Raw genomic sequence first — 72,089 nt, 5'->3', positions numbered from 1 at the left:
AAACCACTGGGAAAACTTAGAAGTCACAGCCATAGCACACTAAGAGAGATGCGCCGGAGTGTCCATGCAACCAGGTTTATAATGCTTTGAGCATTTTCGACCGTTGTTACTGAAGCAGTGCCATGAATACAAAAGCAAGCACAGTAGCTTTGTACGGCTTTGGACCATAACGATCAAACACTAAAGTGCTGAATCTGTCGAGGTCGATCATGATGACTGATGTATGTAGACACAGTCAGAGGCGAACTGTCATGTAGACCTGGTTTCGTCTGACCTCTGAATTTTAAAGACCCTTGAATTTTAAAACCGCCTGCATGCTAACACCAGAGATATATGAGAAATCGTATCCTTGTGTTACAAGCCTACGATCAAGAATCGAACAGACTACTATACTTGTACTCACTTGCTTCGAAATGGCACAAATGAAAACGTGCTTTGACAACCAGAGCTAGCACAAGGTATCAAGAATGCAAGGAATTACCCATGCTTGGACTTTCAACTCTGATCTTTGACATCGAAACATAACCAAATATGGGTGTGTCATAGCCAACAACCACATGACATATTTACAACCAGATGACAGGACTCCCAAACGCGCGTACTCCCTCTATCGAAATATACCCTTCTTTCTCAGTTGGGCGCCGCCATGTTTTTCTTTTTGAGAACTCGTAATAAACAAATACGAAACAAATTACTATGATATAACATGCCTTTTATAAAATATACCTCTTTTATTAGCCAGTAAATGTTATTATACACCTTGTCGCTGATACAAAGTATCGTTGATATAGATAAACGGAGAAAACTGTCGTGCATATGAACGGGGGCATACGCAAAGAATGCTGGGATTGAATTATAGAAGAGCGCCCCCTGTGTCAATAATTAGATTCAAAAATTGCAAGTTTTTAGACGGAACTCTATAGTTTTCAGCTTGCAAGTGGAAGGTGGGCAGTGCGGTTACCATTGCAATGATAATGATTGCATAATACGTCCCTTGTTTATCGCAATAGGCTGTTATCATTGTAAAAATTGCCAATTTTTGTCCAAATTTTTTACACGCTACAGAAAATCTATACCTGCCCTGCTGCAGCCTGTGCAGGGTTTGACGTCGTGTGTACGTGAACTGCTTTCATCAGAGGAAAGTGGGCATAGTTGGCATATAAACGTTTATGAAGTAACAAATACAGTTTATCATGAATCAATACAAATAACATTGCCAATCTTAACCCCTGGCGTGACACCAAGGGCTTAGCCCTATATAATATTATTCAAGTGTTATGTGCAGTAATTCTAAGTACATGTTGATTTTATTCCTTATGTATTGAAATGTTTTGTCTCTAATAAAATCAGTAAACAGCTTAACTAATTTTAAGAACTTGAACATCAACATATTTCGTAGGTTTACACAATCGTCAGACGTACTAATGGCGCTTCAGATCGAAAAGTTTTCAGCTGCTGTGGGAACAGTACCACATCAAGAGCAGTATATATCGTTGCTTCTTTTCACTGTCATGCACCATAGTGACTGGCGACATATGGGTAATATCTGCTCGCTTAAATACAAAGTGTTATAATATAATGAGTCAATTTCAGGTGAATTATCAACATGAAAAAAGTAACAAACCGACCAATAAACAAAATTTACTCATTGGCTATCTGCAGGCCACAGTTGCAAACCAGTGTAGAATAATAACATGAATAATTAACTAGTATGTTATACGTACGACTATAAAAAATTGTAAAAAGAACACTCATGCAATTTTTTTTTTTTTTTTAAGTCACTAAAATTTCACTCAGCCTCATCTTCAAAGCTAACAATTTTCAAAACATGTGCTGTCATCCCTCATTTGAAGCTTACAGAGTTTATTTTCAGGTACCTTTGCTCAGGTATACTATCTAACAAATGTAACTACATGTCAAAATTTAATGCTTTACGTGGATTGGACATCGTTCAATTAGGAAAGTTTTTTTTTTCACTCTGGAGTATAGACTGTACTGACACGCAGATTACAGCCGCTGTGTCTCTCCGCGCCTAATCGGCTCAATACACAAGACAGTGAAACAGAAAGTACACAATACTATACATTAAACGAAAAACCACCAATACATGAACGATGTGTGGAGTTGCTTTCCCTTTACTAACCACCAATATATGAACGATGTGTGGAGTTGCTTTCCCTTTACTAACTACGGATGATACATTCAAAAGCTGTTGGTACGCTGATAAAATAACAAATAATCAAACAGATGCATATTCTGTCATTTTGTAATGTCATATCGGACGTAAATATCGAATGGAGGGGACCATCCATGTACACGATAAATATAGGCTGTCCGCAAGAGGCGCAGGTCATGCCGCATGCGAGACGATATGACAAATCAAGTTTCCAGTTTGCCACCACAATTGTGTGCGTGTAGTTTCCATTTGGTGTGTTATTAAAAATGTCAATTTAATATTGTTTGTCGCGAAAACATACAATTAAGTGGTGAAAACATTCAGCCAAATGAGATGTGCTTTACGTATACTGCACATTGTTCAACTTAGATAGCGTCTCTATGGTCTACTACCCCTTTTTATAGATGTAGACCTAACGTCACGACGTTTTTCATTAATGAATGTCCTCGCTTTCTTCTACGCTTCATTGGGAATTAAATTTGTATTCTAGCTCCCTCTAACGCTTTCTCGATGTAGTCACAATGATGTCCCATCTTTCTAATTGCTGATTACGTCACAGGGTAGAGTGTTTCCAAGGAAAATCGCTGGTCACAAACCTTGATAACTTTCAGAAAAATTACGGTATCAAGACTCACTTATTCTGCAAGACTTGCTAATAATTTTGGTGTCTCTGCAGAATGCAATAGAATATTACATCCTACATTAGTGTATGCTGTTTTATAAATAATTTCCATGGTTGTTAGATCAATTGATATTTCTGTCACTGACCTGAGCTATCTACCGATGTCTCGGGCAGGATATCTAACTGTTTTGAACACGTATTATACGGGGCAAAATGTTACTTAGAACACCCACCTTCAACTACGTATTTTCAAAGAACACTATGAAAGCTGTGAGCTTTTGACCGAACAATAACATTTAAATACCATGCAGGCATTTTCTTGTGCTTACTTTATGAAAATTTGAAAGAGCGATTCATGCATATTTTCAATGTGTACGATTACTACCTTATAGATTGAGGCATGACAGCTTCGCTAACATGAGGTCTGCGAAGACCCAAGAGCACTGTTGGTGGAAACTTTCAGCCAATGCGAGTGTACAGTCACGGTACAATATATACCCACAAAGAATCACTATTCCAATAAGTGCAACATATTAATCGTCCATGGCAACACCGTTTAGAATGTTGATTGCATAAATTTGAATTGAGTATTGCCCTTGGGGGCGCTTTGGTTGCATTTGACAAAACAGACTTTAGTATATGGATTATTTTCACCGACATATTAGAAGACAAATCTTAACACTTCCCCAATGAAAGCATTAGGTATTCATGCTTTGTCCACTGCTGTAATAAGACCCCAAAATTAATGAAACAGTCACAGTTGATAACATTATTATGCATCTTGAGAATGTGTACATGCCCGAAATATAAAATCATGGCCCGTTCGTTTATTTTCTATAATTGGTTGGACACCATCAATTCTTTCATCTTGAAAACAAAGGCAGTTACACTCAGAGAATTCAAGTATCGACAAGAAACCCAAGTCAATGTGCGATATTATGAAAAAGAAAAAGAAGCCTTGGTGTTCATAAAGGTATGAGATTTTATTTACCTAATAAAATGTGCATAGTCCATTAACTTGAAGTGTGGTATTCTTGAATGTTTTTACGGAAATATATTAGAGTACAAAGCAAATGAGAAAGGAATTTCTATACGAATATTTGAAAACCAGTAATATTACAGTTGATTTCAATCAACAATAAACAAATTATTGCTTATCCAAATCTCATATTGTATTAGTTTTGTTTTGCTTTTGGTTGAAAAAACGACCTTTTCTTGGTCGACAACCCATCACCATTACTTACAATTCCTACCAACTAACTAAATAACGTGTTTATTCGAAAGGTCAATGTCCATCCCTCACAAACAACTTTCCTATAGCCGTATAACTTTCTATAGGGGGAGGTTAATGAGCAATGACGTCATTTTTTGAAGACTGCCGTCATCGGCTCATGCGGACAGGTTTTGCTTGTCTTGGAATCACGCTCGATTCTCAATCAACAACTGGCTGAAAACATTCTGCACATGCGGAAATCGCAAAACAGAAAGACAATCTTGTAAACAGTGGAAATCCGATGGAATTCTGTCATTTCTTTCGTAAGTTACATATTTTTGAAAATCGCTCTCAAAAATTTGTGATTTTCCGAATTTTTCTGGGCATTTTTTCTGTCCTTTTTAGAGGACCTGGAGAAGATAAACGAGATTTTTAATGCGGAAACCGCTAATTTTCCAGTGACCTGAATATATCACCTAACATTTCCACCAACTACCAAGTCGGGAACGCGACTGTAAATGTATGGAACGGGATTTTATGCATAGCATATTTTCCGTCTTTTGACAAATAGGATTGGCTTGTTTGACGCAGAAAATGAAGGAGAAGCATATCTCCATGTTGACACGTCTATGCCGTGTGTGTGGCACACAAGACCTAACAAGCCTGCAGATGTCAACTTATATGCCAATGAACTTGTGCCACCACAATGTTGATCAAGTCCGTCCAGGCCTTATCGACACCCCGACTTCCCCCGCCCTCCCATGGCAGTACGTACGTACGCGTACGGCATACGACCACAAAATTACCTCTGAAAACAGTTTCACGCCGCAAAATCCGATGACCCTGCTTGGAAGTAGTTATCCGACTGCTGCAGTCTTTTAGTTGATGCTTTCCGTTTGTTCACTATAGCCTTTATCAATGGGACAACGCAAAATGTTTTGCCGTCGCTAGCCATTGTTTACGTATTGATTTTGAAATTCGCTGGATATTGCGGGGTCACGTCAGGTCGTAAGCCATGTGCGCATGGGCACCAAATTTACCTAGCAGCCTCGGCGAAAAGTTATACGGCCATAGGGCTCTATGGGGAAAGTTGTTTGTGTCCCTTAAACGCTAACGATGACGTAGCGCGTCTAAATTATGAAAGAAAAGTAATAAAGGGTCAGGTATTTCAAACACTAAATTTAGAATATAAGACTAATTGATATTTAAAATGTTCTGTCAAAGTTGAAGTTGATATTGATCAAAACTGTTAAAGAAGACTTTATTTGTAAAAAAATACAACTTAAAAGGACTTTCATTAAAAAAAGAAATGTAATGTGATTATAACATTTATCTACTTGAGAAACACTTGCAAAGACTTCGACCAGTCTATATATGAGGTAAGAGAAGTCGAGAATTACCAGGCTTGCAAATTTGCTTACATTTTCTTGCCTGTTCTCGTTTTAAAATGTTAGTGTGTTTTTCCCTTCCGCGTCCATGTCAAGCGTAAGTTATAGTATTTTCCTCAAAGACGGAGAGCCCTCGCTTCAGTTTCCGAGAACTAGATGGATAAAATCATCAACTTTTTGTTCAGTTTTTTGTTTGTTTAGGTACTGCTGCAAGTATGCCTTTTCAATAAAAACGATTTCATGGTATTTGATACATCGTCTATGTATGTATTCTGTCTGTAAAAACGTCAGCGGCTGTGTTTAGGTTGTTGCGCGGCACAACAGAGGGTCCAAGCTGACTTTTATATATTTTCGCACTTTCCACCATTATCGTTCTTCAAACATGCAGCTCAACGACGTCAGCACATAATATGAATGAACTAAAAGCATGGTTTAGCTTTTTAAAGTCCTAGGGTAGGAAAATAAAGTCAGAAACTTAATCTCTGTCATCACAAATTTTGTAACGTACTGGTAGATGTTCTCCTTCAGGCCGTTCAGATTTATTTAATTTTTTCTGAGCTGTTTCTCCACATGGTTGTTGATATTGACTTTTAACTTTCTACATTTTCTCTCATGATCGTCGGACGGTAGCCTAGTTGATTTCATCACAGACAAGATTTCAGGGTTCCGATTTTTCCCAATATTTTCTCTCCACAACCGATCGCGCCAGGTCGTGGCTGCCAGCACAATATATGCCTTTGGTCCCCCGCGGTGTGTCCTCGTGACATCAAAAGCGTCCTCGGTAAACATCTGAGGATTATATGCTCCCTCTGCTATAATAACCATTCAATACAATTCAAGATGACTTCATGCTTTTTTGAAAAAAAAATTAGACCTCTTTGATAATTCTGCATCTAACCCTGTTCCTCTTTCGTTAACATCCATACATGTATAGAGCAGCGGTTGGCATGACTTCAAAATGTTGATATGACTTCTAATGCGTCATTTTATCGAGGATGTATGTTCTTAATAGACACTTGCCCTCCCAATTGTTATTCTGTGCTAAGCTCTAGTTTTGTATAGTTTATCTCACTTAAAGAAGTGAACTGCTGCTAATTTTTTTTTCGAAAATGTCCATGCGACGACAAAAGCGTCCATTACAATTGGCATTGCAACATTTGAGTCTAGCCCCTATCTTACCAGACATTTAGCATGGGGACACCATAGAAGTCAGGAACACATAAGAGGTCTTAACACAGGTTTCAATCTTGTTTGTGTTTTGAAAATATCAATTTCGCCGAAAACTCAATTTGAAATATTTTTGATTGCACCAAAAATATATACACAGTAGGAAGATTTAGTCGCATCAAAATAGTATTGATTAGAAGAGTATCTTGTTCCGCTTTCTTTTCTAAATTTAGTTTGTGAATGCCTATATGTCATCGATTATTTATTGTATTATTGTTAATGCAAAGTCTAACCAAACACGGAACCTACAAACATAAAAGGGACAGCATGCTGACATAGTTATCCTCCCGCAGCCAAATTATCGTCTCTGCTTATGTTGTCATATTAACATCTGTTTGATAGGTTATAGTTTCGAAGTATATCGCTGCATCATACCACATGTCATGTGAATCACTAATTGCCACTTACGCATACACTTAGGGGCAATATATATTTGTGAACCACATATATTGCAGAAATCAACCTACCTGAGCCATGGAGAAATTTACTAACCAGTACGACAGCGATAACAACAACGGTGCGGAGTCCGAGACTTTTTAAATGCGGTTCCTTCATGCTGAACAATCTAATATTTGCTTTGGGTGATACATTCAAATGCAATGGTTACCCTTATGGATGGACAAATAATCAAACAGGTGCATATTCTGTCATTCCGTAATGTCAAATGGGACCTGAATATCGAATTTATAGGAACATCAATATACTCGGGAAATATAGGCTGACCGCAAGAGATGTAAGTCATACAAAACCCTGTGACAAATCATCTTTCAAGTGAACAAGTTATCACTCCAACTGTGTACGTAGATGCCATGCGGTGTGTGATTAAGAAATGCCAATAATAACCTCGTTTGTCGGAAAAAGATGCAATCAAGTGATAAAAACTCTCAGCAAATGAAATTTGGCCTCACGTGTACTGGCATTGTTCCACTGAAAGAGTTTATCCATGGTCTGTTACCCTTTCTACCAGGTATAGATTTAACATCACGACTATTTACAATAATGGATATTCTGACTGTCTTCTACGCTTCTTTTGGAATTATATTTCTATTTTTACTCCAATCGCCGGTTTGCTTACGCAGTAAAAATAATGATCCGTCTTTTCAATTGTTTGTCAGGTCGCAAGGTATAGTGTTCCCATGGAAATATGCTAGTCACGAAACCTTGATAATTTTTTTAAAAAAGGTATCAAGACCAACTTGTACTGCTGGATGTTCTTGCAAAATTTTGCATGCAGAACGCGATAGAATATTAATTCCTACATTCGGCTCAGCTACTTATAACTAAATTTAATTGTTGTAAGATCGGTTGATATATCGTCACAGAGGGCAGTGTACTGTTTTCACAAACTATGGGGCAAACTTTTGCAAGGGAATTCACCTCCCGACTCCAAATTTTCAAGGAACACTTTGATGGGCGTGATCTTTTCACAGAAATATTAAAAAGCACTAAGGAAACATTTTGTTTGCATGCGTAATCCGTGCTTTTTCGGAATGAGAACGATTATAGCTCTCTTTCAGTTGCTATGTTTATACATGTTGTGTACTCAACGGGTTAAATGCCCGTTTAAAGGATTTAGCGTGATAAGTAAATCTTATCATACACCAATGCCAATATCGCTTCATTCTAGACTTTTACTGTAAAATAACATGGTAAACGTCGAGATATGCACCATAAACGTCATCGGTTTTGAAGTGTTCCCCAACTACATTTTGCTATTTGATGGTAAACAACGTAAACAAACAAAATGGATTGCTGCCGCTCTCCAACTGCGAAGCGATGTCAGCGACGTACAAATTTGAAGGATTTGAAGGACACGGATATTTCGGGCTGCTAAATATGGATATGAATTTCATTTTATTATTTCTATATGTTTTACATTTATACACGTCCATATTACAGAATAGAAAAAAATACATAAATATACCAATCATCTTCGAAGTAAACACTATAAATACGATGTTGAGACTTGTAATGTTTCCCGATGTACTTTCTATTAAAGTTTGTGTTTTCTTTAACACAAGCTCTGAGCAAACATCCTGCCGTTCGCACGACACTGTCTTTCTCCGAACAGGTTGCGAGCGCGTGACGTGACAGCGATGCCGCAAGCGTGACGCTTGTTGACATGGTAAAACTCAGTGTAAACAAAAAATATTGTGCCTGGTACTACCATCGAGCATGATCAAAAATAGGGGAGATTTAAAGTAAAGAACAGTTTTGGTCGGTTACAATTGTATTGCACCTTCAAAAGTTCCTCCTGTACGACGATTTTTGAATCCCGGTGTCCTTTTCTTAGGATTCATTGAAATATGGATGACTTGCAGCGATGCCATACGTGATGTCGACTTCGTAAGTTTATGAATGGAGCCTACTCCACACATATATGCGCAATGCTTAATAAAGTAAATCTATAGATTTAAGGGTTTTGTCCAAAGTGATACAGTGTTGTCTTGCTCACTTGCAGGTCGTTCCCTGCTCACAATAGCGCCAAACTTGGCAAAATTGCGCCAAAATATGCTGAAACGTAAAAGTATCACCGAAAATGGAAATAGTGTTGTCATTTTAATTTGAGTGCAAGGAACCCACAGATAAATTGATGGTATGGCACATACATCAAGATATAGGGTTAACTGGGGAAATATTCATGATGTGACCTGATTACACGAGCGGCACGCGAGCAGATTTCGATCGATATATATTAAAAATAAATTGATACAATATTCACTGTCGTCATAGCAACCGAATGAAAGCGCTCTAAGGTAGGAAACGTGCTTCGCGGAGTACTGTCCAATCAGGCAACCTTTCGGCCCGCAGTGAAAGAATTTTCGAACTTACATCGATGCAGTATCTGTGTAGTGAATAAACCATCTAAGGTGCTTCATTTCTCCGTGGAGGAAGCTTCGGAAGATATCCTACATGCATCGTGACAGAGTTCAAGCTATTCTGCACTCGACGTAAAATAATTGTCATTGAGCTAGCTGATTGATTGCGTCAAACGCTAGTATACCACTCCGCCTCAACCTCAATGTGGTCCATTAAGAAAACCATAGTGAAACGTATCTTATTTTAATATACCAGATTTATTCATTCGATAACATGGTAATAGTTATATGATAAAAAGGTTATCCCTCAATATCACGTCTTTGTTGGCTCGTGCAGTTGTGGGCCGCATCACACACGAGTCGAACACGAGGTGATGAGGCCAACAACCGCACGAGCGTCAAAACGCCCCACCAACAGGTGATATGGAGGGATACCTCATAGAAACATACTTGAAAACTCCTCTTGGCTTCGACTACAACAATATATGTCGTTTTTGTTGTATCATTCCAGTTGAAGCTGATACTAAGTGAACGTTTTACAGAAAAGAGATTAAGAAGATAGATGCACGTGACTCTTATTTGAAAATCAAAAACGTTGCACTTCTTAAAATACAATTCATTACTATTTACTATTTACTAACACGTATGATATTTATTTTGAGAAACAATGTTGGTAGCGTCGACTGGTCAAAGCTGAAGGTTACAGGAAATTAACATACTAATGCAAGGTTTATGTTGCATGGAGATTATCTAAGTAGGAAAGTCAGCTTGTAAGAGAATACCTTGAGATGTCGGCATAAAAAAATTGCCAGGGAACTTGATTACCTATATTTTCTGTGCTAAGGACATATGAAGCTGGCGTGACTTACTTGCATGATCGATATAAAAGAATGCCATGAACATCATAACGACGTAGCATCCTACATTAAACATTTTAATATTGACATCCTTCAGGACTTCACAAATGCAAAAAAAAAAGTTTAAGTAAAACAGGACTGTGAATGGTCAGGAAGAATCTGCCATTCTTAAACCATGGCTAAATATTTATATGATGTATATATGATATTTATGTTCGACACTGACTGAATTGGGTATTTTGTCTGTCAAGGAACCAAATTTGCTTAAGAGTAGAGTGACTATCACAACAATGCATTTTCGGGTCAGCCTCCCCGATTGTGGCTCTGTCAGAGTGAACCACGAGCAGCAACTTCTCTTCCTTCAGTATTCTGACTGTGTCGTTTAGTGCACCTTTGGCCATTTCCTCGCAAGTACAGAAGGTGAAACGAAATCCATATTAACTTGAAGTGAACGTAGTTAGGTGATTGCACAAACACAGAGTTGAACTGCTGTTGGATTTCGGAGATACCTGAAAGTAAAGTTAAACACACGCGTTGACATTATGTAAGCACCAAAAGCTGAAATTCATGCACTGTCAAAGTGACATTTACATAGACTGGTAAATTTGATCACTAAAACTGAAATTTGTAATGTTTTGCTTGTTAACGAACTTTTACATGCCCTTGTCGCACACTCATGTGTTGATTCATAGATGCGCAAAGTCAGGTGATATGAACCCGTTGGTACATTTTCCTGAAAATGATAAACATGAGTTTAAGTCAAAAACTTGACCTATTTTCTGACATGTAATATTTCACTTGAAAGAAGAGTATACGTAGAAAAACAAACGACTATCTTTCTTCATTGTACCATGGCAAGGGTTAAAGACCGTCTCTCAAAAAAGTTATTTAAATCATGATTAGCAAAACTTAAAATGCCTTTTTTTCAAAATGTAAGAATTTTATTGCCAAAGAAAATAGTCGTTTTCTTATATAGCATTCAAAGAACATATTGTGAAAATTTCAGAAAAATTGACCAAGCCAGAATGAGTTAAATTCTCTAAAAAAATTTAAATTTGGAGGATAAAGGAGCCAGGAAACCGGTTTATTTGCTTATATTTGCATAAATTAACATTAATTTATCACACAACTTATGACTGCTTGACGAGCTAAAAGGTGCACCCAACCAATATTTTAATCTTGGGATGACAAATAAATTAAAGTTGAATGAATATTTGCAAAAAAAGTGATTTTGGAGCAAAATACACAGTGTTAGGTGCAGCGCCCTCTTTAATGGAAACTCGAATTTGTAGGGTATTGCTAAGGCTGTCAGTGCGGGAATCGTGCAGCGTGTTCGCAAAAGGGAGGAAAACCCAATTTTGAAAGGTTCAGCAAAACACTTGTCACGTGACTATTATGCAAATAATGACTGTTTACTGTGAACCGTCTGATTTCTCATATCAGGCTTTCAGAAAATGTATACTTTATTAGGGCTTGGGACTACTATAACTGAGAAAAAAATAAAATATGAAAGTTTCTGTAAGGTATGTAGCTACCTTAAGCATAACTGTTTTTTCTTTCGACACGACATTGTTCAGAAATTAAAAGCATGTACTGGTTTTACTGTATTTATTTTTGCCAAGTTTAATACAAACACTTCGCGTACGTATGATCGATACCTTTATTTATCAAAAGATTCTTCAACTTCGGTAATATTCTCCATTATGAAGCTATAGAAATAAATCGACTAGAAAATTTACGCTATAGCACAACGTTGGTGAGAAACGATGGCGAGTCTGTTTGAAAGAATGATTTAAATTTACCTGCGCAATGAAGAGAAGATTTGCATCCTATTGCATTTGTCAGAGTGATGGATACATCCTATATTTTATGCCATTCGGTCGATTTAAACAAATAAGGATGGATTTCGAAGTGACTTAGCGTTCTGCTTGACGGCGTTAATGACACCTTACAAGCCCATGCACACCGAGCATTGCAGACCCATGATACTTGTGTAGGTGCTTGTCGTAGAAGCAAGTATGACATATGGAATTCGATCCTGTAAATTTCAACATGACTGAATGAAACACGTACCCGGCATCCAGCATTTTGCCAGCTGTTGGCATTGTCAACTGAGTATCTGCATCTGTGCTGGGTGGTTGACACTCTGATTTCAACACCATGACCTTAAGATGGATATGACATGAAATCTGATATGAACGTTCATGATATTTTAAATAGAAATAACAACTAGAATTGAATACTTGAAATCACGAGTATGATTTTCGTTCGAAAAAATACAGATGATAGGAAAACGGCCACGTTATGTTCTCACAGTTAGAAAAGACGTTGGCAAAATAATATCCACTACAATAAAATTGAGAAAATATTTTAAAGCAGGCATGAACATAATTGTGTCCATTTCATCTTAATCTATATTTCTTCATAGCAATCGAAACAAGTGAGGTAAATAAATGTCATTTTAACAACCTGATCTTGACAAACAACAATCGGGCGAAAATACAGCAACTTTAGGAGCTCAGATTGGGAAAATGTGATACGAATAACAAAAAAACTGTACTTGTAGTCATTATTCACACAAATGTTGAGCTTTTCCCGACACAGTGGTATGAGAAGTGTTAGAGCTCCGCGAACTTACTGTAGAATAGGTCAAAGTGACATAGTAGATTCCAGCCTTCGTAATCTCTCCTTCCGGCAGCAAGATACTAGCAACACTTCCATTGAAAGAAACTTCACAAGAGAATTGAAAACCACTGTGACCGCTAAAATTCCCTGGTGATTCAGTCGAAATATACGCTGTGGTGTTCTCGAAAACAGAAGAAGATGTTTCTAGAAGTATTTGAATAGCGTGTAAGGGCTTGAAAGCCTGTGAAGTTGAACATAGCGAACAAGAGTAAAGTAATCCTTTTTGAGAAAGAATGTAACCGACCGTGGAAAAACGTTTATGCAGTACACTGAGGGTACTCTGACATAAAGAACACAATTAAGAAATTAACGTGATTGGTTTGGATGTAAGGACATGAAGACAGATACGGTCAAGGGTGTTGGCGAACAAATAAAGAATCAGTGTACAAGGTTGTTCACTTATCTTGGATTAATGACAATGCTGCCAGATGTTGACCGGGCTACATATATAGACGTGTTAGCAATAGATGTGGAGAGACTTACCATAACCTCAATTGATAATGTGTAGTGGCATCATTATATACGTATAGCCCTTTAACGTATGTCTCATTGGAAGGTGTTTGACGAATGCCGAGCCATATCCCTATGTCTTGTGTTGCATTTTGTACTGAAATCGATGATAGTTTAGAGACTTTGAGAGTAATACACTATACACTTACACTTTTTGTCTTTGAAAACGTCATTCTGAAGTGCATTTAAATTCATCACAACATTGCATATATACACACTGGAGAAGATTACAAAGATCCCGGTCATCTTGATTTTATAGATCAATGGCATATTTATCATCAACGATCTATACTTCATGCAGCCAGTATGTCATATTGAAGAGACATTGAATACATCGCTGTCATGGTGAAAGAGCCTGAAATTGCTTAGATTTTTACATGGTCCTTTTTATTCCTGTCAATGTGATTTAATGAGATTGAAAATTAAAGTAAATCAGACTGTTTGTGTAAACTCAAAAGGGCATCATCCATTTAGTAGATACTAATAGCATGCGTATACCTTGTGTATACTGTACTCTGAGAGTTGTTGTCGTAAGTTGAAATTCAGCTGTCTAAAGTAAGCTATGTGCTGCACAAAAAATAACATTCTTCAAAACTAAATTTACATGTCTGCCATGATTGTCACGTGTTGTATAGATTGTTTCACTTGTCATCCATCGATATGCAAAATTTGTACGGCGCCGAAGACCTTAGATTTTCTGTGTTTTATATGCGTGGGGTCTGCAGAGATGAGATGGTTCCCGTAAAGACGAGCGGAAGCGAAGAAGACTCTGGAATGATTGGGCCTTTGGCAGCTATTTCGGAATATCTAGTGCCTGGTCGCTTTACTATAAGACTTTCACCAGCATTAATATTGATGAACAGTAATCAGAATAGCGTGTAATGTTCTTATTTTGAACAACATATTCAAGTCTTGTGCATCGGTGGTAAATGTAAAACTTTTTATAAAAAATATCGACAATCGGGAAAGTGGTCAAACAGTTTCTTTTTATTGAAGGTGTGTTAAAAGCCTTTAAATTGGAGTTCCAAGACCAGTACGTTGGTTGTTATTACAGCGAAATATTGATGGCTCTTAACGAACACCATTGCTATTTGTAAATGTTTATCTTGATGTAATTTGTATTGAACTGCTGTTGTTTGATATACTTTCCACTTTTGTTTCTGTTTGTCATTTCATGCCTAACCGTCTGAATGTATGACCATTTCTTTGGGCCTACAATGTTTAATTGAAATTCTTTTGGTCCTAATATTGACACATTATTGACACACACTATGCTTCTTAAAATGGAAGTCACATTGGGCTTTACTGAATAGCTGATCTTATAGAAATAACGGACGACGCGCTGACCATTAACGTTTATTTATGGGTAAGGGCGAGAAGAAAGCCAAAAATTAACGGGCGAGGCTTGCCGAGTCTGTTATTTCTATTATATAATCAACGAACCCCGAAAACCGTCAAAATTTACGAAAATGTCCCTTGCGAACGACAACGAGACCCAAAACCTGTCAGTGAGTAGTGCGCGCTGCAAACATTTTGCAAATCCGGAGATTTGTTTGAAAAAAGCATCTAAACTTGGCGCACAAATGCTCCATTTTATTTTGTTGTTGTTGGGAATCACGTGTATGGTGTAGCTCCGCCCACCCTTTCCTTTACTAATTATTTAGATTATGCATTGGGCGTGTCATTAGTTAGTCGTGTCATTCATTGATTCTAATGATTATTCATACTACACTGTATATATGGACCTGTGATAGTAATAAAGGTCAAGATTTGAACTTGGTCATACTAAGACACAATACAAAGCTGTCTCCGGCCTATTCTGTCTCTCTCTAACCGAACCTACCCCCAAGTGTGTACCCCACATTTGTTGGTGCCGAGACCAGGATACGAAGATGTCCGACATAGAGAAAGACAAACGTTGCAGAGGGGGCCACCGCTCGCAGATGACCAAACTCATCAACAAGGCTGAAGAAATCGTCACTCCGATACTCCACTACAACCCAGCAAGATCGATGTGCTGAAAGCTACCATTGCGAGTATGACGACGAAAATACAAGATATCAGAGCCTTGAATGAACAAATCCTCAACAATATCGAAAACGACGACGATTACAACAGAGAATTCGAAGAAGCAGACGACTACGTGATTAAAGTCAACGAGGACTTGGTGAGATTCGAGGGATTTCTACAACGCCTAGCAAATCCTTCAACCCCAGCCAACACCAGCAGTCCCACACCAGAGAGCACTCACGTAAGTCAACCCCCAGATTCCAGTCAACAAACGACAAGGAAAGTCAACTTGCCGAAGCTGACGCTGACTCCTTTCAGTGGTGACATTCTCACCTGGCAAAGTTTCAAGGATGGATTTGATGCTGCCGTCCACAACGATACAAGTTTAAGTGGTGTCCAAAAATTCCAATATTTGCGGGCACATCTCCGTGACGAAGCAGAACGAGCCATCCAAAGGTTACCACTGACCAACGACCACTACCTGCAAGCAGTCAACTTACTCACGAAAAGGTATGGTAAACCTCAGACTATAATCAACGCTTACATGAAGGCATTATGGCAACTCGAGAAGCCAACCGGAACTCTGAACAGTTTAGTAACATTTCACGACAATATGGAAGGCTACATCCGCGGACTGAACGCACTCGGCAAATCAGATGACACTTTCGGAGATCTGCTGATTCCGATAATCCTAGAGAAACTGCCTGCGAACGTCCGAAAACAGATCTCCAGAGACAAGGGAGATGAAGCTTGGACATTAACGAGTCTAAGAGAATCAATTCAACGAGAAATAGAAGCCGACAGAGCAGGTGAGACTACTATTGACTTTGAACTCGATCTACCGATCAACCACCTGCTACCGCCGCCTTTCTGACAACAACTCGTCAGAAAGCATCAAAACCACAGCACTGTGCGTTTTGTAAGAAGACAGGGCATAAACCTACAGATTGCACGGTTGTCACCGACAAGACAAAACGACTAGAAATCGTCAAACGAGACAAACTGTGCTTCAACTGCCTTAGTGGTACTCATCGTGTTTCAGACTGCAAATCGAAATTCAAGTGTCAGGTCTGCAAGCGCAAACACCACACAGCAATATGCACCGGAGAGACACCAAAACACCCAGCCGCAACGAGGGATGACGTTCGCACATTGGTATCGTCCGATGTCAGCCGAAATTCATCGGTGCTACTGAAGACCGCCATCGCAGACATCAAGGCTAGAGGATCAACGATGTCTGAATCGGCAACGCTGCTCTTTGACGACGGGTCGCAGAGAAGTTTCATCACTGAACGTACCGCCAGAGCAATCGGTATAGACTTTAATAACTGTGACTCTGAGCTCATAAACGTCTCCACACTTGGAGCGAAATCCACTGGCTTACGATCAATGAAGATTGCAGAAATTACGGTAATTATACCTAATGGTTGTAATGTTAATATACGTGCTTTAATTGTACCTCAGATAACTACACAACTTAGAAACCATTTGAAGTCTAGTGCTAGTATTGTCAGATTATCATATTTGCGAGAGTTGGATTTAGCACACCCTGTATCTGATGCGTATGATTTCGAAGTTTCAATTTTGGTAGGAGCAGATTTCTATTATTCATTTGTTGGAGATCATTTTATCCGTGGACAGGGACCCACTGCTGTGTCTTCTAAATTGGGTTATTTGTTGTCTGGGCCCTTGTCACATCCAAATTCCAGTTCCCTCCCCACCTCTACTGTAATGCATGTTGCCACACATACTTCTGGGGAAAATAGCTTGCTTCAAAACTTCTGGAATGTTGAGAGTATTGGCATTACTGACGACCATGTTAGTCAACAGGAAGTTACTTATGACAGTTATACCAAAAACAAACTCCGCTCTGAAAACAACCGATACGTTGCTAAACTTCCCTGGCGCCAAGATCACCCCGCATTGCCGACAAATAGAAATGTTTGCGAAAAACGAACCCGTGCGATGGTACAAAGATTAAAACCGGAGATCAGACAAGTGTACGACAAACTAATCACAAATCTGTTGGAACGTGGTTTCATAGAGATAGTTGCTAATGATGATGTAAGTTTAGGCCATTATTTACCTCATCATCCCGTGAAGAAAAATTCCGATACAACGCCTATCAGAATAGTTTACGACTGTAGCTGCAAGGTCGGAAACAACCCCAGTTTAAACGACTGCTTAGATGCAGGGCCATCACTATTAAATGATCTTGCTTCGATCATGCTCCGCTTCTGCATGCAAAAATTTCAGATTTCCGAAGATATCGAAAAGGCATTCTTACAAGTAGGCCTAGATGAGTGTGATCGCGATTTCACAAAAGTCATGTGGTTGTCAGACCCTGAAGATCCAAACAGTCCATTTCGTATTTACCGCTTTAAAGTCGTGTTGTTTGGTGCCGCATGTTCGCCGTTCATTTTGAACGCAACCGTCAAGTTTCACTTAGAAAATGATGGATCTGAAACTGCCGTAGATCTAAGCAAAAATATCTATGTTGATAATGTTTTGAGTGGACGCGACTCTGAACAGAAACTCATAGATTATCATACTGAGGCAATTAATCTCATGAAATCAAGCGGCTTTAATCTTCGCGAGTGGGCTACTAACTGCGCAGAGTTGAAAGAAATTGTTGCAAAGGCAAATATTCCGTGTTCAGATAGCATAGCAAATGTACTTGGTTTACGCTGGGACACAGATTCAGATTCACTTCGCTACCCAGATAAAGAATTAGACAAAGCAACAGAAAGCGAACCACTTGTTACGAAACGAGAAATTGTTAGAGCAACTGCAAGTTTGTACGATCCTCTCGGTTTCATTACTCCCGTACATATCAACGCTAAGATTTTCGTCCAGAAATTGTGGAAAGCACAACTTCAGTGGGACGAACCGCTACAGAGCGATCTCCGAAACGAATGGGTTAAGATATGCCACGAATTACAAACAGTTTCCGAAATACAAATCCCACGTTACCCATTCAACTCAGATACCAAAGAAAGCAAATTTGAATTACATGCGTTTTCTGATGCTAGCAAGAAGGCCTACGGCGCAGCAGTTTATTTACGCAATCCGCAGACGCGCGAAACTGCCCTTGTACTTTCCAAAAGTAGAGTGACTCCAGTCAAACCTTTGACAATCCCACGCGCAGAACTCATGGGAGTTTTGTTAGGATCTCGTCTTCTGAAATTTGTTCACTCCAGTCTCAACGAACGAATTAGTATTGACAAGTGTTATTTGTGGTCTGATAGTCAGGCCGTCCTATACTGGTTGCAAAACAATAAGAAGTTGCCATGTTTCGTTAGCAATCGAATTACTGAAATCAAGGCCAATGAACTCATTGGTGAGTACAAATACTGTCCTACAACTGATAATCCAGCCGATCTATTGTCTCGCGGCATTCTGACGTCACAACTGGCTGAAAGCACGCTATGGTGGCATGGACCACAATGGCTAAAATTGGGAGATTGGCCAGTTTGCGAAGTCTTTGATAGTCACGTGTTACACGTCACTGATGAAATTAACGCAGCAGAAGCTTGCAAAAGTACGCGTGAACAACCTGTTGCTACTCATTTCGGTATCTCCGAAATCATAGATTCTACCGACTATAGCTCCTTGACTAGACTATTACGCGTAAGTGCTTATGTTCAACGATTTGTGAACAATCTGAAGAGTGAGGAAAAGGACCGTAAACTTGATCCCTTGACCGCACAAGAAATCAACGCCGCTGAAAGTTTATGGATCCGTGATACTCAAAAGCGCGCTTATTCCACAGAAATTAAGGCGCTTAACGATAAACGGAAATCAGCTGGCTCATTAGCCCACCAACTTCGCTTGTTTATTGACAAAGAAGGCTTCGTTCGTGTTGGTGGTAGGCTACACAACGCGCCGTTAAGTTGGGAAACTAAATTTCCGCTTCTCCTTCCCCGAGAAAATCACTTCACAAAATTGATAGTGATCGCCGCTCATTGGCAAATAAAACACTCCGGATCACAGACAACAATCACACACATTCGGCAGAGATTTTGGATTCCACAAATTCGACCGTTTGTAAAATCAATATTGAGAAGATGCGTTGTCTGTCGGATAGTGTGCGGCAAATCCTATAGAAAACCAATCCCCGCACCCCTACAGAGTTGTAGATTGAGCGATGCTCCACCCTTTACTGTTACTAGCGTGGGATTTTACGGGTGCAGTGTATGTCTCAGTAGGAAAGTCTGAGCAAAAAGCGTACATTTGTTTATTCACTTGTGCCGTTACTCGAGCCATACATTTAGAATTAGTCGCAAACCTCAGTAGCGAGACATTTTTACGAGCCTTCAGGAGGTTCGCCGCCAGACGCTCCCTGCCGCGCAAATTATGTCGGATAACGGATCCACATATTTATCAGCCGCGACGGATATAGAAAACATGATGAAATCAGTACAGTACGGAACTACTTTGCAAACTGTCGCGTGGAATGGACTTTCATTCCAAAACGTGTGCCGTGGTTTGGTGGCTTTTGGGAACGACTTATCGGCTTGACTAAAACTGCCCTCAAAAAAGTTCTCGGTCGATCGTTCGTATCAGTCGATGAGTTACAAACAGTTCTTGCTGAAATTGAAGCTACGTTGAACGATCGTCCACTGACTTATCTTTCCAACGATCCCAACGATCTTTCACCCTTGACCCCTTCACACTTGTTGCATGGTCGTCTTATCACAACTTTGCCATATTACTCAATCGATGAAGAGGAGCTAAATGACCCGACATTTGGTTGCCAAGAACGTCTCCAGAGGAGATCAGAGTATTTAGGCAAAATTCACACTCATTTCTGGAAAAGATGGTCTCAAGATTACCTCAACACATTGCGTGAAAGAGCTCGTATTTCAGGGAAGGGAGCCATTCAGAATCAGATAAGGGTGGGTGATGTTGTTCTAGTAGAAGACAAATCTGTCCCACGGATAAGGTGGTCTCTTGCTATTGTTGAAAAACTTAACACAGGAAATGATGGTTTAGTGCGTTCCGCTTATATCAGAACGCGTACCGGCAAAACTAGTAGACCTATCACTAAATTGTATCCATTAGAAGTTAATTCAGAAGTTGAAAATAATGAAACGTGCGCCGACGCTGACGAAGGTGCACATACTACAAATAGTAGCGTGATTAGTTCACGACCAGTTCGTGAAGCGGCTATGAAAGCCCGTCAACGACTAAAGGAAATGTCATCAATTCTGTATTAGTAAGTTTTTGTTTCAGACACGCATTCACTATCTTCAGTGACTGCTTTGTAGTTTTAGAGTTTTACTTTAGTTTGTGATATTTGTAACTTTGAACTTATTTCAGTTGTGATTTCATTATGACGTTCGCTATGAACATCCGTTAGATTGTAACTTACAGTTATTTTTGAATTAGAGATTTATGTAACGTTTACACAAAGTATTTCCGTCATTTATTTGTAGTTTCTTTCTGTTAAAGCTTATAACGAACCCGTTCTGTAAGAAGGATTTAATTAAGTATAGTTTATATAAGGATTTGCATTAGAGTTTTCTTTGAAGTTTGTATCACGCGCCACAAACAGAAGCAGATTGTGATTTAATCCGTACCAGGCGTACTTTCTTATCAAGCATGATTAGACACCAACCGCCATTGATCTTTCAGATTATTCTTTTCAAGTCTTACGCTTATCATTGACACTTACTCTTGAGATTTATTTCGTGTTGTTTTCGCATTTGTGAATTCAGTTGTGTAAGATTTTGAAACTCTTTATCTTGCTGGCGGGAGGATGTTGGGAATCACGTGCATGGTGTAGCTCCGCCCACCCTTTCCTTTACTAATTATTTAGATTATGCATTGGGCGTGTCATTAGGTAGTCGTGTCATTCATTGATTCCAATGATTATTCATACTACACTGTATATATGGACCTGTGATAGTAATAAAGGTCAAGATTTGAACTTGGTCATACTAAGACACAATACAAAGCTGTCTTCGGCCTATTCTGTCTCTCTCTAACCGAACCTACTCCCAAGTGTGTACCCCACAGTTGTTGATTATGATCTTCGTACAAATAACAATTTTCGTTTTAGCCGTAAAGTTACTATGTTTTCGATATTATTCATATTCACGGGCATGAAAACGAACCATTACTGCGTATTTGTGGGCAGTCACGTGATTCAGCACGACCAATTAAAACGCAATGGACAGGGCATGGTAATATAATAGTTTATATCCATCCCAATCGACATTAAAATGTTTCTTTAAATCATTTATGTGTGGTAAGCAACTAATTGCAGGTCAACGATGCGATGACTTTTACTCAAGATAAATATTGAAATATTTCTGTTGAATAAATAAACCGAAAACATTGTACAATTAAGTAAAGCTAAAGCAAGACATTTTAACGCAGCTTGACGGTTACTTTGACCACAGAGTAACATACACAGAGTGGCAACACCTATTGTTTAAGGCGTGAAGCGGTTACGTAAGCAATCTATGTTTGCCTCGCCTCACGAAGCTCTTGGCTCTCTTTATCGAAGAGTGCCGACCATGCACCCTTCGGTAATTTTCGGATTTTCACCAATTGTTAAGCGAAAGTATGTTCGACAAAGTTTGTGTTTTGTTGTCGTGTGGTGCTGATCGGAATTGATGTGCTGGCAAAAACGGGAGTGTTTTGAGCTTCAGGAAAGTGGGTTTTACCGTTTTAAAAATTCCTCTCATATTTTTATGAATATATAATGAGTGTGTTTGAACAAAATTTGAACGTCTTTTATCGATACTGTCTGGTTTTACTCAATGGTTTACGGTCAGTCATACCGTCTTTTACACGTGCGTCAAGAAAGGACATGTTTATGAAACTGCTGGCGTGTTATGTTTTGATTGGCGTGAAGCAGTGTTTCTGGCCTGAGAGCTCACAAAGTAACTATGGTTGCTACGCGACTGGCAGTACGATGCCATCTCGTCGTATGTTTCGCATAATCTCGTGTAATTATCAACCACAAACAAAGCCTCCAAAAGTTTAACACCTTTGAAGCTCATTTTAATATGAAAAGCCAATAGTCTACCGAGACGACCATGGAACAAAAGGCATGCAAGTGTTGCCACTCTGTTTATGTTACTCTGTGCTTTAACTAAAGACCTACCTCTGATCTCTTGACCGGATTCATTCTTAAACGACAAGGTTAACATATCAGTCGCAAATTGGTTAGGTACATTTGAAATATGATGCAATTCAGGTCCAAAGCGGAATACCTAAGTAAGAAAAAATATCCGACATCACCATGTTTTCTTAGCTGTGAAGTATTCGTTGACAGAGTGTCGGATGCATACTAGGTATGCGTTTCTCAACATTTGTTTTGACATCCGAGAGAGATTTTTCACAATAGTGAAATTCACACATATCTACATTTTACAGTCTACATTTTTTCAATTCTAACCCATTTAACGTTATAAAATGTCCTACATCACACTTTAAGATATTTTAGAAGCGAATCTAGTATGAACTTTATATTATGGCTTTAAATTTTTAACATTTAACTTTTTATGTTCTTTGCGCTCACAATGTCCCAAAAAGCATAGTTTTGCTGTAATCTGAACCTTTTAAAATCAAAGAATGCTGTCAACATTCTCATGAAAAAAGTTATAATCCTATAGAAATATTAAAGAACAATAAGTACTTATACTTAATATTAAACATACCACTCTATAAAGTGTTACGTTGCTGCTAAGATGTGGAAACATATGCTCCGCTGAAGGCAATTCAAATCCACTATGGGGGCCAACCATCAAAGTACCATGACTTAGATTCTGCACTGTGTTCTTTTCCAAAATCAGAACAAGTGAATGAGTCTTTAGAGCGACAGTTGTGCCATCCGTGGTCATCTTGCTTATAATGAAGCTAGCTATGTTATCAACCATTGTCAGGATGGATTTTGTGAATTTTCTTTGTCGTTCTGTATTGACGTTTCCGTCAACATGTACAAAATTGTCATTAAACACAGCTTGCACTTCGTCAAATATTTCTGCGAACACAATGAATTATTTAGAGTTAACTCTTCTGCAAGATGTTTTAATAGTATAGCTCTCCTACTCCTTCTTTGCCGAAATAAACATTTCGCGCCTATGACGGTTCGTCTGTAGAGTTAAGGTCGTCTTATATTTTAAATAATCAATTGCGTAGGTATAATGGTGGAAATGCATTTAACAATAAAATGAGAGATATTGAATGATCTTCTTTAACACTTTGTTTCCGAAAACGAAATTCGATATAACTAAGAAAGTGAAATTCTACATCCAAACCTTGTGCAGACACGATCCTCATATTAAGTGTGGAATTTTCTTCCCAGAGTAGCGGAATGTTAGCATCAATATCCTCAAATATCTGTACAAAAAATAAGGAAGATCAGTTTGTAATCTGGCAAAGGTAATAAAAAACGGCTATTTTATCAGTACACATCCAACGGCCGTTGGCCCAGTAACAGGATGAGGAACGCGTAAAACACTGACACCATCCCCACCCCCAAAATGAAGATAAAGTGCCTTGATCAAGGTCACAACGCCGAGCTCGAGCCTCGAATTCACCGTCTTCTGACAGTGACAGATCTACCGGGACTTGAACCGGATCATGAACTCACCATCCTCTAGTGTGCCCCGTACCCTAACCACTAGTCCACGGTGCCTCCTAATGTGTTGGAGCAACTACTGAGAAGGCAATACCGGAAAAGCTGAAGGTATGGCACAGATATGAAGGACAAACAATGTGTCGTATCGTCTTTCATATTAGCAAACTATGGAATGTACGTACAGCGCTTGCTAAGTAGGCCACTGGAGGGCTTTTACCAAAAATACAAATACCGAAATGGAGGAAGGTCTACTTGATTAATTGATGGATTATATGTTTTAAACACCAAAATGAAGCACTAGGATAGTTTGAATAAGCAAAGAGTCTTATATTTAAGTAGTTGCAACTTTAATTCAAAATGCTGTAACTAAAATTCTAGGATACCATTTCTGCTTCTCTAGAATGGTATAATATTCAATACAATTTGGCTTCGATGTATTTGATGTCTTGCAAATTCGCTTACAGAACATATGCAATTTCTGCGAAATCTCGTTACCTCTGAGATCTTCGAATATTCAGTCGTATTTGAGATGGCTGGTGCCTTGGTCGTCATGTTTAGGGTTCGATGATCTGAAAAAAATATAAAACATATCGAAACGCGACGTATAGTGGTATTGCTTGACATACTCGACAATGGGAAAATTCAAAGTCCGCAAACTTGTCTTCTCAAAAATAAGTAGTGTCGAATTAATACAAACACTGGTGCATAATCCATCCACGGACGTTATATACTTTTGATGACGACACTTTAAATCATCTTTGAGCGTTTTTTTAACAGCGTAGATTTATCAGCATTTACAATGTGTAGTATTTCTGAGAATCAAAGATTACGTTGCTTGATTATGTTACAGTAACTCGATGCTAATGAGTTTGTCTGATACTTAACAGGAAAGAACCAAGTTTTTGACACAATTTTTCAGCATCGATTATGTGTATATTTTCTATTAACCAAAGATAACATTGTTTGCTTATGGAAAACTGCCTTGATACTCTGTCAATAATTAAATATGATGCAACAAAGTCCTGGTGCTAGATCTTGAGAGACCAATAAACTATCATTATATTATATATGATTTACCAGGTGTTTGTATAGATTCACAATGTCTCTTATATGCAGACGATGCTAAAATCTTTAGACCTATTAAAACTATTTCAGATTGTTTAAAACTTCAAGAAGATGTTGATAGAGTAGCCTTCTGCTGTCGATCTTGGAAACTCGATTTAAATGTCAAAAAGTGTTCTGTGATCTCTTTTACCAACAAGGACTTTAATTCATTTTGACTATTGTATTTTAGATATCATTCTTAATAGGCAGCAAAAAGTTAAAGATTTGGGAGTTATTTTAACCTCAAACTTAAGTTTTTCAGATCATATTTCTTTTACTGTAAATAAATCTTTTAGAATGCTGGGTTTTATAAAACGAAACTCTCAAAATTTTACTCAGGTTCAAACTTTTAAATCTCTTTATAGTTCTCTTGTAAGGAGCTGTCTCGAGTATGGTTCTGTTGTCTGGAACCCTTGGCAAAAATCAGATATGGAATTACTTGAAAATGTTCAACGTAAATTCATAAAATATTTGTGTTTCAAGACACATATTTCATATCATGCTGACCAGTATGAAGCTCTCTGTACCTTGTTCAACTTACCAACTTTGGAGAAACGTCGCTGTTATCTTGATATGATGTCTTTACACAAGTGTGCAACTGGAGTTTATAATTTACCAGATGTTTTATCAAAGCTATGCTTTAATGCACCTGGCAAACTTTTGCGCACCTGTCCCACGTTCAGACCATCTCGTAGCCGTATCAATGGTTTTAAATTTTCTCCTCTTAATAGATGTATGAGTAATTTTAATGAATTGTTTAGCAATAATCATAATATTGATATTTTTAATGACTCATTTAAGTCTGACATTAGACAAGTTATTTTTTAATAGCTGTTCTTGTTGAGTTGTTTGCTTGTTCTTTGTCTGTGTGTGTCCTACGCTTGATTTTAGCTTTGTAAATACTTTCTGTTTGGTGCTGTCTTGTTCAGTGTTTTTTAACCGTTTTCTTTTGAGCTTTTGAGGAACCTGTAAATGGACTTGATCCCGTAGGATTTCCGAATAAATAAATAATAAATATAGCAATATTCATCTGTTGGTAAAAACGTCAGCGTCAGATGAAACATATTTAGTTTTAAGTTGGTTCTATTTAATTTAAGTTGGTTTATGTAACTTAGTTAGAAAGTAGCCCCCGGCAATGTATAAAATAAATATTTCTTGTTTCAATAAATTGTAGATTTGATAAATTGAAATGGAGGATCTCAAAGTGCAATACTAGAAGAAAAGTCCTTTGTAAAGAACGTAGTTTTTGATATTCCTTGTATTTGTTTCCTAGGCTTTTCCCACCGTTAAAATACCCCTTTCACTGTGTTATTCGATTTTTATTGAAAATGTAAAACATAAATATTGCAATTCCATAATGGTATCCAATGAACGTTTATTCTTTCCAATAAATAACATCGTTTACCATTATTGATTGTATTAATGCTGAAACTCAAATATTTAGACATTATTGGATCGCTTTTATTGTTGCCGCTCCAAAAACGCGGGATGTAGAAATAGATTTAATGCCATGCATTATTTACTATTGAAAACACAATGAAAGCGTGTCGGGGGAACAAAGCCAGAAAAGATACTTATTAAATATTTATTAGAATGATCTCTCACATAACAAATATGTATTCAGAATAAAAGATCGACATTAGCACTCTTCCCCAACATCTGAAGAATCCTTCAAGTTGACAATCATGATTTGCAAACGTTGGAAATAGGAATATCTCTAGTAAACGTCTGAGATATGTGCGTTTTTTTCAAGCTTCATAAAGTGGATACTGTGTTTCAGGCTGCTCAAGAATAGTTTTGAACAATATGTGGGGGTGCAAAATATAAACTATATTACCTTCACACAGAACGTTTCTTTCACCGTCACATCTTGATGTCCTCCACTTCAAGTTCTTAACCCTAGTGTTTATTAAAACCATGAAAAATCAGTATGACGCACTGAGAATCTACTTTAAAACTAAAGTGATTTGTTAGAATCTCAGACTGCCTTAATAACTATTGCATGATCACATGCCATAATATTAAATCATAGAAGTGACACCAAAGGTGAAGACAAACTTTTCAAAGTTTGCTAAAAAAGTCGGGCGACCTTTGCCGCTTAACAAAAAGGTCGCTGGTCTTTTTCGCATGCATCTTCAATATACCTTACTTCACACTTTTGAATTTTTTGTAGTACAAGTTCTTAATTGTAGCATAACCATTTACGTTTTTACAAATACTGGTACGGGTAGTCAAGTAGTAGACAAGTTGTCAAAGGCCACCATAACAGCGGCGTTTATCTAAACGTCAATTACGTCGAATATAGACTTGCTCTTTAGCTGTTCCATATATAAATATTATAATAGAGAAATTAACGAATAAGCAGACAGTCACATTAGTGGTAATCTGTTTCATTGATAGTGGAGTTAACACATTAAACTTAGCAAGCCATTTACTGCCGCTGCGGGAAAAAAAATTAAGTGGCAGGTGTGTGTTCCCTAGAATGCACCTGCGGGGTCAACATTTGAAATCTTAATGTTTTTAAACCGGTGTGCGGGGTATAAAAGACCCCTAACTCATCGAAAATTCATAATGGCGCTTGAGTGACAACTGGCAACAGCAAGGTAGACCGCTCCGTGAAAATCAGCCGAAGCGACTCTCAAACAAACATTATTGGCGTACCATAAACATAGACTGTTTCATAAACACGTAGGCCATACAGGTATCCGCAAAGTTTCACAAAGCCTTTGAAAATTACGATGATTAGGGGAAAAATCGCTTTCAAACGAAGGAAATGGCCCTCAGGCAACGGTCGTTCCGCGATTCAAACAATTGTCAATCATTCAGTGACGCGCAGAGGTGTAAACTGGACAAACATTTGCTGTGCATACGAGAATAATTACGATGTAAACAAACCATGTGTACGCTTAGAGTTACATGGATATTGGCGCGCACACAGGATGAAACTTCGTGGTTGTCATAAACTATTTTACTAACAAGCGTTTATGATGCACAGATATCGCAAAAGTGAGCCATTTTCGGTTGTGACTTAGCAAGAGATGAGTCATACCGGTACGACGTTTCCTTGCGAAAAGTGCGTACACTGTATTTTACAGAACTGCAGGCAGAGTCCATAGTTTACAATGACATCGAAAACAACTAAATATTAAATCATAGCGGTAGCCTCCATGATCAATTTGATTACAGTCAGTCAAAGAGAGCCCCTTTTTTAAACAGCCCCCCCCCCCAAATCTACGGCCGAAAGTACCGGTACGCTACAGTCGCTTTTGATATAAATACTAGCCCTGAAAACGGCCGTATGCATGGTTTGTACATGTACACGTGTTCTCACACATGGCAATGACATGTCGTATTGTCGTGTTCGGAGGGTTGGTAAGGTTTTGACATACCGGTTGCCCCAGTAACGTTTGGACTTCTGTTTTGAGAATGAAACAAAGCTTGTAAAGACATCAAAACAGCATTGTCAATGTCAGTTCAAGCTGAGCAAGTGAGCGTCGACGCGTCGTCACCCGATCTTCTTCGAAAGGCTTAGGCCTATTGATACGTTTGTCCGAGATCGGCTCATTGAATTGGCACTACATCGTATGATTTCGACAAAGGTGGGACTTTAATTTCTTCAATAACGAAGATATCTTTGAACCCAGTCCGTGGTTCATCCCATTGCTCCGAAAATAAATATAACTCGTGATTAGTTGTCTGGGGTCACCCTCAAAGCAACCGAACAGCCGACCTCGATCGCTTACAGATGAGATTCATGGAAATCTCGATCCTTCCGTGATGTAGTGAACTTATTTTTTTATTTTTAGCGATCGGCCATGACGTCGCGTCGTTCACCTATTTCCTACCATTTTCCTGACCGTGTTTCTCAGTCAATGTTTAGATCGGTAATTCGTGATTTCAACATACGAAATTGCCAGCTTCGGATTATTTTTAATGTTTATGTTTATTACTTTCTTGATGATTATTTCCACAGCGTACGGCGCCATTTCCGTATGTAGATATGGCGGTCAGCAGCCAAATCATTCTCGAACGATGACATGACCCCGAAACTTCCGAAAACCAACTCAGCAAAAACTTCAGTAGATCAATTCATGCTCAGCACGCTCCTGTTTTTTATGAAATTGATATTTTTTTCTTCTTCTTTTTTCTTTCGCGTATTGCGAAGGCTGTACCTAAGCTTATAGTCAGAGCGTGAGTTGAGAGCAAACATATTACCTAGATAATGCGAACGATAGCAGCCGTTACCAACAGACTCATTATGCAGAGCCATGCCCCAAAACGCCCATCCAAACTTGGCATTAATCCGGATCCCGGTCCATTTCGCCCGGGGCTTTAATACCCTTCTGGTATACTACTTGTGGGGCGCATTTTAAAACTCTGAGTTTAAGGTTCCAAGACAAGAAATGTGACCTTTTTAATCTAACAATTCTCTAACGGTTAATAAACTCAGAACCCCCGTAAAGTATACATTTTCTGAAAGCCTAGATATAGGGGAACATTTTGGTAACCACAGTGTTACCATTGTTTACATAACTATCACGTGACAAGATAATTTGCATAACCTTTCAAAAGTCGGTTTTCCCTATGTTTTGTCTCAATACTTCAAAATATCGGACTCAAACTTGCTGGAATGCAAGCTGTCACAATGCTCTTTCAAAGTGTGTCTCAGATTTTTTATATCTTGCTTAGTTTTTTTGGAGCACAATTTTAAAGAAATCAACTATGGTAAAATTCACTGCTCTGGGAGTTTTTCTGGCATAAAAACTGTTTAAGAAGGTTTAAAAAAATTCTGAGACACACTTTTGAAGACCTGTAGGATAGCTTGCACTCACATGAATTTCAGCCACATATCTCAAAGCATTGAAACAAAACATAGGGAAAACCGATTTTTGAAAGGTTATGCAAATTACCTGTCACATGATAGTTGTGTAAACAATGGTGACACTATGGTAACCAAAATGTTCGCCTATATCTAGGCTTTCCGAAAATATACAATTTACGGGGGTTCTGAGCTTATTAAACACTAGAGAATTGTTAGTTTAAAATGGTCAATTTCTTGTCTTGGAACCTTAAGATACTTATTTAGCGTGTTAGTTTTATTTCGAAAATCAAAACATTAATACATTTATCCATAGAATTAACACAGGAATTGTGGCCATTATTAATCTCAAATACAGGAAAATGTTACATTGTGCTACGAATATTGGCCGTGACACTTTAAATTGACGATTTCGTTTCAACTTTATAAAACGAATCTCGAATGTTAACAGTATATTACGAATCTCTTAACACCGGGCTGAAATGTGTCTTTGTCTAATACTTGATCTTTGAAATTAAATAGGTTTGAAATTAATTGGGTTATGCGTACCTCATCCTGTAATTGGGGCTAAGGCCCGCTGAACGATAGACTGATAAAGAATGACATATTTCTAACTTGATAACTATAAAACGTACTTGATATTCTCTCGCACATTAAGCATTATGCAAGAATCGTTGCCTACATCAAACACAGCTGGTCTGTATGTCACGACGGAACCATCATGTGTTGTTACCTCTCCAGAGGGTACATTAACGTAGGCATCTATCCACATATAATTTCGAATATTTAAGGCATGTACATAGGTCACCGCATCGAGATGTTTCGCCTCGTCCAGAATTCTAACTAAGTGCAAACCAAAGCGCCTACAGAATTCATGTGCCTGCGTTCCCTCCGATCTGTTCATGACGATGAGCTCAGTCGAGCCTGTTAACGTTAGGAAAAGACACTGAGAGTAGAGTAAAATGTATGTATAAATTGACAACGAAATTTAGAAGTAAACATGATGCAGTATAATTTTTATTGCTATGATTTCCTTACCTACATTTTCGCAAATCGGCATTAACATTTCGTCACAAGGAATCGCTTCCCACTTGCCGTACCTGCAAAGACATGTCAGTGACAAAATTATCATCGTCACATTAAGGTTACAATTATTTGGTTCAGTGGTAGCAGTGACATTGTTCCTGGCATAATCTTCAAATCTTGAGGATTTTATCCTATTCACTACTTAATCATGAACAAATATAGAAACAAATGAAAACTATGGAAGAATATTAAAAGTATAGATTGTTGTAAGAAATGACTCACACAATTATAAAATATTTGTCAACTTTGCACAATGATATAATGTCACTCGGGATTTTTACTACAAATGCTAATTGCAGAGACTTACAAGATAGCAATGCAGTAGCTCGCTGTCGGAATATGATTTTCCGCAAATGGTTTATATCTAAGTTCTAGGTCATCACTTGTCTTTACTACATTATATTAGATGTTACTGCAGCATCAATCCAGAAGTACTTCTCTGGTTTTTCAATCGTCTGCACTATACGCCCATGTTTATCTTCGCTGTCGTCTATCACTAGTTGTAAACCAAACCGTTCACACAGTAGCCGTGCTTGGTATTGGCTTGCAGCTCCGAAATAGGTAAATCTTGCAGAAACTACGAGCAAAGACGATAGCAAGTATAATAAATCAAAATAAGACTCAGTGGCCAATTTCGGAAAGTTCCTGATATGATCATCGCCTACATTGCAGGGCATTCGCTCTTGCTGTGGCGAAATTTATAGAGTCATTAGGTATATATGTGAAATAAACTAATAATAAATGCTTACTTGCTAAATTTTAGGCATAGATATGACCAATGTACTTCACCACGATTAACACGTTCACTTTAACCCTTTCACCCCCAGTTCCCTGTTTACAGGTCCAACTTTACCATAGAAAACAATGGATTGGGAAATACCGTGTGGTGAAAGGGCTAAAATAACAAAATATATAAATGAGCTAATTGTATAATTGTAGCTTTCTAATCGAACTCTCCGTGTGACTAAATATACTGCCATGAGAAATACACCCTGACGATCAATAAAAAATAGCACGCATTTTTACAATTTTATGCAAATGTTGTCTGTGTAACGTTAACTAATACTTCTTATTTGTGTTTACAGATACTCGATTTTTTTCTCTTTTTCTTAAGCAGACGTTGTACCTTTTGATGAAAATATTATTTTTTGATAAAGCCCAGTTTGTTGCAAAGTGTCACTCAGGAGTTTTCTTTGACGAAGCCTTTGAAAGTACTATTTAGTGAGGAGCACCTTAAGAGACATTTGACATTTTATGAAGCTTTTAATTTTTGAGTGTTCTCGAGTTGTTAAACTTTTGACTTACTGTTGAGCCCACGCTAATGTCACATATCTGTTGTTTAGTGCTCTATTTTGATTCAAATTTGCTGAGAGAAGTTCCAATTGATTGACAATTGAGTTTCGTGTAGGCTCTTGTTAATCTTTAATTGCCCCACGTATTTGCAGACACTGTCCTGAAATCACATACTGTATAATAATAATAATAATAATATTTAATTCTTGAAAAACGCACTCCACAAACGTCTCAGTGCACTGAACAAGAGTATTTAAAAGATATAAAAACAGCTAAAAAAACTCAAAAAACTACAATTATGAGTAAAACTTAGTAAAAAGATGAGTCTTCAAACAAAGTTTAAAAGAAGTTACATTTCTGGCACAACGAATTTCTGAAGGCAGTGCATTCCACAGCAAAGGAGCACATACCGAAAATGCTCTCTGACCGTAGGACTTATTAAAATAGCCTCGGGAAGGAGTTACAGGCAATTTCTCGGAAGACCGCAGATTTCTTGACGGTACATAAAGATCAATTAAATCTTTCAGATAAAGCAGTGCATCACCTCTAACAACCTTAAAAGTACTCAATACAATTGTGAAATGTATACGAGCTTTCACAGGTAGCCAGTGTAAATCAATGAAAACAGGAGTGATGTGGTCATATTTGCGTGTACCTGTGACGAGACAGGCTGCTGCATTTTGAACAGACTGCAGACGGATCAGCTGGTCATTTGAAATGCCATAGAACAGACTGTTACAATAGCCGAGTCTAGAGGTAACGAATGCATGGATGAGTTTCTCAGTAGTGGGCTTGTCGAGTAATTTACGAATTTAACCGATTCTTGATAAAGCGAAATATGCGTTCCTACAAAGTTGACTGATATGTTCAAACATAAAGCCATCCCTGTTGAGAATAACACCCAGATTCCGAGGGAAAGGAGAGGGAGTGATGTTAAGTTCACAAATCCTGAGGCTATTCAGTTCTGTCATATCGTGTTTCAAGCGTGACGAAAAATGAATAACTTCAGTCTTGTTATCGTTCAGCAGCAGAATGTCACTTCTCATCCATCCGCAATATCATCAACACACGTTTTAACACCAGCGCTAACAATCTTCAGGTTTATTGCAGATAATGTCCATCTGTGTGTCATCAGCGTACATCATGTAGTCAAGATTATGGCCAACTATAATATCCTCTAGTGGTGCTGTGTAGAGCGTGAATAAAATTGGCTCGAGGACAGATCCCGGTGGAACGCCATACTTCACTTGCGAATGATGAGAAAACACAGTGCCAACCTTGACACGATGTCTGCGATCGGCAAGATATGATCGAAACCACGAAATTACTGTACCAGTGATGCCAAATCTAGATCGGAGGCGATGTTATAGAATACCTTGGTCGATCGTGTCAAATGCAGCGGACAGATCAAGCATGACGAATAACATCCTTCTTTTGATTCAGGGCAAGCATAATGTCGTTGTGGACGCGTAGGAGAGCGATCTTAGTGCTATGGTTGGCTCGATATGCACTCTGACATCTTGTGAAAAGCTGAAACCTGTTGAGATGATCGTACAACTGTTGGGCGACTATAGGCTCAGAACTTTTGATAGAAAGGTAAGTTGGACAACGCGATTTAGACGATATGTCTAGTTTGTCTAATGCCAATGCTTCAAAGCAAGTCACTGTAAATACATACTCAAGGGTTAAGTCGCCAGGAGAATAATACGTGATCTTCTTTCCGTCCCGGTTAATTAGCAGTTCGGTACACTGCTTTTAAAATTGTCTGCCTATCCTTTTATCACTGTAGCACAAAACGGATCGATCACAGCCAATTTGGTCGTAACATGCCATTCAATAATTTTAATATGTTTCTCTTTTTTTCAAATTCCGTCGTTGGGACAGTCAATTGCTAGTTCACACAAATTGTGTACGCTCTAAAAAGGTATTTGCTTGGTGAAATATAATTTAAACCTACTTAACGCATTTTGAATCATATAAAGACTTATTGATATTGTAACGTCGTTTGGTCGAGTGGTCGTTTGGTCGTGATCGTTCCTTGTTCGTGGTGGTCGGTGCTATACGGATTACTAGTCTGCGGGGTCGGTAATTACGCACATACAGGTGAGTGGTACACCATGATTCGCTTACTTTAATCACAATACTTCTATATGGTTACAGTGTCTAGAAAGGTTGGTTGTATACAAAAGTCCATCACAGTCAAGCACACTGGGCTTCTGAAGTCGTTGAAGTTGAAACAATAATCTGCTCCTTCAAAGACCACGAAAATAATCATTCTCACCATGCACCACCATGCAGGAGGTTTTTGACGCTCAGTCCATTGTCAATCATACAATTAAATTCAAGGTTAAAATTCTTAAAAGTCGTCGGGCTATATCACACTTCCCAACCAAGATCGAGAGGCGTCCTCGCTCGATCTCCAAATTAAAATTAACAAAAAAGGAACAATGTCAGAAATCATAATTACAATACAATTAATACAGGTGTTAGAGACCACTCTATACTAAAGTTCATTATCGTTGCAATTGTTTATTAGACTTAGTAAGAGTGCGATGTACATTCACTTAATGTCGTATAATCATTGTAATAATAATAATAATAATAATATTTTATTGCTTGCTTGTAAATATAGGATTTACATCACATTTGTGGCAATAAAAGTGTGATACAAAAATAAGTTAAAATTTTCTTCAATAAAGACAAAGTATTACAGTATAATAATAGTAGCTAATAATAAATATAACTAGGTATTTCTTTGTTTGTATAAAGTAAAAATATAATCTGCAAGTTGTTCATTAAAAGCGAACTCTTGTTTTGTTAGTAGAGAAATAAGCTGATTTTTCAGTATTGTCGTTTGGGAAGTTGATTTTACTGAAAAAGTTCTTTCTTTGGACTTTGTATTTCTGACAGACTAATAAAAAGTGTGTTTCATCTTCAATACTGTTGGTGTTACACTGATTGCAGTATCTTTCAGTAATTGGGGTTTTTGGAACAGTGTGTCTTCCTTTTTCAATTGCTAGATCATGATTGCTAATGCGAAGTTTGGTGAGTAATTTTCTTTTCTCACCTTAATCGATCTTAAATAATAATTTATATTAAACATCACAGAGTCACTTTTGATGGTTTCAGTGTCATTATCTTTCATTGCTCGATTACATTCTCTTCTATAAGTTCACTGGCAAGTAGCTATAATACAGGTGTTGCGTTCAGTCGGAAAATACTCATATTATCACTACAATATTACATGTGTCGTTTTCTTTATCTTCGACTATGTCATTAAAACGTGCTATCCCATACACAACTCGCCTAGCTGTCTCCCAGAGTTTCATACGGCTTCTCTAATTACATTTCGTGCATCACCTAATCTTGACCGGTTGCCAATAATTCTCCTTGGTCGCTAATACCACGGTTCTCGTCAAGGCATGTCTGCCCAGAACAGGAGAACATCATCTTCGAAATCGAACAGATCACTATCAAACACATATACTCGGCTATCAAATTACGTCGGGTCAACGCCTCCTGTGGCCGGTTGCAAGTAATAAGGCTCTGCCGAAACGTCGGTTTTAGTTCGCGAAGGACAAAAACGCGGGCTGATGATCGTCTCCGAGCGTCGGAACCATCATCTAGTCCCAACTGCAACTATCGTCTTATTCTGCACGCGTCATTGTCGACATCGTCAGTGACAAGGTGGATTACATCAACAGTTAGTTTGCACGTTCAGAATCACATCCCTCTTCGGAATGGCCAGATTCTCAGAACGAGATGAGTTATTTTCACCATCAGTACTGTCTGGTTCAGAGTGTGGCCAACACTCGAAGGCAAAATCATTCAAAATAGGAGTCAAAAGCCATGAAATAAGTCATCTATATAGTGTATTATTCGCTTCATACTTTCCCTACGTTCCTTATACAAGATTAACATAACAAATATTTGGTTGCTGATAATATCGACCTACCTGATACATTTTGGTAAGTAACAAATGCGATCCCAGCAAGGACAATAACACATATACGGAATCCGAGGTAATCCTTTCGATGTTGTTGTTTCATGCCGAACATTCTAACGTTTGTCAAAGAGGTGATGTCCAACTACCTTGAGTGACGAGCTATTAATCAAAGAGATTTATTGCACCACAATTGCACGACAAAACTGATCGATGACTATGCGGATCATAACAGACTGTGAACATGTTTAAGGCTGAGCGCGAAATGCAGGCTATGACAAAGTAACGAACAAACTGAAGGCCAATTATCGCTGTGGTAGACTTTCGCTCGTACGATCCCTCCAATGTCGTTTATTAAACTAATTAAAAAGAGGAAAAAAACACAAACAAACAACGAGTTTATTGTACGCATGACATGATAAATTGCGAAGATAGCACGTTCACGCAGTTCCTAGTAGTTATTTATTCAGTTATAAATATATTGATTTGCGAAATGAAATTCTCTTTATTCAGATGTAGCATACAATCAAAAGATGATAATAAATAGTAGAATGTTTGAAGCTACTAGTAGATTGGACATCATTACCCTATGTAAAAGTCTCAATGCATCATTTAACTTTTATTATTTGTCTGGACCGAGCGGAAGCCTTTACTGCTAATGAATTTTGCCATCTGTTTTGACGGTATTTTGTCATTAAAAAATAAAATTAAAATAGGAATCGACAACACAAAATGGTCATCACTGAAAGAAGTGTAATTAAATTTTTTCAAAGCGCTTTTTCCTATTTGCCAATATTGAGTATTTCTTGTTCTTGTTTCTTTTCTTGTGTCTTTGTATTGCGTCAGGAAAACGGAAAAGCTCTGACAAAAACTTACAAAAATATATTTTTGAAGAATAATTTCTTTTCACGTTTCATCTTTAAGGACTCTATTGCCTAATTTACCATGAATTAGTTGTTTGTCAGGTAGATTGGATGTTGTTAAGATATAATTTTTTTTCACTCACGTGACAGTTTATTATCATTTTGTATGCATCTTATTTTTATCATATATTTCCGTGACTATGAAATTCAATATCCTTTCCCCCCCCCTCCCCTTCGGCACACGCACACACACACACACACACACACACATTTAAAAACATCCTCTATTTGCAATGTATGAGTTTGTAGTTGTTGAATTTAAAGCGGGATATTGATATATTAAGAAAATAGTTTTCTAATCACAATTATATTCTATCACTTTGTGAACTGAGATGTCTGGGATTGGCGTTATAAGTTTATATTCCATCAGATCAATATTGAATATTCATTTCTCAACATGTTCAAATATGATTGAAATTATGCAGGATATTAATAAGTGAACGAGGCACGTCAGTATGCTGAGGAAAAATGTTTTCCGCCGATTCCAAATATGTTTTAAGCTGTTAATCAACAAAAATATTTGATTTCATTTCCATTCATTCATACTTTATTGCCATTTTGTAGGTTTACAATATGGATTTCACAAAATGAAACAGAGTTTAACGCAGAATTATCGGACACCGACAACGGCCACATTGGATCAAACAGGTCATTTTATTTCTGTCCCAACAAGTGATAGACGAGACCATGTTACAATGTTTTTGCAAACATAACGAGAAAACAAAGGAAGAAAACCTAGCAGGATATGCAGAAAGGAAAATTTGCATTACTCTTGCAAGTATACAGAGTATAATATAAAGTCAGAAAATAACTCTACACTGCAAGTGTTCATAGAGGAAATTTACAGCAGATGCATCTTACTGCAAGCAATGAACTGAGTGCTCGCGGTAACTAGTCGACATGCGACAGCAAAGTCGTACCTTTATACGCGTACAGACAATTCTCATCACATAAAAATACACTAAAATGGCAAAAATACATTCCACAGCCACTCACCCTGACTGTGACACATAAGGCTTCGAGTGGCAGGAACTCTACCGCTAATCGACTGTACTTCTCACCTACATCGAATAGTGATAACGGTGTACGAGTTAACATGGACAGTGCAAAGCAAACTACATAGGAGTTGTAGATGAAACTTCAGTATTCCGTCACAAACTGAGACAATTTTGTTTAAACCTCGAAAACTTAGCAACAGTATCCTGATCGATCAATACAACTGTACAGCAGACTGTGAAACACTCTTCAGCGTCAAACAGGAAGAATCTACAAGAGTTCCGCAGCAGACGGTGTGTAGGACACGTGGTCAGCAGACGCCATGCACAATCCTATGAGAGTAAACCAGTCAAAGCAAACAAGCGCGAACAAGTGCAAATAACACCAACATCTCTTTGAAAATAAACTCCAAAAGTGTAGCTTAACATTTCACCAAAGAAATCTTACGTCAATTAAACCCTGATGATGCGTTACTATAGAGGATTGCTCAGATTAAAGTAAATACAAAGCCCGGCACTAAAGACAGAAAAGGGTGCGCAGAAAAGGAAAGAAAAGATGGCAGTCAGTCAGTCAGTCACGTGACAAATACCCTGCGCATGTGCATAATTTGCCCACGTCACAATAGTTATAAAGTGATCATTTTGGAGCCTGAATAAAGCTAAACGCTCAATGAATCTGAAATTATCTCTTCAATGCTCACATTTTATCGTTGAATATTACAACGCTCCGAGCGAGATATAATGGCAACACGTTTTAAGCCTATGTTTTCCATCAACTGGCCTTTACGATTATATAAACTTTATATATTGGTGTGCTCGTCTTAACAGCATCGTTCCATAAAGTTGCACCACTGTAAGCTTAAGAAATCATTAGGCGCCTTTAATAATTTCCCCTTCGATGATGTCAGAACGAAGTAGGTTCAGGAGATCTTATTTCCTGCTTTCAGAATGAAACCGTCTGGATGAAAATAACTACAAATGAATGTATCCATATTTGAGAGCACTTCGAATATGCATGCCTTGCTACTCTGCAATTTAGCTGAGTTTGACTAAGTTTGAGGCCAATACGTTACAACTATCTAATAGAGCCATTTAACTATCTAAAGAAGGCTCGTCAGTTCTTTCCACCACAAACTGGGAATGAAATTATAGGAAACAAAACGACAAACAAACTCACACAATGGTTAGGAACAATGTTAAGACTGTATGATTTTGTCTGTCTGATGTACAGAAAGTTAGCAGACCTCGATTTCACTTCATCTGATAAACGGATACCTCTGACCTTGTATGTCTCTCTGTCAGTTAAGCAAAACAGGATATACTTCACTGGCTTTAGCGTTCTAAACGACGGCTTTAATTACACATTAAGAAACTTCAGAAAACACTGGCACGTTACCATGCCATTCCCTGCATATCAAGTAGCTTTCGTTTTTCTCTTCTCTTAAAATCAATGGAAATATAACAAATCATGTGCAAAGCGATATTGTACGTTTAAACATGGCAATATAAAAGACGTACATTGCATCGGACATTCAGCCACATGTAGGCTTTGTCGTCGAAATAACTACATCTGTGTTGTGTGGTTGACTTTATGAACTCAATGTCCTTGACCCGAAGATGGATACGAATTACAGATACAATGCCACTTAATACTCTAAACTGAGTCTATCAGAGTCACGAAAGATATGAATCTTCTTCGAAATTAATCACGAATGGTAAAGACATATATTAATTACAAGGACAGTCGCACATGCTCTCTCATTTGGAAAGAGGCGAGTCGAAAGTATTATTTGAAATATTTGCAAAGTACAGATTGTGATCTTATGAATCGCTCGATAACTTCCGGATAACTTGGTTGATACCTATACGCTGTGATGTTCTCAAAGACCGGTGAAGATGTTGTTAGCATTATTTCAATGGCTTGAAAAAGCATGACACCCTGTAAATTGAAATATGAAATACATTCGTGGAAAAAGCTTGTTTTGAGAGAGACTCCATGATGAGAGGGTAGTTGAAATTAAAAGAAGGCTAAATGCCTTGTAGCCCTCTTGTTTTCGCGATGACAGTGAAGACAACTAGTCGATACCTTCACTCTACATTTTCAAAGCAGTGTAAGAATGACGAAAAGAATAATTAACTAATCTGTTATAAGTATTACTGTATAATAACAAATTGAACACTTGCAAGCATTTTAACGGTTCTCTTTTTAGTTTATTTGGTCTTGTTTTCATCAGTGACCCATGCAAAAAATTGTCATTTTTCTGTACATTTTGTCCGGTTGCCACAAATACTGAAAAAAAACGTGTAACGATTCACGGAGTGAAGAAAGTCCGCAGGAAAGATAGGAGAAGGAGGTTGATGTAGATATTTGAAAATGTAGTACTCCAATGATATACTCTTTGCAAAAACATTTCCACTGAGAAACAGCTTTAAACCTACTAGATTGGCTAACGAAATTGAACCATTTGCTTAAAGTAATTTTACATGACGGGATGGCTCCGGTCGATTAATCGACCTAGAGAACAATACATTTCTTTTAGATTTTAGTTTATTGTATAATCAGGTACTGATAAATTTAAGTCGGTTCGGACAGTAAACACAATGATTCTATGACATAAATCTTCAAAAATCGCTTTTTAATTAGAAATTAACAATCACGAGAATGTTTTAACGATGCACACTGTCGCACCTCTCTGCGCGTCCATGATGGCTACGGTGTTTGTTGGCCATAGACATGTATAGAGTCATGACAACCTTTAAGCGAAATTTAGCATACACAGTTGCTGATTGCACGTTCTCTACGGCAGAGATATGTGCATCATATCACATCTCGTGATGAGTCCGTATTTTGACTCGTTGCTGCGCAACTCGTCAAAATACGGACACATCACTCGAATACGACGCGGTATCGCCCAAACTTCATGTAATAACCTCTAAGTACTTTGACCTTGTCCTTTATTCAGTTACCTATGAAGAAGCACATGCAATGCAATTAGTGTGAAGCATGAAGGCGCGGTGTCAATTATTGGTGATGATATCTATACGTGGTAGACATATCAAAAAGACGGATCGGCAGATTCAATCCTGGCAGAACATGCCTTGATGTTGCATAAATTAACACCAGGTGGTGTCGTGCTCGATTAAGCTCTGTTCAAATTACGATGGACGAATAACGACATTCACACTTTCATTAAACGCTAAGTAAGAGCATTACCAGCAAAATTTTGAGTCATGGTTCCTCTGGTGATATCAATTCATGTGAAGATGTAGCTGGTGCAATAATGTTTACGTTTGTGCTTTCTCACGCGTTAATCCATCAAGTGGAAATGTGTTCCATTTGGAATGGATCAGCTGCGTATCTGCTGAGAGGGCACGGTGGAAGATCGACAAGATCCTTGTATTAGTGAACAAGATTAATCTTGTCATGAGCGCTATATCGCTTGTTTTTAACCTCTACCGGTCGTTTTGATCAGGCCCAGGGGTAAAGCGATGGGTTTCTGGTACCACAAGGCCACAGGGCTAATTATGAGTGCTATAGCCCAACTAAAGACCAGATATAGGTGTTTTTATAACACAACACATGCTCATTTTCTTTTATGTTATTGTTTTCAACGGCGTTTGATGCAAAGGGAATGATACGACACATTAATTCAGTAGAGACGTTTGCTAGGCGATTCTCAACAGCGTAACGGTACTGCCAAATTATTCACAAAAAGAAGGGAAAATGTTCGTAGCATACCGTATAATGTCCCTGGTTGCACACAAATCTTTGCCGACAATGACGTTCCTACAGTCTGTTAAAATAGAAAACCTTGCTGTTTGAGCGAGAGACTGGTTGCTTATTCCGGAATCTCATTAAGCTCTTATCACCCGCAATTATTTCAAGGGTGCAGACTACAAGAAGCGTAGGTCACGTGACGGACACTTTTTCAAAAACTATTCACAAAGAAAAATTGCCTTGTTCCCGTAAGTAAATTAATAGTTCTTTAAAAAGTGTGCGCTTATAAAAACAAGTAGGAAAAATAACGTTTGTCGCCAAGTCTATGGTTTGATAACATTAAGGGCTTTAACATAGTTTTGTTCAGTCCAATTCTATGTCAAACTGCACATCAAGGTTTTTGTGTAATCAAATGCATTCAAAGTTACTGTATTAATATTATCGAGCAATTTTGGTTTCTGCACCTAACTCATTTAAAAATTGAAAGGTTCCGTCTTGTTATTCTAATTTTCAGACCTAAATACTTGTAATCTGCCTTATTTTAATATCAAAGTGATATGTGCAATGTTTCGAATGGTACATGTTGATTTTTTCCCCTATGTATTCCAATATTTTGTCTCAAATAAAGTAAGTAAACAACTTAACGAATTTCAAGAACATCAACATATTTCGTAGGTTTATACAATCGTCAGACGTACTAATGCCACTTCAGTTCAAACGGTGTCCACGAACCTTATTTAGTTGGTGACAGCATGTTGTCATCCGTATACTCCTCGCCCACTCACGAAGAGTAGCAAGCTATACAGAATAGGGGTCAGCAGTGATCAATTTAACGCATTTAAACAACGCATTATCTACTCTTTACTCTTTCAGTCTAGCTTTCTCAGTCAAGATCCGTACATCGTACACCAAATGGCAATACATATTTGTGGAGCTAGTATTGCCAATATCGACCAATTTGATAGATGTAGGAAAGGAAACAGGGTGACCACGACAATAACTTTATGCTTATGTTGTTACTATCTCTAGAATATTCCAATGCTCGCTAAATGTGTAGTTTTTCAATTGCTGTGGGAAAGGTACTACATCAAAGAGCTTTATATATCATGTTGCTTCTTATCATGGTCACGCGCCAAAGTGACTGGCGACTATATGGGTAAGAAGAGCAAACGTAAATAAGGCTGTTATGATATAATGAGTCAATTTCAGGCAAATAATCAACAAGTAAAAAGTGACCAGCCAACCAATCAACAAAATTTACGCATTGGATATCTGCAGCCTACAATTCTAAGCCAGTGTAAAATACTTAATTGAATAATTAACTAGTATGTTATACGTACGACTTTAAAAATGTTAAGAAACACTTAATACATTTTTGTTGGTCACTATGAATTTCGATCAGCCTCATCTTCTAAGTTTAACGTTCACAAAAATGTATTGTCGTCCGTCATTTGAAGCATATATATTTAATGTTAGAATTTCATATCCCTTTTCCCAAGCATACCATTAAAAGATGATAACAAAATGCCAAAAGTTTAGTGCTTTAAATAGATTGGACATCTTTCTATTATGGAAGTTTTTGATGATTTTGTTTACCTAGCGAAATATCTGGTACATTAATGAACTTATTTTTTATTTCAATCGTCAAAATGGACTTCATTTCTTTCCCAGCTCCACCTATGAACATACGTCGTAGAGTTGCCAGGCATGGATTTGTATTGGATAGATGAGACATCGTTCATAACAAAGGTTTGTTCCTATGACCGTTGGCTACTGTCATTTTATATGCTCCCCGAAATGTATTTTACATTTATGAATTTTATCGTGTGCTTTCTACCAACTCATTAATTCAAATTTCATTTCAATTCCAAATCCAGCCACGTTCAAACCATCATCTAGTTGATCATACATGAGATGATGTTGCACGATAACGTCACTTTACATCAATATTGGAAGTTTCTGGTCTTAGCCTGTTCAAAATGTGATTTGCATTTTAAAGGCCTTGTTGACTAAACTGGTGTCTTACATAAATGCGGATCTTTGTATTGCGCTAATAACAACGAAATTTATGAAAGATGACGATCAAATCATATAACTCGATACCAGCAATCCTCTAGATGAAAAAAAAAAGAAAAACAAACAAAAAGGTCATGGTGCACGTTATAAATGATCATTATTCGTGGTATCTTTTCAAAGTAAGGGCGGATGCGTATCATTGCATGAAAACCCTAGATAATACTTACATTATTAGCATGGATTGTTGCCTGTATTTTAGCTGAATAGTGAAGCCTAATTGTTGTCTGTGTTTATATGGTCATTTTAACATCCGCTTGATATATCCTATATTTCGATATATATCATTGTATCATACCACTTGTCATGTGATTCAGTGATTAGGCTTCAGTGTACGCCTACGAACAATGCGTATTCTGAACCACTTATATTGCGCAAGTCGACGTACATGATCCATGGAGGAGAATTCAGTAAATGAGACAGCAACAACTACAACAGCGCTGAATCTGAAAAACATTTTCGACGCAGTGACTATATGTTGAGCGGTTTACTATTTGCCAAGGATTGATACATTCAAAAGCTATTGGTACGCTAATATAATTATAAATAATCTAACCGATGCATATTCTGTATTCCATAATGTCATATGAGACGTGAATATCGAATGGAGGGAACATCAATGACAACAAGAAATATAGGCTGACCCCAAGAGACGCATGCCATGCCCCATGCAAGGCGATATGACAAATCAACTTTGCAGTGAACAGTTTGTCACAGCAACTTTGTTAGTGTACATTCCATGTGGTGCGTTATTCAAAATTTCAGTTTAATCTTTTTTGTCGAGAAAACATACAATTAAGTGATGAAAACATTCAGACCATTGAGATATGGCTTTACGAATACTGGGCATTGTTCAACTCAGTTTCTCCGTGGTCTGTTACCCTTTTTATAAATGCAGACCTAACGTCACAATGGATTATATATGAATATCCTCGCTTTCTTCTACGCTTCATTGAGAATCATATTTCTATTCTAGCTCCACCTAATAGATTTCTGATGTAGTTACTATGACGATCCTTCCTTTCAATTGCTGTTTACATCGCACTGTAGAGTATTTTCCAGGGAAAAATGCTAGTCACCCAACCTTGATCATTTTCAAAAACATTGCGGTATCAAGACTCACTTATTCTGCAGGATTTTCTGACAACTTTGTGTCTTCTGCAGAATGCATTAGAGTATTACATCCTACATTGAATTATGCTTCTCTATACATAATACCCATGGTTGTTTGATCAATTGTTATATATCTCTCACTGACCTGAGTCATCTACCAATATCTCGGACAGGATAGCCACCTAGTGGGCAAAATGCTACTAAGAAAACCAACCTTCTACTGCAAACTTTCGAGGAACACTAAGATCCCAGTTTATCTTTTGACCGAACACTGCGAACAATAACATTAAAATACCATGAAGACATTTTCTTGTGTTCATGTCATGAAACTTTACATGTGTAATCCATGCATATTTTGAATGCATACGATTGCCGCTAGATTGAGGCATGTAAGCTTCGCTAATATGAAGTCTGCGAAGACCAAAGAGTACTGTTAGTAGAAATCTTCAACAAATGCGAGTGTACAATGAAGGAACAACATATAACTCATAACGAATCACTATGCGAATGCGTGCAATATATTAATACTCCATGGCTACACCGTTTAGAATGTTGATGGTATAGATATGAATTGAGTATTGCCCTTAGGGCGCTTTGATCGCATTTGACCAAAGAGGCTTTGTGATATGGTTTATCTAGAACGACATGTTAAGGGATGAATCTTAACCCTTCCAAATGAAGCAGTAGGTATTCATGCTTTTTCCACTGCTGTAATGAGACCCTAAAATTTATGGGGCAGGGACAGTCGATAAAATTCTTATGCGTCTTGAGAATGTGCACATGCCAAAACGATAAAATCATAGCTCGGTTTTTTCCTACTATTGGTTTGACACTGTCAATTCTTTCTTCTTGAAATAAAGGCAGTTACATTCAGAGAATTCCAATATCGACATGAAACCCGAGTCAATGTGCGCAATTACGGAAACGAAAGGGAAGCCTTGGTGTTCATAATGGCATGACACTTTATTTACCAATGAAATGTGTATAGTCCAAAAGATTCACATTTTGAATTCATAAATGTTTTGTCGAACCAGAATAGAGTAAAAAAAATTGAAAACATTATTTTTACGAATATTTTAAAACCAGTAATGTTACATTGCATTTCACTCAATGTTAAACAAATCACTGCTTATTCCCTCCTCGTCAAGTGTTATTTCGTTTTGTTTTAATTTATAAAATCCGATGTTTTGTTTGTAGATAATCCGTTACATTGACAATGCTCACAAACTAACTAACAAGTTAACTGAAATGGAAACTTTTCGTTCCTTTAACACTAATTATGAAAAGAGAGCAATAAGTGGTAGGGTATCGCAAATATATATTTTAAAATATAAGAATAATATATATTTCTATAGTGCTGTCAAAGTCGAAGTTGAAATTGAGTAAGACTGTTAAAGGATGCATTTTTAAATGAGTTTTAAAAAGTTGCTTTAAAAGAACAAAGAAAGGGGATTATGACATGTATATACTTGAAAATCAAATGTGAAGACGATGGCCAGTCTATTCTGGAGGTAAAAAAAATTAGCAACATAATGGCAGGTATGTGTTTCGTAGTGATTACCTCTTGGCGCAAGACATATAGTTAGAGAAAACTATGCTGATTCAGAGGATATTGCCTCTCTAATTACATATACCTCGACTAGAAATATCTAATGTAGGAGTCCGGCAATACGCCAGCGGAGTATCTAGATATTGTAAATAAACGAAGAATACTCTAAAGGCTGCATTCAACTAACCATGCAGTGATATTAACGAGGCATATCATTATGGTTAACCTGCAGAGTTTCACAAAAATTTGGACTAAACTTTACAAGAAATTTAAAGATTCAAGATCAATGCTGCCATCATTAAAGAAATGGTCACTATTTAATTTGTATGATATACTCTTGTGACATCTATTTCCAACATAGACTTAGTAGAAAGTTTATGTAGTTGAAAGAACATTAACAGAGTTTGCTTTTAATTAAAGTGACTATCGAAAACTTACTTTGAGGTAAGCTAAATACAGAGAGTAATTATTAAGCCTGATGTATACATCATTTACCGCTAATTTTTTAGAATATAGATGACTATGGCTCCTGTTATTCAGGATGCGTCATTGCTTTTACAAATTATTAACCATTAATGTTACATTGAATTTCACTCAATATTGGCCAAGTTATTGCTTATTCGTATCTCTCTGCCAAGTGTTCACTTTAGTTTCGTTTCACGAGAGATTTGCTATATTATCGGTCGGTGACCCATTCCTACCATTATATAAAATGACTACCAACTGGTCACAATATTTAGGAAGTTTACTTTGATCCCTAAAATGTTTACAAAGAAGTGACACATGTAAATGCTGAAAGAAAACAAAACTCTTCAATATTTCGACGCAAGAAAAGTAAATTTTTACTTTACACGACTTGAATCATCCTTTAAAGTTTCAAGTGATTGTAACTATAACAATATTGAAGTTTGATTTCGCCGAAGATTGAAGAAGATGTTGAGTACGACCTTAAATAAAACCTGTTTGAAAAGTTGAAGGAGTTTAAAGTGGTAAACAAAGAAAATTAATATACTTTTAGCAACGACGACAGCCTGTCTTTGCTAGAGGTAGCAGTAATTAAGATCCCAATTTATGTTGCGTAAGGATTATCTCAGGAGGCAAGACAAACTGGTTAGTGAATAACTTAATGCAAATGTGGATATGTCTGTATGAAAAAAGTGACTGTCGAAAATTGCCGTAAGAGGTAAAACTTTACAATTGCGACTCGGTCACATTGAATGACTAATACAAGACTTTTTCTTTGTTGGGTTTCATATTAAGTAGTCTTGAACGTAGAGAGGTCGTTGCACAAACACAGAGTGGAATTGACATTGGACTTTGGGGAGACCTGAAACACAAAGGAAAAAAACAATATTCGTTGATATTTTGAACGATTTCATGCAAAATAAGACAAGTGAATTTGTAAAAGCAGTATGCCAATCTTTCGTGTTTCGTATATGTGGTGCACGAAAACGTACTTGCCTGCCTGTGTCACACACGCATGTGTTTACGCATATATGTACAAAGGTATGTGAAACAGTAGGTTCTGCAATGTTAAATATTGGTAAGTTTTCCCGTTATGTGAGTAATGGCTCTGCGATCAAAACTACTACTATATCACATTTTCATTTCAAAGAATGTGTCGACTTGAGGTATAATTATTAATCTTTTTCTCATTCAATGATGCCAGTGAGAGAACGAAATAAGTTCAGAATTTCTTTTTTTTTTTCTTTCCGAATGAAATCATCCGAATAATTAACTACCATCTACCCATACTTGACCGCACCACGAATATGCTTGCATTGCTACTCTATGTTTTTGTTGTTTTTTTCTGTTTTTTCGCTGAGTCTCAAGTCTGTATAATTTTTTTGCCTGATGTACAAAAAGTTAGAAGATGTCGATTTTACTCTGTCCAAGTAATTGGCGCAACTGATTTTTGACATCTCTTTATTAACTAAGGTAAATAGGATTTACTTCCATAGCTTTAGCTTCCCAATTGACGGCTTTACTGGCACATCAAGAGAAACTGCAGAAAGCAGTGGCACGTTACCCTGCTATTTAAGGCATTTCAAGTACCCTTTCTGATTTCTTGTCTAAAATTAAAGGAAATACAACAACTTATGTGAAAAGCGATATTGTACATTTTAAACATGACCATATGAAAGACGCACCTTGCACCCACCATTCTGCCAGGTGTAGGCGTTGTCGTCAGAATAGCTACATATGTGCTGGCTTATTGACACTCTGAACTCAACTCCATGACCTGAAGATGGATATGAAGTTTATATATCATGATATTTGAAAGTGAATACTTCCTGGAATTGCATATTTTGAACTACGAGAGTAATAAAATATATATATGAATCTTCTTCGAAAGATATTATAATGGTATAGACAGTCTTACAAGAACGGTCGTACATGCTGTCTCATTTCGAAGGAGTAGAGTTGTCAGTAATAATTGAAACAGCTAGGACATAGACGGTGATCTTCTAGAGCTTATTTAGTATGAACAAATAAGTACTTGGCAATTATATTAAGATAGTCCAAATATTTATCGCCAAGCTAGTTTCTATATATCCCGTTTGCCGTTATGACAGAAAGATTAAAGACGGAAGAACGTACTGTAGACCAGGTCAAAGGTCACATAGTAGCTTCCAGCCTTTGAAGTTTCTTCTTCCGACAGTAAGATATGGGTAAAGCTTCCATTAAAAGAGACTTCACTCGACAACTGGAAACATCTACTACCACTAACATTTCCGGATAACTGGGTTGACACATAGGCTGTTGTGTTCTCAAAGACTGGCGAAGATGGTGTTAGTATTATTTTAACGGCGTGAAAAGGCCTGACACCCTGTAAATTTCAATACGAAATACATGTATGAAATAACATTTTACGACAGACTGAACGTTGACCCATACAATGTGAAACTAGTGAAATAAAAAGAGCAGTTTTCTTGTTCATGATAACAGTGAAGACGATCGTGATCAAAATGGTTGTCGAAAAATAAGGAATCAACTCCTGAAGTTGCCTATTAATCCTGAATGGTCTTACACTACAGAAAGATGGCCGTCAGCTTTCAATCAAAACAAGATCCTCAGGCCAGATATTAAATTGGTAAAATATGATTTTATCTGAGTGACTTACTAAGATCTCAAACTGGTAATGCGTAGCGGCATCAGTATCTACGTATTGCCCCACAACAGACGTTTCGTTCAATGACGTCGGACGATTGCCGAGCCATACCCCTACATCCTGTAGCACGTTTTGTACTGAAATTAATGATTGCTTTAAAATGTGAGACATGATGTGTCACAATCTTTTTCACAAAAACCTGTGTCTAAAATACGAGTAAGTTAATTATCAAATGGCATGAACTGCGAGAACATATTTAAGGCTAGTATGAAATACTTGCCATTTCATAAGAGAGTTTCAAGACTCACAAAAATTACTTATAAGGGTTCTCATTATTTTACAAGATGTTTATTTTGAGAATAACATTAAATGGAGACACTTCATTGTCACCGATTCATTCCCCATGCTATATTAACATGTTCTTTGTATTATACTTATGAGACGATTATATGGATTTGCACGGCTAAACAATAATATTGTTCAGTTTTTCTTCATTGCAGTTCGTATTATTTTAAATTGAATGGTTCTATCATTTTTAACAGGTACTATGTACATATGCCTCGTTATTTACTGGGTTAAATGTTAGGTTTACTCTCTTCATGCCGTTTCTTGCTATATCATCATATTGAGTTTAGAGTATAAAGGGTTCATTATCTGAGATACTGTGTTCATCTTTAACAACAGCTTTCTATGGCTTGTAAACTGTGGGACATCGTTAGTATGATCAATTTTGACCTTCGGAATCTGGGGGCTATATGCTCACTTCTCTGAGCACTAGTTTGAAAGAGCTAGCGAAATGATATTTTCATCCGTTTGTATTTGCATAAACTACTTTCATATTCTTATTAATGGCAATTAATTTTACAAATTTGTTTTCTCGAAACGTTTGACTGTATTGCATGGAGGAATAGGATCTCTATCCACATTGGAAGCAATCATATCGGACCATTGATAAAACCGAAATGTTTCTCATCAAAGAAGCTCACAATACTTCAGACACGGTGGCACTATGTGTGGATTACCTTTTCTTTCGCACTTTGAGATCGGCAATCTTAGGAAAGGCAAAGATCGCAGTCAGGTAGAACGTACAGCTTCAAGTTTGTGTCCATTTATTCAATAAAAGTGAGCATTAAGTGACTGCTTGTGTGTAAAACAATGTCTTGAATCATTTTCAATGCACCCTATATTACATAGCTCACAATATCTACTTAAGGTAGAACGCACCTCGGGATAGACATTCGGACTTTCAAACTTTTACAGTTCTCTTCTGATATACCACATGTGGGGGTTCATTTTAAAGCTCTTGGTGAACGAAAACTTTTAACCGGCTTAGTTTTTCGAAATTCGAAATTTTTATTTTTCTCCATAGAGTTTACACAGTGATGGCGGCCATTGTGAATTTCTAATATCGCTAAATCTTGAGTAATTTGTTTCTCGAGTAAAAAAAATTGCACGGTGACCCCCTATTTTTATTCTTGATTTTGAAAGAGAATGGTTGAAAGATCCTTTGAGGAAAGTTAGAGAAAAAGTTGAAGTCTTTCACTTTCGAGGTGCATACTACCTTAAAACACTATCCAAATTCTAGGCTCATTGACTTTTACTCTCACACTATACAAAATTAAATCATGCACTAACCATTTTGTGCATCATTTTGTTATTTTTTTTCAAAAACCACTGGATTGTGTTGATGCATGTGCACAATTATCTAAAGTTAGCGGGCAGCGTGACAATTACTTTCAATTTACAAAAACCCACCTTTGATCACCTGGCCGGTTTTAGTCTGAAACCACAAGCTCAATATATCAGTCGTAAATTTGTCCGATATATTTGAAATGTGATGAAAGTCCGCTCCATAGCGTGTAATCTAATATCAGAAGAAATTCAAATATGAGTAATTGTTCACGTGTTATTAATATTGAATGAAAGACTCCTGATGCTTCGGTCTATGCATCTTGATTTCCACAAGCATTATTCCTTAAAGACACCGTCTTCTGTAAACAAAATCGAGCAAAGCAAATCTGAAAAATATGACTTTAACGTATATTGAAACAAATTTGATGTCAGTCAGCTTTTCTGTTCAACAGCTACTGAGACAAACGTCTCAAAGGCGATTCACGTTCACGTTTGAAATATTCGGAAATTCTCGTTTTTTGTCTACTTGTGTTTACATTACTAAAAGCATAATTCTTTACTAAAAGCCTAGTTTAACAATGATCTGAATATTCTTCTGAAAGTAGATGGTGCCAGCTACTTTTTGATGTCGATATCTTTACAAAAAAGGGCTAAACAGCCCTTTGGAAGGTACAATGTGACAGAGATAACGATTTTCTAACTTACGAAGCTAATTTAAAACATACAACTCTGATCACTGATGTGTTTCGGCTGAGGTGAGGAAAGATTATTCACAAATTTTTCGTATTTGTGATCGGTCACGTGGCTTAGCTCAACCAATTAAAATGCGACGGACAGGACATGGTAATATAATTAATGTTAAACATACCACTCTGGTAAGTGTTACGTTGCTGCTAAGATGTGGAAAGATATGCTCCGCTCGAGGCATCTCAAATCCACTATAAGGGCCAACCATCAAAGTACCATGACTCAGATTCTGCACTGTATTCTTTTCCAAATTCAGAATAAGCGATGGGGCTTTGAGAACAACAACAGCTACTTCACTGGTCATCCGACTAAGGGTGAAGTTAGCTATTTTGTCAGCTACTGTCAGGATGCTTTGAACGAACTGTCTCCGTAATTCTGTAAGGGTTTCGCTAATGTTGAACAGAATGTCGTCTAAAATATCTTGTACTTCGTTAAGTACTTCTGAAAAACATATTTAAAATGTTAGAGTTAATACTTTCTTCATGCAATTATGGAAAGATTCGTTACTAATAGATAAACTAAGAAAGATATTATGTAATAACTATTCTTATCTTTATTGCATGTATTTTATTGAATTGTATTGCATTGTATTGTGATGTATTGTATTGTATTGTAATGTGTTGTATTGTATTGTATTGTATTGTATTCAGGGCTCGAAATTAACTTTTCCCTGGTAGTCCACTTGGGCTACCATTTTCCCAGTGAAAAGTTGGTAGCCCATGCATATTTTTACTTCAGGGATATCTTTTCTCGTAACCAGACAAGAAAAAGTTATTTTTCAAGATTCTACCCATGAGGTGAATTTTTTAGTCATTTGATGTGAATACTGTACATCTTTAATACCCAAGGAAACAAGTATAACTGACGTTATATTAGCGATACTCAAACGTTTGGTAAACTATTGACAACTTGTTTCACTGTCAAAGTTGTATGCTAATTTTGAAAGTCGTCATGAAAACGATGCGACCTTCTAAGCACTGAGACATACTTAAGCAGGGCTAAAATAGACCATTGGCTTTCTGTTGGGAGGAGGCAAACTATTTATTTGTAAATTGTGATTAATATATTATGATCAAAATGCAACAAAAATGCATTTTCATTGGCTATCATGTCCTGTGCCTGTCATTCAAGTACGGCAAATATAAACTTTGGTGGAAACTTTGTTTCAAAGCTATGCCGCACGGTCGTCCTCATAATTTGCATAACAAAGAATTAATCTGGCCTTTCTGTGTCAAGCTGAATTTGACTGCATTTAGCTGGTCCCTAAGTTACAGACCGAACATGGTATGCCAAGTACTGACTGAATTTCAGGTCCTAGGCTTTGTCCAATCTTTTGCAAATTTAACATAACTAACAAATCAACTAAAAACAACAAACAAACCTTGTGCCAACACTGTACTCATGTTAGGAGTGACATTTCCTTCAGTAAGTTGCAAAATATGGACACCGATATCGTCAATTTTCTGCACCAAAATAACAAGATAAGTATCTGAAGTAGCAACATTATGTGGTAATGTTGTTGTCATTGTAAGTATGAAACAAGTTATGTAAAAGGTTAAGATGGGGTAGGTTGTACAAGACGTGCATGATGAACAAATTCACTCAACGCAAACTTAGTCTACTACACAGGCTGTTTCAACAGGAAATGGCATTATCAATTGGTTTATATATTCCTTCTAAATTTCCTAAACATCGCCGTAATGCATAACAATGTTACGCATTACGGATACGCATCGCGTCTTGCCTTTGTCTGAGACAAAGGCAAGACGCGAATTTCATATATTTCAATAGTCAAAAGACAGTACAAAATTACATGTCTAAGAGGCCCTTCGGTTTTCCTGAAAGAGCCAGAAAACTCATAAATGTCGAACACGTGCAAGTTCCGTGTGAGTTACATAATTACCTTCATGATTGCCGTAGATTTAGATGTATTCGCTGTAGGCTTCTTCACATTAAGAGATTCATCGTCTGTTGATGATGTAATAGACGATAACGGTGAAACAATTAGATGCCATCCAAACGCAGTACATGCTTAACATTAAGGGCCCCTTTCAAACACATATACAGGCGTAATTACAGAACAGTCCGATAATAACAAAGTAGTTTGCAAACTATACCAAAAGCATAAACTTAAAGTCCTGAATTCTTCTTCGTACGATAAATGTAATTTTTCTACTCTCAAATGGGTTTTTCTTTACGATTTGAGTTTACTAAGAACGAGCAACAGAAAACACCGGTAATTGTGGGCTTTATGGTCACAATAAGTGCCGTACCGCAGCAGCAGAGCACCTTTCCCATCACACTTATTAGTCCCCACGGACACAGTCCGGGGGGACTTATAGGTTTGGTCGTGTCCGTGCATCCGTCCGTGCGTCTGTGAGTCCGTCCGTCCGTCCGTCCGTTCACGCAGATATCTCAGAGATGCCTGGAGTGATTTCATTCAAACTTTGTACAAGGATTACTTCATATGTCATACATATGCACGTTGATTTGTTTTGTGATACGATCCAATATGGTCGCCGTGCGGCCATTTTGTTACGATTTTTTCATGTATGGAGCCATAACTCAGGCACATCTCAACCGATTTTATTCAAAGTTGGTACAAGGACATTGACCTATATCATACATATGCACGTCAATTTGTTTCACGATATGATCCAATATGGCCGCCATGCGGCCATTTTGTTACTATTTTTTCATGTACGGAGCCATAAATCAGGCACGTTTCAACCGATTTTATTCAAAGTTGGTACAAGGACATTGACCTATGTCATGCATATCCACATTGATTTGTTTTGTGATACGATCCAATATGGCTACCGTGCGGCCATTTTGTTATGTTTTTCCATGTACTTAGCCATAAATCAGGCACGTTTCAACTAATTTATTCAAAGTTAGTACAAGGACATTGACCTATGTCGTGCATATCCACATTGATTTGTTTTGTGATATGATCCAATATGGCCGCATGGCGGCCATTTTGTTACAATTTTTTCATGTCCTTAGCCATAACTCAGGCACGTCTCAACCGATTTTATTCAAAGTTGGTACAAGGACATTGACCTATATCATACATAGCACGTCAATTTGTTTCACGATATGATCCAATATGGCACCCGTGCGGCCATTTGGTTATGATTTTTTCATGTACGGAGCCATAACTCAGACATGTATCATCGGATTTTTTCCTTAAATCTAGTTTAAACATTTAAATTGGAAACAAACGTGTATAAGCTCGTCTTATAGCAGGGGACCTACATAGAGGAATTCATCTGAGACGGGTAAAGAAACGATGGTGCTGGGAGGGTTTATTTGACAAATAACAGCGCTCAACCCCCAAGTCATCGAGAATCTCAACAGCCTATACAACTTACGTCCACAGACGTAGAGCGAGTCGAGATTAAGACTGCAGATCTCACACAGGCACATTGTCTAGAGATTTTTGCTTTGATATCAGTTTAATAGAACACAGAGATTAAAAACTTGAAATACTGAGTATTAAAACCGCTTTCGTAACAGGTGCACATATTAAGTTACCATTTTAGGTAGAAAAGATCGCCAAATGACAAGACAACGTGTAACATCGTTTGAGCATGATAAAAGAGCATAGAAAATGATGACGTATCCGTTCACGTTTGGTGCATTCTTAACTCCATAGCCTAATGTCGTAGACCTGTGCAATACAAAACGTGAACATTAATCGCCGTTTTTTTAAATAACCTAACGGGGTTTTTTACGATCCCAGCTCAAAATTGCGTTTCGCGATAGCAAACACACTCTTGAGGCGTCCAGTACGTCTGCTACGTAAATAGAACAACACTACAACCTGCAGAGCAAAGAGTGCATGGTAGAAATGGTAGTGCAGCAGAATCACACAATTTTCAGGTTTTGGACTGATCATTACTAACTGCTATAGTACCCAATGTTAAGATGCATTATTTCTGTTTCCTTCGGTAATTTTTTTTTGTGTTTATCCCAGTATTGTCATAAAGTAGTCATATTGTCAAATAGCATCTAATAACATCTAAAATAATTGTATTCTACATTAAATTATTGACCTTGCGTCCTCTGGGAACAAGACTTACTTTGCGAAATCATTCCATAGGTAACACATGCAGGTGAATAATTATGATGATAGCACAATTTTAATTCGGCACATAGTGTCGTCTAATGCTAATTTGAAACCATCACGGGTGACAAGAACATGACAGGGTGCCCGTGATAAGCGACAGGCCACTTACTATAACAGACAAAGTTTCCATTCAAAGCATAGAAACTTCGACAGCTCATCGACAACAAAGTTGAAAGTGTGACCAATAACATTTTGGCAGAAAACGCTGTGTGAAATCGCCAAGAAAACCTCTGACAATGGATTGCTGCCGTGCATAAGATATCATGAACACAAAATCAAATTTAAAACAATAACCCCCCCCTCCTTAAAAAAGTTGAGCCTATTGGAATTGCCGATATTTTTGTTAGCGAACGGTTGCATGTGGTTAGCGCGTCTTTAAAGGGACAAAGTCGGCCATTTTTCATGAATTTTGTTTGATACGAGATACCACCTATATTGTTTGACTTGTTGAAAGATACTGAATGAATGGGTGACCATGCATATATTTGATCCCGGTTTAAGACAAATTAGAAGAAACCAGGATGAAAATAGCGTCTAATATCTGCATGGTCACTCACCTATTCATTCAGTACCTTTCAACATGTAAAACAATACCTCTTATCAAACTTAATTCATGGAAAATGGCCGACATTGTCCCTTTAAAGGTATTATCAGTTATGTATTTACCTCAAAGCCTTTATATAATGAAATAGTGATATTTTTCAGCTAAATGTTAGTTACAAGTAAAAACTTTGCAAATGTCATCAAAATATATACTGATTACTAAACAGCGTCGAAGAAGGAAGCGGTCGAGCATAATTAACTGTTATCAATGACATGATTTCTGAGGTAAATATGTTCCCAGCCAAAAACTTGTCTTGAACAATTTCTATGAGGAAATACCATTGCCTAGTTCTTCACAAAGGACATTTCTTTCAAAATGGCATCTTTGCGTCTTCCACTCCAAATTCTCAACACTGAAATTAATAAAAACAATAACATATTAAAGCTGAAAATAGTGTTAGCGGGGTCAAAGCGAGTACCATGGATTCCATGGAGCTAGGGAAAATACTTTTATAGCTGTTTGCGCGTAAAATAACCTCAATTGTCCTGTTTTTTCGATGAACAGATCAACTTTGCCAAAGCTGTGGATGCAATCTCAACAGGAGGGTCAAAAGTTCACGTAGGTTACCAATAAAACTGGGAAAATTGTCTTGCTGAAACGTTCTGTGAATAAACAGCAAATCCCTAACTTTTTGCTCACGCTGTTTCTTACATAGACGAGAAAATGTCAACTGTCATCCAAGGTAAAATTCAATTTTGAAAAGAAAATTAGGTGCCACATTTGCCAATATCCAAATAAAAATTAAACCTTGGGCACTCGTTGAGGCAACGATTGATGGAAGCACGTCATAGTTAATCCTAAAATCATACATGTTGTGTCATATACAGATTATACTGATATACAAATGACACTAAATTCCTACCACTCATAGATGCCGCAATGTAGGGAATTTGGGTCAAAGGTCTTGATAGGTCGTCCCAATTTCGACTGGAAAAATGTCATGCTCGACATTGTTCTAGAAAATAGACCTCTAACTCTTTAGTTTCTTAAATAAGACAAAGCTGATTAAAGATCATTCAATTTGCAAAAATGTTGCTACCGTGCTTATTCATTTCAGTTAAAATGGTCTGTTGGTTCTAATGCAGGTCTTTTTAAATATCATTTTATGGTTACAATAGGTGTTTCCCTTAAGAGGCGAGCTCAATAAATTAGCTAATTGCTTTGCTCAGATTCAATTTTAAAATTCATTTTTCCACAGCTGTGGGCGTAGTCCTGACTTGAAGGCCCAGTGACATCCCTGTTTATAAACAACATCAGGAAAATACGTGAATGTGATGTTTCTAAAGTAGCAGAACATTTATTTTTTTCTAGCTGTTTAGTGGCTTAGATACATGACAAAATGTCAAAGGTCACCCTGAACGTATATTAGCGGAAACAGCACTATATACCTTGCATTTCATTTTTGTTAGCTTGAAGTTTGCTGAATTTTTCCAACATCCTAAAAGTTAATGTTACGATTTTGTGTATGTTACATTCTTATGCATGATAACGGATGAGATGTCACTGCATAAAAACCCTATAATACTTACTGTATTAACATGGATTATTGCCTGTATTTTAGCTGAAGAGTGCATATACAGATGAATACAGTCAAGAATATTTTTTTTTTCAGCAAGCCTGTATTCATGTGGATTCGTGTGAATTCACGTGTATTACACTATAATACAGGCAACTCATTAATGTGAATTTATCTGAATTATTGGGTTTTCATGCAGTGTGTGCTATATAACACATTGGCGGATCATGAGGGTATCAGCCTCCCGGGCCTTGTGAATCATCCCAAAAACAGACTGTCTGGTTTAAAGTTGACTCACAGTCCCTCGGTGTATAGACATATGCTCTTACCCTCATGGTCAGTCGATATGATTGTGTATATTGATACCAAGTCTTTGATTTCCCTGGCATTTTAAAGGAAGTCAGTCCACTGCTCGACTAATAGAGCTGTGGTGATTGGTTGTCGAACTTTAAATGTGTCAATGGATTTGATGTTATCAATAGATATCAACCATGAAGAGAATCTTACGATTGCCTTAAAAGCAATTGAAAGTACACCTGTTAGCACCGTTGCTGGGCCTAAGCACAATGAAGTTAACTTGCAATAAATACCGTTATAGCCTGTTCATAAACTGAGAATGTTTGAACCTTAAAGCTACGTATAAGGTAATTTAAACTGCGCAGACCTATTTGTCAGCTTTAAATTAGGTATGTGCATATAAATTAGGTTTATTTTATCTCACACTGGTCATCCTTTATGTGAAAAAAAAGATCTGTAGTTGCTGAGATGAAGATAGAGGTCATCTTAGATCATCTCAACATTGTCGAAAATGTTAGTTACAATAGCGAACTTGCTAATGCATGGACGAAACGAAACGAAAGGAACGATACACGCCCTGTGATTGGCTAGTCGCTGCAACGTTCGTTCTTTTCGTATGCAATCCTTTGTTCTGATTGGATGAACGAAAACGACGAATGAGTTTCCGCTCCTTTCGTTCACATTCTTTTTCCTGATTGGCTAAACGAAAGTGACGAAATATTTGCATATTCATTTTGTCTGCATGGAAGGGCGAACTATTGTTTATCAAAATGCTGGCGCCTCGCTCTCATTATATATTCACCATGATGTAATTCCGCCGTCTTTGAAATAGGATTATAATATGCTTAGCTGGAATCCGGCAATCTGATTGGCTGGAGCCGGGGTTTATATCCTCAACAAGAAGACCTGCGCGCCGCGTACATTTTTGAGCTCGCGCAAATTTCTAACGCCAGCTTGAGAGTTCGACGCGTCAACGCGCCATAATATCGAACAAGTCTACGGCTTGAGATTGATTTTAATTGTTAAATTTTAGCCTGGTGCAGCTCGATATGACACAAATGAAGAATTTCTGTAAGGAGCGACGGCTATGTCACAACAACATAATTTTTTAAAGTTTTTTGAGCGTTTTTTTCAAGTAAATTTCTTCAAATTCGTTGTCACAATATCGATGCGTTACCTTACCGTATTTTATGGAATCAACTGTGCACGCGCGCGTTCTGAATACGTTCTTTTCAGAGTTTGTGTGAGGCTGGGCGCTCGTGAACTCTCGTTCCAACTTCGGCCCTAAAAGAACGACAATTGTCCACTTGTTTTTAACTTTAGCATTTTATAATGAGGTTATAAACGGTGCGCTCGGGTATTTGGTTACGGATATAAGACCTCTGGGCTGAAAATTAGCATATTTGGGTGAAATAATCACCTCGCTTCGCTCGGTGATTATTCCCCGCCAAATATGCTAATTTTCAGCCCAGAGGTCTAATATCCGCAACCAAATACCCTCGCTTGCCGTTTATAACCTCTAAATAAAACTGACCACCGGTTCATGAGACCTCTGAGACTAACCGAAACACGTTGACATTTCGTTTGACGCACTACACAACAATTACACAATGTTTGAAGGGGGGGACACCATATTATGGTGTCGATAGTGACAATTTGTATGATTGACGTGCGGATTTGTGAGACCACTTTCATGCTTTTACACACCGCAACACGTTGAAGTTCGTAAATTATGCAAAGAAAACAATGGGAGCCATAACGTAAACCGCGACTTAGCCGAAACCGCGACTTATTGAGGCGCGACTTAGCGAGGGTCCACTGTACTTTCATGACACGAGTTGAATGGAGGTCACGCTGAATGAACTCTGTTCAATCTGCGTTCACTGCATCGTCCGCTCGCACGGCTCGTTTGCCAGACAGGAATCTTCTTCTAACTACGATCTGATTTAGGGAAGTATCCAGCTGCCCGAACAGCAGGCCTTGGCAAGCGAAGATGCGTTCACTGTTATTCCTTGTATTTCAAAGACGGGAGTTATTACATGGTAAATATGTAACAAGAGCGAGGCGCCAACATTTTGAGGAACGATAATAGCTCGTTCTTTTCAGACAATCAGTAAAATGGGTATATGCAAATATTTCGTCACTTTCGTTCAGCCAATCAGGAAAAAGAATGTGAACGAAAGGAGCGGAAACTCATCGTCGTTTTCGTTCATCCAATCAGAACAAAGGATTGCATACAAAAGAACGAACGTTGCAGCGTCTAGCCAATCACAGGGCGTGTATCGTTCCTTTCGTTTCGTTTCGTCCATGCATTTAGCAAGTTCGCTATAAGGCCCAAAAAACAACCCAAAAATTGCAGTAACTGGAATACATAAAAGTGCGTCAAAGGTCATCTGAGTTTTATCATACTCTCCGGAGACAACTTTTTGTTTTTGACTATATACTTGTAGATCTAATATGTTTGTTCTTATGGGGAAGTTGTGATTCATATTTTTGAATTATTTCCATGTGTTATATGGCTGTCAAAGTGCGTGACTAACGTCTCTCGAAAATTTCTGGTTCTCTTGTTCTCTCATGTGTCATGACATTAGGAAACTGTGTGAGAATTTTTTAGATTGAACGAACTTACTAAAAGTGTAATACTATGGTCAAGGTCGCGTGACTTCTTTCAATGTTATTTCCATATTTTATAACATACCAAGTTAAAGCTTTATTAATAATATGAAGTAATGGTTTTGGTTCGTATCGTTGAGAATATGCACTTCCTTTTCGTCTTCACATCAATACGGCCGACTATGTCATATGATCTGATGTAATCAAAGCCACCAACAATCACTATCACCAAAATCAGGTTACGGTATGATACAAGCTGTAGTTTCAGAAATTAGGAGCAACAAAATTAAGGAAGACTCGCTGAAAAATAAAATGAATTCGAAAGAATTCAATAGGGACCAGCTCTCTTTAGGCCTGGACCCCTTAATATCTCCATATTCGTCATCGGATTGTTATTCCATAGTATCAATTTGTTGGCAAAATTTGCAGAACAATACTTTAATTGTATAATCTTTCAATCTATATAACACAAACTCATTTATAGCATACCTCGAACTCTCTGGCCTAGTTAGCACGACAATGCAAGAATCGGTGCTGTTGGTGTCTACATCAAACACAGCTGGTCTGTATGTCACAACAAAACCATCACATGTTGTTAACTCTCCAGAAGTAACATTCAAATAAGCATCTATCCATATGAACTTTTGAATTCCTAAGGCATGTACAAAGTTCACCACATCGAGATGTTTTTCTTCGTCCGTAATTCGAACTGCACGCAAACCAAACTGCCTACAGAGTTCGAGTGCCTCCGCCCTGTTCCATTTTTCCATGACGACGGGCTCTTCTGAGGCTGTTAATGGTTAAAAACTATTGTAAGAAAAGTACAATCTACTTTTAAAACGCCAAAAAGAATTATAACGCAAATCATATTAATGGATAATGTCGACATATGAATAATAAGTACTTTACTTACCCGCATTTTCGCAAATCGGCATCAAATTTTCATCACATGGTATTGTTTCCCACTTTGCTTTCCTGCAATCAAAAGTTTGGCAAAATTTATCATCGACACATTCCCTGAGTTGCAGCTTTGTTGTTCAACGGCGACTGCTACATCATTCTGACGTGCTTATTAATCATGTAAGATGTAAACTAAAAATGCAAAATTCTTGAAGATTTTCGTTACGAAAGGATTTTGAATAATGTAGGCCATCTCTGTCGTTTTCACATGATGGTTTTAAGCTTGTTGAATATTGCTGACTTACAGTAAAGCTATGCAGTTGTTCGCTTGCGGCATGTGATTTTCCGCGAAAGGTTTATAAGTAAGTTCCTGGTTATCGTGTGTCTTCACTATCTCGGTATCCGATGTTACTTGGGCGTCTATCCAGTACGAAGTGAACTGATCTTTAATTTTCTCCACTATCTGTCCATGTTTTTCTTCACTGTCGTCTTTTATGAGTCGTAAACCAAACCGTTGGCACATAAGCCTTCCTTGATACTGGCTTCCAAGACCAAAATATATATATCTTGCGGAAGCTATTAGTAAAGAGAGTAACAAAATATAATCAAAGTAAGACGTGTGACCGAGACATGGAATTAATTGACGAGGAATTAATATGATCTAAACTAACTGGGACTTATTCTTCACCGCATGTTATATTTCTTTTATAAATACATTGCCTGTATATACGAATAAGCTTTTCTTAATTTGCTATATTGATTTTTTTTCATGTGAAATGTGTCTATTACTTTCCGATCCCGATCGAAAGTATACGGAGAGCACGACATTATCCACACCGTTTTTCATATTGATTAACGTTGATTATAACTCTCTGCATACATAGATCTTCCGTGTCTCTAGCTTTTGTCTTTACAAGCTAATATAATTTTTACCTTGCCTTTTTGTATGGTAAGGTCGGATCATCAGTAATCTTTGGCCTTATGTAAAAGTATGACAATTACAAATATAAGGGCGATCATGTTTGTTATCAAAAAGGTTTTTCCATCAAAATTCACAAGACGGTTGTTCTATCTAGTGCTATAATGAGAGGTTTTGACAGTTAGGTGTACAATAAGTATCGGTGTTAACTCCATTAGGCAAAAATAAAAAGATATATGCGAATTCATATATCTCCTAACAAAATTACAGACTTACCTGATCTGTGGAGGGAAATAGCCAGTGCGATCAAACCGACGATACCGATCGGGAATCCAAGACAACTTTTTCGTTTCTGTGCTTTCATGCTTGATGTTCTAATATCTGCCAATGATGAGATATTCAGCTGCCACGAGTAAGCTAATAAAATACAAAATGAAAGTAATGCATATTTTGCCTGTGTCTTGCTGCAACGACATAGTACTTAAAATGAGGTATAACTATTATGGTAACATCCATGTGAGATATGAGATGAAGTCATGCAAGACAACTTAACAAATGAACTTTTAAGCGAACTATTCACCACAATATAATTCTGAGTGTAGGTGACATGTACTAGACTGTCTATAAAACAGCAGTAAAGTTATGAATTTACTGTCTTACTATTCACGTTATTGAAAACATTTGAAAGAGACAATTTTGCTAATGGACGGTCACTGTGATGAATTGTACATCTGGATTCGTTAAAGTGTAAATAGGACTTTCAAATCGAAGAATACACATATTGTGCAACATTTCATTTTGTTGTTGATGGCGAAATGTCGACTAAAGTCTTGTCTGTCACGTAAACAGACTATCAGACATTGACAACAGTGGGTTAAATGTTTTACAAGGTGGAAGTAGATGAGACCCTTTTCTTTCACTAATGCTTTTCCACGCATAATTAACTTAAATCTTTAGTGTAATTCTCATGGGACATGTCTTAAATCCTGAATTTAATAACATGTTTTCGTTGTTTCTGCAGATTTTAATTTTTTTAGCGTTCAATCTATATTAAATTTACTACATGTCATGCCATGCATCGTAGTTTTCTTTTATTATGATTGCACGCTTTTATTCTGAAATGTCTATCATTTGTAATTGTTACTAAGAAACATCAAAACAGTCATGTAAAAGATAATACACGTTAACCTGAATGTTTTCAGGCTTTATGTAGATTCGATATGGCTACATTCAAGCAATTTCTCCATGCCCAGGTACCTTTGTGACAATAGATGCAATGCAATTAAGGGATAGACCATTTAATAATCGGTAGGGGATGGGAGATTTACGATTAAGCAGTGCTTGTTACCCCACTAATCAGCTTGAATTTTTGTTTCAACTGTGTGAATTTAAACGTAGTTGTTGTTACCACGCTCACAGAAGATTATTTTCTTGAGTATATATACGCGCTTGAATGCCAATGTATTGTTTTTGTTAGCCATCCACAGTCTCGGTCCAACGTCAGCTACTGCCAGCAGTCATGACGACCCGGTTGGCTCTCAGTTGATCTAACATCTCGGACACCTTATTCTGATGCCCTGACTGTAATCGGAGACAACTTTTATCATCGCTTTTTTTCTGCTTGTCCGTGGTTTCACCTTGCCTTGTTCTCGACATAGTGACTGAGACTCAACATTATGTTTGTCAACTGTACCTTTCAAGCACCCATTTAAGCCGAGTCTTCTCGTTCTCCGAAATAAAATAGCTCTTCTCAAGAAGTCATCGAAAATTAAATTTATAGACACAATTATTAAAAAAACTTAACATTTAAATAACATTGTTGAACTCTGTTGATATCCTTTGCAATTGAATGCTGTACTACTAGCGACATAATAATGATCGTATTGATCAGCTGATACCATGCAGCTCGCTGATCGTGCTGATGTCGATGCATGAACATTCCGTTTTCTTAATGTCTGGCAGTTCACCGTGTCGGCTTTTTGAATGGCATGATATTGAGAGGTGATGTTTCAAGTTCGATATAGACGGTAGGGACGCATTTCTTTTCACTTCCTTCGAAACTACTGTTTTTAATTCCAAATTGACCCGTGAAAGTGCTGCTCATTTTTTTTGTGTTGAACGTGCGTGTTCAGTGCAGTGCAGTGTGGAGTGCATGTAAATGTATACAGTATACAGAGTCAGGGCCGATCATGCCGGACGACGCTCACTGGCTTTAAACTCAGTTTAAATTTCCTTTTTTATTCGTTGTCTACAATTACAAATTCACTGGTATTACCAAAACCATAAAATAATAGAAATAAAAGTACCCCATACCGGCCCATAATGGACGCAAGCTAACTTTGCACTCCATAAAATGCGAGGCGAAGCCGAGTACGTTATGTCGTGCAAAGTTTGCTTTCGTCCATATTGGCCGGGAGGGGTTACATTATTGCTTAACTAACACTTTCTGACAAGTCATAAAAAGCCTGGCACATCATAGTAAATAACAACAATGGAAATACAATATCCAATAGTTCCTTGTCCAACCCTCGTCAGAACACACTGCAAATTTCGTGCTTGAAATTGTTAGAAATAAGAATCAGGCAATATTGAGGTTAGTTTGGGGAACCAATCATTTACAGCTAATGCTTTTTCGACTAGTCATGATAAGCCTGGCACATTACAGTAAGGAACAACAATTGGAATAAGATCTCCAATACAGGTTATACAGACAAGCTGAATTAAGTATTCAAGATATTCTCGGCTGCAAGAATAAGAAGCCTTGGCAGAGGAACAACAAATGAATAATGCCACTTAATGCTTCAAAAAAATAATCAGGTCATGGCATTAATGAAATAAAATATTTATTAATGCAGGTCTTAGGAAAATGTGGTGACCAAAGGTACAAAAAACAAGTGCGAGGTCATTAAGAAGGTGCTGGCATTTTGGGAACGAAAATGAAGCATCATTTATACTTCATATGCATCTATTTTTTCAACCATTGACTTTATTTTTGAAGGGCAACCTTTGGAATCTTTTTACCGAAACCTTCCACACCACACAGTCCACCCATTTGCGAAAGTCATTTTTACACTAATTAATTTTACAATTTCGTCAACGATCGAGAAGTCGACGTTTATTTCCGCTTCCCTCACGTAAACTATGTCACTCAGCGTAGACCTATTTTGTTAGTTATTTAAGCGATAACTTATATCAATTTCGGAATTTTCCTCGTTAAATAATCAAACATGCAGCAATGTACTAGCCTCCAAGAAATGGCCTCCAAGAAAATCGTTAAGTATTATGAACGCTGATTTGAAATGACAGAAAGCCCATTTTTACAAATAGTTGTATGCGCTACAATCGAGATGCATTTTTGCCTTTGTCCTACAGTAATGTATGCGCCAAGTGAAGAATGAACATCAACATGACATCAATCTGCGCTCATAATGTAGGGTGACCGCCAAATCGCAGTCCATGCGAGACGATATGACAAAATAAATTTTCAAACAATCATCCACCATAACAATACAACGTCAGCTTTACTAACTGACAGGCAAAATATGCACATAACGAGAAGCACTTGAGAGGGCGCATGTATTCTCGCCGTTTCGAATGAAATGTTAGTTTTTTGGATGGTCACTATGATATTTCACATCATGTCTCAGAATTCAAAAATGTGCAGAGCACAACTGTGCATATTTTAATCTTATTTGCTGGTAAACAAATACCATATGATATCGACGAGCCGAAGGTTTTGTAACTTAAGGCCATACGGACTTCGCTTAATTAGGAATAGTTCAGGCTTAATTTAAGCGTACATTCGAGAGATGTCTCTCAAATTATTAATATAGCTATTTGTTTCCTTTGTTAATTTTATTTCTTCCCAAGCTTAATCTACATTCATTACACTGTCTTTATGTCATGAGTCAAACTAGCTTTTATTAATTTTGATGTGATTAATATAGCAATTTAATCTTGTTTGTCGCTAAAAACATGCTTGTCAAAGAGGACAACATTGAGCAGAACAACTAAACTGATAATAATTGCAGACAGCTTTTCAACGTTCTATAGGCTTTTATGACATTTCAGGCTTTGCAAGATGTCTTTATTATTAATGATTTTTATTACTTTTAATTGCTATTCCCGCTGTACCTCCGTTCAATACACAATCTAAAACGCCAAGCATAGGTACGGATTATAAGTGACGTTCAATTTACGTCAAATTCGCAAATACGCAAATACGCTCATAAATAATTGGAAACATATTACTTGCATTTTAGGCAATAAGGGATCTAACAATGCATTTTGTTACTTTTAGACGGTAATCAAATATTTTTGGAGAATAATCAATATTTTAAGAGAGATAATAATACTAGTAACTGCAATATCATTCGAAAGTTTAGTTATTACAAACTTGCCAGTACAAACAAAGCAATAATACAAGAATGTGCTGCCTGTATATTGAATAATGCATGAGTTAACATGAATACACGCTTGCCGAATACAAGCAATGAGTTGTTGATTGTATTCATATGTATATGCACTGTACAGCAAAAATACAGGCAATAATCCATGTTAATAGCGTAAGTAATTATAGGTTTTTTTGTGCAGTACATGCAAAAAATCAGAAAATTGCTAAAACGGAATAAGAAAGTATATAACTTCTCTCCAAAGTCGTTTTGGTCGAACAATTTGTGTTATTTTACATTTCTTTGATGTCAATTGCCAAGGAGGGACTCAGTTCAGGCAGGAAAACCGAAATAGTAATTCTCAAGATAATTATAAACCGTAATTTAGCTGATCAATAATTCAACAGGACTTCTTGACAGTCACTTTGTCTTTAGAATATAAACAAAGTTGATATTTTCATTGGAAATGGAAACTATAAGAATGTTGAGAAGGGTATGTTGTTAGTAGTCGGATCCCTGTAAATTTTTCTATGATTTAAATACAGAAGAAATAAACATTTTCATGAGAAACGAAGCTTTAATTACTCATTTTTGGAAGAGAAAGACGCATAGCTGATTTGGTTCATGCGTTGGGCTATGTCGACAACTACCCATATTGATAAGTGACGTTGGTCAGTAAATCCAGAAATTTTACATGTTATTAGCAATTTGTTGAGCCATTTTCCTATGGCATTATCTTAAATTTATTCATTTTAAACACATTATTGTACTTTTTGGATTTATCAGTCAAAGCTGACTTGAGTTTTCTTAAACTCTGGCAAGTTCAATGGCATCTGCTGAAGAGCGAGCAAAATGATTATGACAAGCAATAATGGTAAATATGGTAAAATCAAAATAATTCCATACGGTCACACCTCTTTTCATTTAGAGTCTTTAGTCTACAAAGTCTTACATCGGCGTTATTTTGTGATGAGAACATGAAAATTTAGAAAATCAAGCATTTTTTGATATTTTCGAGACAAAGGTAATGAAATGCGACAAAGTGGTGACTGACATTATAACAATTGGATGACATTAAAATGTTATTAAGTTTTTATTGAGTTACCCACCAATCCTTGAAATCATTAAAAAGGAACCAAACAATTTTCAGGTCCCTTATAGGCAGAGGAAAGCTTTTAAGTCCCCCTACTCAGAAAAAATTGAATCCTCCTAAATTCCTCCAGCCCATCTTTCACTTTTTTTGTGAACGCAGCCTAACGCCTATTGAAGCAGAACAATTCAAAGCAGTGATTTTAGAGTTTGCAATTGGGTTCAGTACATGAGACGGCGGGTAGCTACAGTCGGCCTTAAGGCCCTTACGCCTCCAATGCGATGACATAGATTCACAAACACGCCAAGAGAAGAGAATTCACTTTGTGCTCAATCGCCAAAGCGGCCACTGTCTTTATTTTCACATGCTGATCTGGACGATGTGAGATAAATGTCTTTAAAATCTGCAAATGTAAGCTAATCTGTTTTTCTTTTTACGTTACACACTTGTTTTTATGAGTAATTTTATATATTGAGACATTCAGCCATATGGCACCAAACACTTTTGAGAAATTTTAAAAATATGAAGATCCAATTATCCCAAGTTGGTTTCAATTGGTGTTATATTTACTCAAATCAGCCTTCAACCGATAAGTTTTTATTGTGTGTTTGTTTGTCGGGCGGGGGTGGGGGAAAGATACACTTAAACCCTACTTCCAGCGAGAAATTCTGTCATGTGGTTTTATGTACAAATGATAACCGTTCAGGTTATATTTTTCGATGTTAAAACTTTCAAAAGTACTTTTGTCATAAAGTTGGTTTTGTCAAAAGTTTTGTATCATGACGCAGGCAATGATACAGCCAGTGATTGCTATTGAAGCCATTGTAAATGGAAAATGCATATCGTGTGTGATTCATTATTGTGAACGTGTCAAGCACAAATGACCTCTAACTGCCCTTACTGCCTAAATTGACTGGAAAGGCTAAAGATTAGGGAATCATGCTCTATTTTCTTGGCTGCTTGAAGTAAAACGCTTCGTGTTCAGTCTTTATTCCCAAAGTAATCTCAAGTTGATCAAGGTAGGCTTTCACCTCAGCTTCCGCCCATATTGATAGTTGCGTTTCATTAAGATAAAGCGCGCCTCGGGGACAGATATTCGGACTCTCAAACTTTACCCATTCTCTTATGCTACTAGTATATCACTTGTGGGGGTTTATTTTAAAGCTCTTGGTAGATGGAAACTTTACACCGGTTTAGTTTTTCAAAATTGGAAAATTTCAATTTTTCTCGACAGAGGTAACACAGGCATGGCGACCGTTTTGAATTGTAAATGTTGCTTAATCTTGGGTTATTTGTTTCTCTAGTACCAAACTTGCATGTGACCCCCGATTTTTATCATTGATTTTGAAAGGGAATGTTTGAATGATTCCTTAAGAAAAGTTTGAGCAACAGTTTTATCTCAACTTTACGAGGTGCATTCTACCTTAAAGCGTCTGTGACATCTCTAACTTGACCCAGCGCGGAAGAGATCAGTTCACCAACACGCCATATTCAAGGATGTGACTAAGATTACCCTGAAAGAATCAAATTACTTATTCAAGCCAGATCTTAGTTAACAACTTTTCATATTAACGTAGTCGAGGTGCTCGGACAGACTGTAGGAAAGTATCCAATATTGAAGCACGTCTGATAACTTTCGTTGGCCACTTTGTTCTGTCGAAATGTACACACCCTGATTTCTTTTGAAGTCATCATCGATTGTAGTGGCCTAATTTTGTAATACTGTGGTGAGGAGGTCGAGGTCACAGTAGCGCAAGTGGTAAAGACAACTATAGGCTTGTCCTAGAGACTTAGTGAATTACGTCTGTTCTTGTCTGCTCTAAGCAAAATACTTGGTATTTAGTCTTCATTTCCAGAAAGATTTATCAAAATTAGGCATTCTTCTTTTTTAGCTAATCATGGCAACTTGTGAGAGTGTTTCATCGAAACATACTGGTGAATTACCGGTCCATCGATTCAAGATGAAATGTGTATTATATTACATGACGTACTTCTACGTCAACGTTACAGTCTATCATTCAAAACGATCCAAGTCACATACGGGAAAAAGACTCTATCTTAGTGATAAAAAAAAACAGTTTAATTTGTACGGAAGCGTATTCGTGCCATTTTTTCAAAGAAAAAATTACGAGTTTTTGATTCTCGTAATTACGAGTTTTTGATTCTCGTAATTACGAGTTTTCAATTCTCGTAATTACGAGAATTAAAATCTCGTAATTACGAGTTTTTATTCTCGTAATTACGAGTTTTTGATTCTCGACACTATAAGCTCTGATTCTCTTAGTTATTAGACAATCCTTAATAACTCAGTCCTTATATAGTTTTGAGCTTTTATTTCTCATACATATTGTTGGTTATTGTTCAACGAGGATATAGTGTTTTCAATATGGTGTTTTCAATATGGTATTATCTTGATTTATAAGGTGTAGTAAGCAATTATAATACACTCGTAGATGAATAAATAATGAACTTTGGACTGTTACATGGCTACAATTGTAAATATTCAGTATGTTATCCATTAGATCAAAAGTCAAGTATAATAGCGTGTAGATTTTGTCTGGCTGGATAAACATTCTTTTTAGGGTGAAATATCAATAGTATGACATTATGCAAATATTTCACATCTGTCAACACCTTTATTAGAGTCTCACAACCTGATAAACACCCCCTCCCCGCCTCAGGAGATAATCCCCGAACTCCGAATACCTGCCGATGTGATGTTATTTTTTTACATCCAGCATAGATTGGCAGTTGCCATCATGTTGGGTTTGCACTAGAAATTATGACGAACAACCGACATCTTCTAACACCCCTTCGTACGGAAGCGTATTCGTGCCATTTTTGTAAGAAAAAAAAATTAAAAAAATCTCGTAATTACGAGTTTTGATTCTCGTAATTACGAGTTTTTGATTCTCGTAATTACGAGTTTTTGATTCTCGTAATTACGAGTTTTTGATTCTCGTAATTACGAGTTTTTGATTCTCGTAATTACGAGTTTTTGATTCTCGTAATTACGAGATTTCAATTCTCTTGATTACTAGTTTCTGACTCTCTTAATTATGAGCCTTGATTTTACTACATATTATGAGAAATAATCAAATGGCCAGCATGGTAGGACACGTCCCTTTGAAGCGTGTTGAGTTCTCTTTCATCAAGTGTCATAAAAACGAGATAGAAGTCGGCTACAAATAGACGCTACAGAAGTGTTAAATAAACAAAACCCCAAGAAGCCCACGCAAATATTATTTGCTGAGCAGAAATATCACAAGAAAGGTGATGTCGAGAATTAAAATCTCATAATTAGCAGAACCAAAATCTCGTAATTAGGAGAATCAAAAACTCGTAATTACGAGAATCAAAAACTCGTAATTACGAGTTTTTGATTCTCGTAATTACGAGATTTAAAACTCGTAATTA

General features: G+C 37.3%; 1 protein-coding gene and 1 long non-coding RNA gene across 2 annotated transcripts in view; one reads left to right on the top strand and one right to left on the bottom strand.

Annotated features, from left to right (window-relative positions):
- Nucleotides 1-612, bottom strand: part of LOC139130081 (uncharacterized) — a 3,707-nt gene extending 3,095 nt beyond the window's left edge. The window contains exon 1 of the long non-coding RNA XR_011551776.1: nt 404-612. This is a non-coding gene — a long non-coding RNA (uncharacterized lncRNA). The remainder of the gene's footprint in view (nt 1-403) is intronic.
- Nucleotides 613-15,535: 14,923 nt separating this feature from the next.
- Nucleotides 15,536-52,583, top strand: LOC139129319 (uncharacterized). Its single transcript, XM_070694955.1, has 3 exons — nt 15,536-16,316; nt 16,550-19,137; nt 52,467-52,583. The coding sequence occupies exons 1-3, from the start codon at nt 15,536-15,538 to the stop codon at nt 52,581-52,583; spliced, it is 3,486 nt and encodes a 1,161-aa protein (XP_070551056.1).
- Nucleotides 52,584-72,089: the final 19,506 nt, after the last annotated feature.

The sequence above is a fragment of the Ptychodera flava genome, chromosome 3 (genome assembly GCF_041260155.1).
Source record: "Ptychodera flava strain L36383 chromosome 3, AS_Pfla_20210202, whole genome shotgun sequence".
Taxonomy (NCBI): domain Eukaryota; kingdom Metazoa; phylum Hemichordata; class Enteropneusta; family Ptychoderidae; genus Ptychodera; species Ptychodera flava.
The sequence above is the reverse complement of the archived record's forward strand: the minus strand, read 5'-3'. Positions and strand labels throughout refer to the sequence as shown.

What these genes read in the sequence shown, in the direction of transcription:
- LOC139129319 (XM_070694955.1), top strand. Translation starts at nt 15,536, where the DNA reads ATGACGACGAAAATACAAGATATCAGAGCCTTGAATGAACAAATCCTC. An exon ending in AATAGAAGCCGACAGAGCAG is followed by an intron (nt 16,317 to 16,549) that starts GTGAGACTACTA and finishes ATCGTGTTTCAG; the next exon opens with ACTGCAAATCGAAATTCAAG. An exon ending in CCTTGACTAGACTATTACGC is followed by an intron (nt 19,138 to 52,466) that starts GTAAGTGCTTAT and finishes TTCCAAATTCAG; the next exon opens with AATAAGCGATGGGGCTTTGA.